Source organism: Trichomycterus rosablanca, chromosome 16, assembly GCF_030014385.1.
Source record: "Trichomycterus rosablanca isolate fTriRos1 chromosome 16, fTriRos1.hap1, whole genome shotgun sequence".
Lineage (NCBI taxonomy): Eukaryota > Metazoa > Chordata > Actinopteri > Siluriformes > Trichomycteridae > Trichomycterus > Trichomycterus rosablanca.
Genome location: NC_086003.1, coordinates 16,296,953 through 16,352,512, shown reverse-complemented (window position 1 = coordinate 16,352,512; position 55,560 = coordinate 16,296,953). Strand labels below are relative to the sequence as shown.

Here is a 55,560-nt window from a genome sequence, read left to right as displayed (position 1 = left end):
CATGTTCACTGTGGGGTGTACTCACTTATGTTGCCAGCCATTTAGACATTAATGGCTGTGTGTTGAGTTATTTTCAGAAGACAGTAAATCTACACTGCTATACAAGTTGTACACTGACTACTCTAAGTTATATCCAAGTTTCATGTCTATAGTGTCGTCCCATGAAAAGATATAATAAAATATTTGCAGAAATGTGAGGGGTGTACTCACTTTTGTGATACACTGTATATATATATATACACATACATACATACATATATAGGGGGCAAGTCATGGCCTTGTGGTTAGGGTACTGGACTAGAAATCAAAAGGTTGCTGGTTCAAGCCTCACAACTGCCAGGTTGTGGCTGTTGGGCCCTTGAGCAAGGCCCTTAACCCTCAATTGCTCAGATTGTATACTGTAACTGTACTGTAAGTCGCTTTGGATAAAGTCGTTTGCTAAATGTAAAATGTAAATATAACATTTTTCACACGCTGTTGTGACACAAATTCATTTAAGAGTTACATACAGCGAGTGCTGCCCACACAAACTCTCAGTTTAACACAACATATCCAAAACTTTCAAGGTTGTGACAAAGGGCATGTGTGACATCATTCTCTCATATGATCAAAACTATCTTTGATCTTTGAAGGTGCTAAGTTTAATGCCTTTTAAAACAATTAATTGTCCTTTAAAAACAAAAAAATGTCTCTACTTAATTGTTTTTTAATATTTTGGTCACCAACATTAAAATGTTTTACAATTTGTCATCTTATCATTTTTGCTAACTTATAAAAACTTGTTTACACATACTTCAGTTAGCTGCAATCATTCAGTCACAAAAAAGAAAATAATGTTTCGAACAGACTTTTTGTGCTGCCTGTAGTTCCTTAGTTGGGTGGTTTAAAATAAAAAAGCTGTTTGGCTCAATAATTGGGTCAATAATTCATATATGTCATTATATTTATTTTGATATGTCATTAGTACTGCCCAGCTTTGTTTTATCCTCGCCCTGCCACTCCTCCAAAAACCCAACCCAGTCATGATTCCAAAAACTTACGTTAGTTGACAACCAAAACTACATTTTACATTTACATTTTCAGCATTTAGCAGACGCTTTTATCCAAAGCGACTTACACAATGAGCGGAACACAATGAGCAATTGAGGGTTAAGGGCCTTGCTCAGGGACCCAACAGTGGCAACTTGGTGGTGGCGGGGCTTGAACCGGCAACCTTCTGTTTACTAGTCCAGTACCTTAACCACTGAGCTATCACTGGCCCAAAACTACAACATTTGACCTCACATGCCACATTTTTAGAACATTCCAAAAAGTATTAAACCTACTTTCAAGACAAAAGGCATCGCCTTACTAAGTTTAATGCCTTTTAAAACAATAAATTGTCCTTTGAAAAAAAAATGTCTCTACTTAATTGTTTTTGGATATTTTGGTCACCAACATTAAAATGTTTTACAATTTGTCATCTTGCCATTTTTGCTAACTTATAAAAAACGTGTTTACACATACAATCATTCAGTCACAAAAAAGAAAATAATGGTAAAACCCAATTATTTTCATTTTTGTTACAAAGACTTTTTAAAATAATATCTTCTTAAGTAAAACACACATCTAACATATTACTTTGATAAAAAACGTGTTTTTTAATAAGAATTACTTATGAAATAGTTTAAATATAGTCTCTTGCCTTCATTTTTTAAAAATATAAATAATTCCAACAGCCCAAAAACTTTCCTTTAATCAGAAACAAAGACATTGATTACGTTTCTGTTGACAAGATTAACGCTCTTTACAAACTAATGTCTATGCAAATGTACTTGTCCTTTTAAATGACTTTGTGTGACACTTACATTAGGCACCAAATAGGAACTGCTGATGCAGTTAGAAGTATGTTATATACATAAGAATATACATGAAACACACCTAATATTTAGTCATATGTCTCATATTTTTCACCTCAATCATTCACTTTAAATAGTAGACATCAGTAAGCTTCTGGCAGGCAACTCTATTCCAACCACCACTCTGGCTCTCCTGACCAGTTTGTCCAATCGTGTTGCATCCCTCCTCTTAATGCTGCCTCCCCAGCACACCACAGCATAGAAGAGAGTGCCAGCGACCATAGATTGATAAAACATTATGTTAAAGGGCCCCAGCCTTTAACCCAGTCTTTGTGTCATCCTGTGTATATTGTCTGTGCATTCTGACCAATCCAATTTATCATCCAGCTGCAGACCAAGGTACTTGTAGGTCCTTACCAACTCCACATTAGACCCTCAATAGAGACTGGCTGCAAGGGAAGCCCAGGTCTACGAAAGACCACCACCATCTCTTTAGTTATGGATGTATTTAACTGCAGATGGTTCAGCAGGCACCAAGCAATAAAGTCATTCCCCAGGTTCATGTTTTAAAAAATTGTCACAAAACAAAATTTTCATGCTTTGGTGGGCCACCATTTTTAAAAATTATTTTAGGGACATTGATAAATATAATTCTAAAGCTCTTAAAGCTTCAGCTATATTTATCAATTGTTTTTTGGTTCTTTCACCTTTGGCCCTCTTACCTAAATTCAGTTTTGCCTGGAATGCTGGCTAGAGAAAGTCATGAGAAAATTTTCTTGTGGGTTGCAAAGGTTTTTAGGCAAGTATGTTCTCACAAAGTTTGGTAAACTGAAAGTCAAACCACAGTACAGCCGGTGCAGCAAGCAAAGCTGACACATATGTTGCTGCTTTGATGTTTCGTAATTGCTTTTCACTTCCTGAGTCTTTGCAGTCTTTTAATGCATGTGTGGTGCGCTCACGCTGCTGATCCGATGCCTGTTTTTATATCATGGTAATCAGCTTTAATTCTGGTGTTTACGCAGGAGGTTGAGGTTTTCGATCAGCGCAGTATTGCTGACTGTATTGCATATGCAGAAACATGCAAGCAATGCATCATTTGATGTAACTAACTGATTCTGGTGCATGAAATTAAGAAAATAATTTTTTGTCCATAAACAAAAATGTGTTATACTGGGCCATATAATGGCAATGGCAATGGCCTTACTGAGTTCCAAACAACACTGCTGAGTCACATTATTATGACCACCAGCTAATATCCAGAGTAACCGCTGTGTGCAAGACAGACAGCAGCCAGACAGGCTGAGAGTGACTCAATAAGGTCCTGATAGGTTGTCACAGGTATTGCTGTGCATCCCACAGCTGCTGGAGGGTGCATGGGGGAGGATCCCTAGAGCAAACACAACGATCAAGGTGGTCCCAAAGATGCTCAATTGGGTTCAGGTCTGGGGAATTAGGCCAGTGTAGAATGTGGAAGTCTTGGTCATGCTCTTCCAACCAATGTCGGACATTTCTAGCCTTGTGACATGTCGCATTGTCTTGCTGGAGGATTCTATCCGCCCCAGGGAAGACAATCAGCATGTATGGGTGTACGTGATCAGCAAGGATAGATTCATACCCAAATCGGTTGGGAGTGCCTGCCACACCTTAAATACCCACCAAACCAGCTCACGAAACGTGACTTCCTTCATAAGCTTTTCCCTGCAGCCATCGATAGTGCAGCTCAGATGAACGTTGTTTGGAGCCTTGTGTATTGGGTTAGTAATAAATAATAATATACTTTGAATGAGTAGATTAATGCTTAGTAAAAACACTAGCAAATCATTGTTTTATACACAGTACCTCAGTTAACATTGTGACCTTTAATGACATTAACAGACTCATACTGATGAACTGGTATTCGTTTCTTGAAGTTTAATTGTATAATCACTTCTACTTTCAGAAGGTGTACTTGAGCTTGAGCAGATTCTGAAACAGGAATGATAGGAAACAGTAACGAGTCTACAGGAAATACAGATAATGCAATGAATTCCATTTGTGCAATCACTTTAAGAACATATGTTCTTGCAAAAATTAATAAAGAACATCCAAACATCCAGGTCAGCTTGGAAGATCTTGGAGGACAGGCCAATGAAGTTAAAGACGAGGTAAGAGCTTTGGTGGATGGACTTATTAAAATTGACCTTCCATGGACAGAATAAATGTCTCGATTGGTCAGTTGCATGGATGAACACAGCATGCAGATTATAATTAATCAATTTGTTGGGGACATGTTCAACGATGATGGTAGCTGCCGTGTTGAACCTGTCATCTACCTTTATTACTTTGCATATCAACTCACTGTAGAGGCTTTGACTCATCATCGGCAGGATTTAGCCAAGAAGTTCATTCTGCGGACATCTCTGACTATAAGGAAAAACACTTGTTTTAAGCAAATGATTAAACACCTCCTACTGAGATTAACAAAGAGATTCCTGGTTCCTTTGGTTGTTGGAGTTGCTGCAGTGGTAGCCTTCCTGTACTGGTTCAAAAAACCTTACTTGACAAAAGGCATCAGGATGCATCAATAACCTTAGCAATTATTTTGCCTTGAACCTGCAATGTTGTCTTATTGTTTATTCTCTTAATTAGAATTACGCTGTAGAATATCTGAAATCTATACTGTATTGTATTTTTACATGGCAAAATAAAAAAATGTCAGCTGACCATGTGCATACAATTATTAAAATGCTAAAATTATATGCCATAGTTCTATGTCTAAAATTTTGACATGCTAGCACACCAGAGCTGACATTTCAAACTCGTTGTTTTGAATCTCGGCTCTGCCATCCGGCAGGCTGGGCGCCTACATGAATAACGATTGGCTGTTGTTCATACAGGGTGGGAGCCGGACCGAGGTTCCTCATGACTGATGCTGTTGTGACCTCTGCTGGCTGATTTGATGGCGGATAATGCGTTGATCAGGGTGTGACTCTCCATACGCAAAGCTGATCCGCATATGAACTCGCCTCGTGCGGGTGAAGAGATGCTGTGTTGTACACGTGTCTGAGGGGCTGTGTGTCAGTTGTAGCTCCTCAGTCAAGCAGTGGAGGTCAACATCAGTAGAGGGGAAGCATAATGCAATCAGTGTCATCAAAATACTCTACCACTGCTTTAAAAAGATTTATATAATTGTTTTTATTGTGTTATAAAGGTCCTTTGTGGTTACTATGTAGGTACTTTCTTTCAGTCTGGATAAGAACTATATAAAGGTTTGGCTAAAACTTTCCTTGGGTCAAATACTGCCAATGGACTTACATTTGAGCAGATTCTGAGAAAGGATCAATGGACAACATGGATACCTTTACAAGAGCAGCTGCTGAAAATGGAAAATAAAATTCATAACAGTAAAGCAATCATTTTAAGAACATAAACTCTTTAAAAATGACACAAGAACACCCAAACATCCAATTCAGAGAAGAGGACCACTGAAGATGATGAACAGCTTTTGTGAACGTGGAGATTCATGTGGAATGCCCCAAAAGGCATCAGGAGGCATCATCAGCCTTGGTTTTTATTTTACTTTTACCCTGCAAAAGGTTGTGGTGTATCAGAATTACGCTTAAAAATAATTACACTATATTTGTAAATCATTAATACACTTTAAATAATTTTTTTTCTGTATCTTTGAACTATAGTTTTAAGCATTGAGCTGTTATTTAAAAAAATGGCACTTTTACTATTATATTAATGTGTATATTGGGGGAAATATGAAAAAGAAAATAATTAGCAATAATTCTAACTTTACTTTTAGTTTTGCTATTGCACTATTGATGCCATGTTTATTTTTAATCTATCAAGAAATGTTATGCCTATTATTTGTTATTCATCATGAACAGTTAATAATTACATGTCATTCATCGCATTATGTAATGTAAATGCATTCCACTGCATCAGAATAAAATGATTAAATAACATAGTTAATTCATAGCCATGGTTTTGTATAAGGACTTATTAAAATTATGTCATGTTGAGCAATATGGCCATTTGTGAATTAAACAAAATTCTGAATTTCATAAAATCAGGTAGTACCTTAAACAACAAGCAATCTTAATTTTGGAGTGCCTTTAAAAACAGGGCAGGTCAGGGTGTCGCATAATAAAACAACATTCCATGTAATTTACATTTTTGGCATTTAGCAGACACTTTTATCTAAAGCGATTTACAGTACTGTGACAGCAGATTGTCTGTGTAATTGTGATTTTTTTGTTGGTTTTTTATCAATACTTGTAAAATGTGAATATTGACAATGTTTTTCGTCTCTTTGTCCTCTTAGTATGAGCCTTAAGAAACATATAACCTGGAGAAATTGTAGCAGTGCAACCAGATTCCTTTATGTAACAACATTTAACAACAATGAACCATGATGCTCTTTTAGCAGAAACAGGTCTGAACTTCCCTTTATAATTTCCCCTATGGGAAATCCCCACTGCTATCTGTTTCAGCACTTAATCTCAAGTGACGTTTACAAGCTTCTAATGACACTTACTGCTGACATTTACACAAATGACAAACTTGAAACTAGATATGCCTTTGGAGTCTTAAAAGATTGAGACAACATCGTGATAGACAAATGGTTCAGAACTGGTGGGTTTAGACCAAAAAGTGGGTCACAAGCAGGAACAGTTTTGGTACCAGTACAAGTTTGCAGTGTTGTTTTCTGTATTGATTTTATGTCTTACCTTTACCAGTTATGCTATGTAAAATATTACCACACAGTACAGATTAGAAAATCAGTGTTTTGATTTGCAGGGTCTATATATGTTTAGCTGATTAAACAATGCTAGGCAGCCACCTTGTAAACCAACTTTTTCCCCCGCAATGTTATTGTTAGCTGTCAAGCTACCACATTTAACCACCAAACCACACTAAAAGCCATCAACATTTGTAAATCTACCAATGCGTGAATGTCCTGACCTAAAATTCTCTAGGGGCTCAGTAACAGCTCATCTAAGAAGTCACAAAGCAGCCTGGAAGAGCATTTAAAAACTCATATAACTAGCCAAAACTAAATCCAAGACAGTATTGAACCTGGGTGATCCTTAAACTTTTTGTAATAATAATTTATGAACAGACAAATCAAATCGAGAAAAATTTGGACACAACAGAGGGCTCATCATGTGCAGTAAAAAGTAAATAAATTACAGCATTTACCCTTGACGAACCGTTTACCATACGAACATTTTGGGTTCAACATCTGTTCAGTAAATTTGGTAAAGTCTTCTAAAGAATCAAACCTTGCATGCCATTTTTTTGACATCTGTACAAACTGCACTTCCACAAAACAAGAACATTTTTTTCTGACCACATAACACCAACTGTAGGAACAACAGGAGGAATGCATTTAAATAATAAAAATTAAGTATTATGTTCTAGTCTGGTAAATGAACATTTTACATTCATTGTTTGATGTGATGCATCTTACTCAGTCATTTCCCCACATCTGTTGGTTAGTGTTTCCAATAAATTATGAGGGCTGACTTGCTTTGCTACAATCTACCACAGTGTAACATCAGCACAGATGAATTTCCTGCCCTAAGGTATACACATCATCATTTCAATCAGGCAGGAAAGGAAGACAGTCAAGGAGGTAAATGCACACACTATAACATGGTCTTAATATCTTAAATACATGTTTACATTTACTGTTTGGTATTTCTATATTTAATAAATAGCTGTAATTGTAGGCTTTGTACTCATGATTTGCTATTTAGGTTTGAGTTCAAGCATTTCTATCTCTTCAGCTGATAACATCACGAAGTAGATGAGATGCTGATGCAAAATGATAAGACTTAGAGTTTAGTTTAGATATGGTTATACTCTGCCAGCTTTCATTAAAGGTCTTACTTTAATTTTACTTACATACATTGCCATGCTTATTTTTATACAGTAGATAAATTAGTAAGCAATGTTAATTTTTTGACCCTTTAAAAAATATAATGCAAAATTACATGTAAATTTAGGTTTTTAAAATCATTATTTTGTAATGTTTGGTACATTTTTAAAACAGAGTAACAATCAGGTAAGTGTAACAATTAATAGTATTTACTATCACATTACATGATTATTTACATTAGCTACTGTTATATTGATGCAAATTATTTCACTTATATCTGCTTTTTAACTGTATGTTTAATTGCAAAGTGCCGATTGCATAATAAAATATAATAGTAATGCTATGCTTAGTGATAATTATATATACACACCGATCAGCCATAACATTAAAACCACCTCCTTGTTTCTACACTCACTGTCCATGTTATCAGCTCCACTTAACATATAGAAGCTATTTGTAGTTCTACAATTACTGACTGTAGTCCATCTGTTTCTCTACATATTTTGTTAGCCCCCTTCCATGCTGTTCTTCAATGGTCAGGACCCCCACAGGACCACCACAGAGTAGGTATTATTTGGGTGGTGGATCATTCGCAGCACAGCAGTGACACTGACATAGTGTGTGTTGTACTGGTATGAGTGAATAAGACAGTAATGCTGATGGAGTTTTTAAACACCTCACTGCCACTGCTGGACTGAGAATAGTCCACCAACCAAAAAAATCCTGCCAACAACGCCCCGTGGGCAGCATCCTGTGACCACTGATGAAGGTCTAGAAGATGACCAACTCAAACAGCAGCAATAGATGAGCGATCGTCTCCGACTTTACATCTACAAGGTGGACCAACTAGGTAGGAGTGTCTAATAGAGTGGACAGTGAGTGGACACTGTATTTAAAAACTCCAGCAGCGCTGCTGTGTCTGATCCACTGTCACTGTCTTGTGGGGGTCCTGACCATTAAAGAACAGGGTGAAGCAGGGTGAAGGCTAAAAAAAGCATGCAGAGAAACAGATGGACTACAGTCTGTAATTGTATAACTACAAAGTGCTTCTACTGTATATGGTAAGTGGAGCTGATAAAATGGACAGTAAGTGTAGAAATAAGGAGGTGGTTTTAATGTCATGGCTGATCTGTGTATACTTAATTTGTTTATATAATAATGATATACTGATTATTGCATTGACATCATAAAGCAATTTTTATAGTAAACATTTTAAGAGCATTTAGACTTTCCTGAAAAGCTATCTGTAAAGAAACAAAAGCTAATAAAAACAATAATTATCATTTAATTGTGATAATTAGTATCTAAGCTAGACAACATTATTGTTAGCTACCTAGATTTTTCTTTTTACAAACTTCTGAAAGTCTGCTGCAAATTCTACAATACAAACCCAATTTCCTAAAAGGAGGATAGCCAATAAGTTAAAAAGCATTTCTCAATTCAAGACTGCAAATAGTTTAGTCTTTTACCAACTACTGTTACTACATTGTGTAAAGATTTAGAATTTGGAGAGATCTCAGTCCGAGTACGGCAAAGCCGGAAACCACTGTTGAATGTGCATGATATTTGAGATCTCAGATGGCATTGCATGATAAACTGTCATGCTACTGTGATAAATATAGCCACATGGACTCAGGAGTACTTCAGAAACCATTGTCACTTAACACAGATGTTAAGTGAAACTCTATTACATAAAGTGAAAGCTGTATATCAATTCTATGCTGAAACACCTCTGGGCATAAGCTCATCTCAGATGATCTGAAAGACAGAGGTTACATGTGCTGTAGTCAGATGTCTCCACGGTTCAGCTTTCTAAAGTTCTCTTTGCCACAGAGAGAACCATCCAGATTGCTATCAGCAAATGATGCAAAGCCAACATTTGTCATGGCATCAGTGCCTAAGGAATGGGAGACTTGTATATGTTTAAAGGTACTATTGACGCAGTGGTGTAAACTGAGATTTTAGAGAGAGACACATGCTGCCATCAAGGCAACGTCTTTTCCCATGGAATCCATGATTATTTCAAGAATATGATGCCAGGCCTCATTCTGTATGTGCTACAATCATAGACACAGAATGCGTGTGCTTGATGGCCTGCCTGCAGTCCAGATCTGGAGAATGGAGAAAGATTCCACTTGCAAAACTGCAATAATTAGTGTCCTCTGTTCCCAAATCATTAAAACAACTCATTAATTGGAAAGGTGATGGAACACAGGAGTACAAACCCCATCAAATATTTCAAAGAATGCATTCCAAATAGACAGTAATCCACTGAAGCAGAGTTTACAGTAAAAGTGTTGAGAATGCATGAATAAATCAATAGATCAATTAATATAACTATATCTTAGATACTTACATTGCTTAACATCGGACAACCTATGTCTTTTAATGTTAAAAATATTATTTATTCGTGGCAGGTGAGGGTAATAGTGTGGGTGCTGCACAGCTTTAGGAAACTGGTTTAAAACCTCACCTCCAGTGATTGACCTAGGAAGTCAGCATTCTCCCCATGTCCATTTACATTTGTGGCATTTAGCGGATGTTCTTTATCCACAGTGACTTACAATTATGACTGAATACACTTCAAGCAATTGAGAGTTGAGGGCCTTGCTCAGATACCCAACAGTGGCAACTTGGCGGTGGTGGGGCTTGAACCAGCAACCTTCTGATTACTAGTCCAGCACCTTAACCACAAGGTGTACATACACACAGCCATAACATTAAAGCCACTTCCTGGTTTCTACACACACTGTCCATTTTATTAGCTCCACTCACCATATAGGAGCACTTTGTAGTTCTACAACTACTCCATCTGTTTCTCTACATATCTTTTTAGCCTGCTTTCACCATGTTCTTCAATGGTCAGGACCCTCACAGGACCACTACAGAGCATGTATTATTTGGGTGGTGGATCATTCTCAGCACTGCAGTGACACTGACATGGTGGTTGTGTGTTAGTGTGTGTTGTGCTGGTATGAGCGGATCAGACACAACAGCACTGCTGGAGTTTTTTTTAATACTGTGTCCACTCACGGTCCACTCTATTAGAAACTCCTACCTAGTTGGTCCACCTTGTAGATGTAAAGTCAGAGATGATCGCTCATCTATTGCTGCTGTTTGAGTTGGTCATCTTCCAGACCTTCATCAGTGGTCATAGGATGCTGCCCACAGGGCGCTGTTGGCTGGTGGACTATTCTCAGTCCAGCAGTGACAGTGAGGTGTTTAAAAGCAGCAAAGTGCTCCTACAGTGTATCACAAAAGTGAGTACACCACTCACATTTCTGCAAATATTTCATTATATCTTTTCATGGGACAACACTATAGACATGAAACTTGGATATAACTTAGAGTAGTCAGTGTACAACTTGTATAGCAGTGTAGATTTACTGTCTTCTGAAAATAACTCAACACACAGCCATTAATGTCTAAATAGCTGGCAACATAAGTGAGTACACCCCACAGTGAACATGTCCAAATTGTGCCCAAAGTGTCAATATTTTGTGTGACCACCATTATTATCCAGCACTGCCTTAACCCTCCTGGGCATGGAATTCACCAGAGCTGCACAGGTTGCTACTGGAATCCTCTTCCACTCCTCCATGATGACATCACGGAGCTGGTGGATGTTAGACACCTTGAACTCCTCCACCTTCCACTTGAGGATGCGCCACAGGTGCTCAATTGGGTTTAGTCCATCACCTTTACCTTCAGCTTCCTCAGCAAGGCAGTTGTCATCTTGGAGGTTGTGTTTGGGGTCGTTATCCTGTTGGAAAACTGCCATGAGGCCCAGTTTTCTAAGGGAGGGGATCATGCTCTGTTTCAGAATGTCACAGTACATGTTGGAATTCATGTTTCCCTCAATGAACCGCAGCTCCCCAGTGCCAGCAACACTCATGCAGCCCAAGACCATGATGCTACCACCACCATGCTTGACTGTAGGCAAGATACAGTTGTCTTGGTACTTCTCACCAGGGCGCCGCCACACATGCTGGACACCATCTGAGCCAAACAAGTTTATCTTGGTCTCATCAGACCACAGGGCATTCCAGTAATCCATGTTCTTGGACTGCTTGTCTTCAGCAAACTGTTTGCGGGCTTTCTTGTGCGTCAGCTTCCTTCTGGGATGACGACCATGCAGACCGAGTTGATGCAGTGTGCGGCGTATGGTCTGAGCACTGACAGGCTGACCTCCCACGTCTTCAACCTCTGCAGCAATGCTGGCAGCACTCATGTGTCTATTTTTTAAAGCCAACCTCTGGATATGACGCCGAACACGTGGACTCAACTTCTTTGGTCGACCCTGGCGAAGCCTGTTCCGAGTGGAACCTGTCCTGGAAAACCGCTGTATGACCTTGGCCACCATGCTGTAGCTCAGTTTCAGGGTGTTAGCAATCTTCTTATAGCCCAGGCCATCTTTGTGGAGAGCAACAATTCTATTTCTCACATCCTCAGAGAGTTCTTTGCCATGAGGTGCCATGTTGAATATCCAGTGGCCAGTATGAGAGAATTGTACCCAAAACACCAAATTGAACAGCCCTGTTCCCCATTCACACCTGGGACCTTGACACATGACACCAGGGAGGGACAACGACACATTTGGGCACAATTTGGACATGTTCACTGTGGGGTGTACTCACTTATGTTGCCAGCTATTTAGACATTAATGGCTGTGTGTTGAGTTTTTTTTAGAAGACAGTAAATCTACACTGCTATACAAGCTGTATCCAAGTTTCATGTTTATAGTGTTTTCCCATGAAAAGATATAATAAAATATTTGCAGAAATGTGAGGGGTGTACTCACCTTTGTGATACACTGTACAGTGTATCACGAAAGTGAGTACACCCCTCACATTTCTGCAAATATTTCATTATATCTTTTCATGGGACAACACTATAGACATGAAACTTGGATATAACTAAGAGTAGTCAGTGTACAACTTGTATAGCAGTGTAGATTTACTGTCTTCTGAAAATAACTCAACACACAGCCATTAATGTCTAAATAGCTGGCAACATAAGTGAGTACACCCCACAGTGAACATGTCCAAATTGTGCCTAAAGTGTCAATATTTTGTGTGACCACCATTATTATCACTGCCTTAACCCTCCTGGGCATGGAATTCACCAGAGCTGCACAGGTTGCTACTGGAATCCTCTTCCACTCCTCCGTGATGACATCACGGAGCTGGTGGATGTTAGACACCTTAAACTCCTCCACCTTCCACTTGAGGATGCGCCACAGGTGCTCAATTGGGTTTAGTCCATCACCTTTACCTTCAGCTTCCTCAGCAAGGCAGTTGTCATCTTGGAGGTTGTGTTTGGGGTCGTTATCCTGTTGGAAAACTGCCATGAGGCCCAGTTTTCGAAGGGAGGGGATCATGCTCTGTTTCAGAATGTCACAGTACATGTTGGAATTCATGTTTCCCTCAATGAACTGCAGCTCCCCAGTGCCAGCAACACTCATGCAGCCCAAGACCATGATGCTACCACCACCATGCTTGACTGTAGGCAAGATACAGTTGTCTTGGTACTTCTCACCAGGGCGCCGCCACACATGCTGGACACCATCTGAGCCAAACAAGTTTATCTTGGTCTCGTCAGACCACAGGGCATTCCAGTAATCCATGTTCTTGGACTGCTTGTCTTCAGCAAACTGTTTGCTGGCTTTCTTGTGCGTCAGCTTCCTTCTGGGATGACGACCATGCAGACCGAGTTGATGCAGTGTGCGGCGTATGGTCTGAGCACTGACAGGCTGACCTCCCACGTCTTCAACCTCTGCAGCAATGCTGGCAGCACTCATGTGTCTATTTTTTAAAGCCAACCTCTGGATATGACGCCGAACACGTGGACTCAACTTCTTTGGTCGACCCTGGCGAAGCCTGTTCCGAGTGGAACCTGTCCTGGAAAACCGCTGTATGACCTTGGCCACCATGCTGTAGCTCAGTTTCAGGGTGTTAGCAATCTTCTTATAGCCCAGGCCATCTTTGTGGAGAGCAACAATTATATTTCTCACATCCTCAGAGAGTTCTTTGCCATGAGGTGCCATGTTCAATATCCAGTGGCCAGTATGAGAGAATTGTACCCAAAACACCAAATTTAACAGCCCTGCTCCCCATTTACACCTGGGACCTTGACACATGACACCAGGGAGGGACAACGACACATTTGGGCACAATTTGGACATGTTCACTGTGGGGTGTACTCACTTATGTTGCCAGCTATTTAGACATTAATGGCTGTGTGTTGAGTTATTTTCAGAAGACAGTAAATCTACACTGCTATACAAGCTGTACACTGACTACTCTAAGTTATATCCAAGTTTCATGTCTATAGTGTTGTCCCATGAAAAGATATAATGAAATATTTGCAGAAATGTGAGGGGTGTACTCACTTTCGTGATACACTGTATATGGTAAGTGGAGCTGATAAAATGGATAGTGAGTGTAGAAACAAGGAGATTTTAATTTTAATGTTATGGCTGATCGGTGTATAAGTGATATATTTATGGGTATGGTATTTATTTGTCCAAAAATATAACTCCCTCCCCTTAAAGCATCTTCCTGTGTACCTGTTCTGTGGTGAATTGGCACAATAACCAGAGCCAGACCCACCATCATGATAAAGCAATTATTGAAGGTTAATGATTGGATGTATATGTGTGACTGCAGTAAAGTACAAATATTAATAAGTTTTCTGGTGTTTTCTTACAGAAAGCTGAAAGTGTCTTTTTGGACTGTCCTTTACAGACACAATGTCTCAGGGACACAACCTCAGCAATCATACCTGTGGAATAGAGGATCAAAACCTGTCTCTCTTTCTTCCCATCACTTACTTGGTCATTTGCATTTCTGGGCTCCTTAGCAACACCATCAGCATCTTTGTGTTCTTTCTTCGGCGTCATGCTGACAGCTCCATGGTGGTGTACATGCGGCACCTTGCTCTAGCCGACTCGCTGTTGTTCTTGTGTCTGCCCTTGCGAATTTACTACCACAACAAAGAGGGACCCTTCTTCTTGTGCAAAATAGTGGGTGTCTTCTTTTACATCAACATGTATGCCAGCATCTCCTTTCTCAGCCTGATTAGTCTGGATCGCTACCTGAAGGTGGTCAAGGCAGTCTGGGTCTTCCGCTTACAAAAGACCCTGTGGAGCCGCATAGCCAGCTACACTGTCTGGGCCATCCTTGTTTTAGGAACCAGCCTGTTTTTTGTAAGTAACAAGCAGGAGCACCCATGCGACAAGATCTGCTTCCATTTCCATGATAAAGGGCAGTTAGCGGGTGGCATCAACTTGTTTGTGGTTGCCCTTTTCGTTGTGTTTTTCCTGGGCATAATGTTCTTCTATGTAAATATAGCTCTGAAGCTCAAAACTATGGAAATGAACAAGGGTGACACAAACGCACAAAATCGCAAGAAGCATCTCGTCATGAAGACTTTCGTGGTACCAGTAATATTCACACTGTGCTTTCTCCCGTACCATTTGGTGCGAGTGCCATATGTTCTGGCTCAGATGAACGTAATCCAGGATCTAAACAGGAAGCAACAGTTGCACCACTGGAATGAGATCACGCTACTTATATCGACTCTTAACAGCTGCCTGGACCCGATTATATATTACTTCTTGTCTAGTATGTACAGGAAGACGATTCTATGTGCCATCCAGGGCAAGTTTAAAAACATGTATGATGTAAACAGAAGGCGGATCAGCATCAATCGATCGATTACAGAAATCTAGCATAAAGGGAATGTTGTTAATTTTTGAGAAGGCAAATTTTATTAGCTGTTTCTGGAAGTTTTCAAAAATAACAATCAAACTAATTTCAACCTTCTTTCTATAGCAGCCTTGCATTAAACACACAAAATGCTGATGTGAATATGATTGAGGTTGTTTTTTCAATAGTCAATTTGTTTTCCGCTGCTGGGGGATCCCTGATTACAGTCGAGGTGGGTATATTGCTGCTCATGCCTCCTCCGACCCGCGTGCAGCCCTTGGCGGAACCCTTTTTCACCCATGCACCTTTTTCACCAGGTGCCTTTCTATCTGCCAATCAGGGTCCAGCGTTTGAAGACCCCATCCACATAGTCGGGTCATCCCGCCCTAGCAGAAATGTGTCTGCTGCAGGCACTGCCAATTATGCCCGCTAGATCGCACCCAGCCGACCGCTGGCAACGGCGAGTTTTTTAAATTTAAAGACAGCCAAAAATCACGGACATGTAATGTACAATGTGATAACAATTACACTTTAAGGTAAAACCTTGCACAGATTGTAAATATAAATTGTGCTTGTGGATTTTATTTCTTAATGTAAATTATGATATTTAAGAATGTGTAGAATACATTACCTATGTTCCTGTGAAAGTAATGACATTTGTAAATGGCTGAAAATTCTAATTTCCCCCTAAATTTGTAAACACTTGCGTCTTTATGACAGGTTTAACATTTCTTTTTTTGTGGTTAGTCACCTAGTATGTGTTAGCCAAGTTTTACTAATCTTGTTATGAATCTTGTTCAGTGATGAACATGCATTATAAAAGCTGTAGCACTGTGGTTCAAATGTAACTTTGATATACCACTTCATCAGGAAGTTTCCACTGATTACAATCTGCAATTACATTTATGAGACTGGATTTCCTCTGTAAAAAACAACTGATGAAGACTTAATCATGTGAACTCTCAGAAGGGAAGTACTAAAAATGCAATTTTTTGTCCTTGATAGGGTATCTTTAAGGGGTTGTCAATTTTTATTGTGTATATTTTTATACAAAAAGATGCTGGATGTTTTAACATTAGATATATTTTCTGCTATTTAAATTAATACATATATAAATATTAATTGTTATATATGTATGTACAGTATATATGGTTAGTTATCTAGGTATATTTTTACTATTTAGATGCATAATAGTATAACATGTAGCATTATGTGGTGTTCATCCATTTTGTGAATAATTGTGAAAATAGTTTTATTAAAATGGACCTGCTGTATATTTTGTTAATAAATAATAAAAAAATAAAAATAAAAACCACCTATAACCTGTAAAAAGACTCCTAACCTTTCCTTATGGCTGAAATTTGAAACATTAAAGAGCACTGGGTTATCTGTATGATGGAATTGCACAGACTGGGTTGCGCAGTACATGTGTAAGCTTTGTGGTTACTACATGAATCATGTTTAACGTTGATGTGCAATGTATCTTTAAATGTGACCTATTCAAAATACCATATCGTTAGGAATTTCCCACATTTTTGAGACCAAGTTTTGTCATTTTATCGTCTGTGAATACATGTATTTGTAGATGTCCAAGTACTGATGTTAAAGGTAACATTTAGGACATCAATAACTGTGCCTTTTAAAAAACCCTTTAACAGAATTTGTGGTATATAAAATACGAAAAGATTAAAGTTTGCTCAATGTGGATTTACAGTTCTCATTCTTAATAACTGGATAGGTTGGGTAAAACATTAAAATATTATACACGCATGTCTTAAAAAACATTAATTACAACAATAATTCAATGTAGTATACTAAATATTAGTATACTACGACACTATTATTTAGAATAGTGTTTGATTGATTAGTTCTGTTTTTTTAGTTCCTGTGTATATGTTTAATCATATATTTCATTTATGTCTTCACAAATATCTTTAAATAGCTAATTTTATTTTTCTTGTTAATTGTTTCTTTATTTTTTAATCTTTTAAAGATGTTTAGTTATTTGAGTTTTACTGTTTTACATCCATTAACGGCTGTATATATATACTGTATATATATATATATATATACAGTATATATATACATATATATACAGTATATATATATACAGTACTTACTGCCTGTTTATACTTACTGCCTGTTTGCTCAGCCACATGTTGATCATCTTTCATCAGATTAAACAAAATTTCAGGGTGGCATGGTGGCTAAGTGGGTAGCACTGTTGCCTCACAGCAAGAAGGTCCTGGGTTCAATTCCCAGGTGGGGCAGTCCGGGTCCTTTCTGTGTGGAATTGCATGTTTTCCCTGTGTCAGTGTGGGTTTACTCCGGGTGCTTTACATGCAAGTGAGGGGAATTGAAGACACTAAATTTTCCAAGACTGTGTTGGATATAACCTTGTAAAGTGATGAACTTTGTGTAATGAGTAACTACCGTTCCTGTCATGAATGTAACCAAAAGTGTAAAACATGACTTTAAAATTCTAACAAACAAACTTAATAAACAATGTTACTTGTTGGCAACAATCAGTGTGGTTTGGTGTAATCAAAAAGATGATTACATTGAATAATACACATAATGTTAAATATGGTGATGATTCTGTGATGTGGGGCTGTTTTTTAGGCCCTGGAAACCTAGTCAGGATTTTGTAAGCAATAAATTAAACTATTTATTATTAAAATATGTATTTATAGTCTGTCTGTTCTTTCAGCTTGTGGCCTCATTTTGTTCCCTATTTGGCCTCTAGAGTAAAAGGTTTTGACACTTCCGACCTAACCGATACCCGATCAAACTGACCTAGTTTCAATCTACAGCTTTACCACTATGTTATGTTCAGTCGGTGCAAATGTGGCTGCTTTGTGGCCACTGTTTCCGAGGTAATTCTTTGGGTGGGGGAGGTTCTAACAAAAACTAGCTGATGGTTGTTTGCATTCAGGATTGTAAAGTAGGATAAGTTTATACACAATATAAATACTCTGAGATTTCCTTAAAAATAAGTAAAAATACTTTACAGGGAATTACAATGAGAGCCAGATTGTAACAGGTATAAATAAGGAATAAAGCACAAAGGTGTGGTTATAGGAAATTATCCACAATGATTTGTTGTACGGTGGCCTGATATGATAATTTTTTAACCTTTTACAGTTACACTATATGATGCAGACCTTTCATGCATCTTCAGTAAACCCTTTATCCTGGTCAAGGTTGCAGTAGGTCCTTACACAATGGGGGCAAGATGGACAATCTAACAAGAACACCAGTCCATTAAAGGGCATCACATGTTTACTAAAACGTTTACACTCATTCACTTGAGGGGGCAATAATGAGTAGCTAAGCCAACAGTTGACACATGTTTTGAAATGGGGTAGGAAAGCATGAGACGGACATGACACACATAGACAGTAACTGGAAGTAAGAACTAATCTGGGTCCCTGGAGCTGTGCGACACCAACAATAATTGCTGTCTCGCAATGACACTGTTTTCCACATAAAAGTTGCCATTTACTTATATTAAGGTGTCCATAAACTTTCGGTAACTTGTCTTTCTCTTCTGACCTCTGTGTTCATTTTAGAGCCTCAGATGTGCTAATTTCAGCAATAGCTACAGCACCTTTTTCAACAGGTTTTGTTGCCCTCCCAAATGTTAACAACTCCAACACCCCTAAACATTAACTTGGTTTTGGGCTATGCTCGATATTAATTCTCTTTGTGCTCTACCATTTCAGTTCCACTAAGCTTAGACATAGGCTCATATTCTCACGTACACATCAGCTATATAAGCTTAATACTTAGTACACTAAAACGGAAGCATATTCTGACTGTCCATGTGTGATGAGTCTCTTCCTGTGTTCACTGAAGGTTTTGCAGGGCTTTTTCTCTCAGATTCAGCACTGGAGTAGAAGATCTGAGCAACAAGATTTCTTTAAGATCTCTTGTTAATGTTTTGATATAGATTGTGATAGATTTTAATGCAATACAGATGTGTTGGATAAGGATCTGTCTTTAATTGTAGTCTACAAGAATCAAACTGGTAGACAATTAAAAAAAGTTAAGACAATTAAAGAATGGATTTTTATTATTATAATACCTGCTGCAGTCTTACTGTATCCATATGTCTTATTCAGTACCTGTATGGCTAAACATAATTTGATAGTCTTTCTTCTAATATGCACTTACATGCAAGCAGGGCAACATTATTGTCTAAGCTCTGTAAGTATACTACATTATAAAACTGGTGCGTATAAAAAAGGATAAAAACACAAACAAGATCTAAGGGTCATTCTTTGATTAGTGTTGCAAATGAGCTATTTTTTAGATGACTTTTGATTACTATAATTGCTATTTTTAGATTTTTTTTTATTACTATAGTTTTCATTTATTCATTGTCTGTTTTACCACCGCTTGGTCAAAGTTGCGGTGGGTCACAACCAAATAAGTATTCAAGGTATGTAGTGAAGTATGTATGAATTATGTTCATAAAATCACACTCAATACTCTTGTATTACCCCTGAACAAAGAAAGTTTGGATGTTGTTTGGATATGTTTGACTATAATGTAGTTTGCATCATTATTCAAAGAATGACCCATTCATTTGCGATATAGCAAGAGCGGTTGGTTCTGGCTTGTGTACACATCTCAATCGTGCTGGTCCCTCAGTCTTGGGTAATTTCTTGTGGTGGGACAGCCTTGTAGTTGACTGCAGCCTGAGCCCTGTACAAAAACATGATCATTTTACATTACCAGAGACTGACCCAGACAGAATGGTATGCTTTGTTTTTTGCATTTATCAAGACCAAGTTTATGAAACATCAAGAAAACATCAAGTAAGAATACATTTTAGGCTTGAGAAGTTGACTTGATTTGATTGGTATTTGTTGTCAATTGCTAGAAGGAGACTTACTCGTTAGCCCTGGCCTCTTTGTACTTTCGCTTCTTCAGCTGATGAGAGATGAACCATGCCAGCAACGCAATGAAAACAATAGCCAGCAATGCTCCTATAACTGCGCCTGCAATCACCGCATCATTCGCGTCTGGAAAGCATGTCATGAGCTCAACATTAGAAACAATGCATTTTGCTATTTAGAAAAGTAGCACAAACAATGATGGAACAACTGTTTAAAGTAGTTAAAATTGTTTTTTTGAAATGTATGTGGACAACTCATCTAATGACTGAGTTCAGCCATTTAGAGTCCCAAATGGAGCATAAAACAAAACAGAACACCCAGACATGCAGTCTTTATAGAAGAAAATGAAATGTATTGAATGAGTCATACTGATCAGGTCACAGCATCACACTTTTATGGGTTATTATACTCGTAGATATGGCAATTTATCTTTATAATTTTCTGATGGACCTGTTTTATGAAGCAAGAGATCTAGGAGCAATAATAGATCAGCCCCAATACCATAGGCCACAAAAATACAGAACGTTTTGAGCATGTAGCTCATAAAAACTGCCTACTCTTGCCTGCAACAGTTATTATAAAGTTCTAAACATCCTCTAGAAGCAAGATCAGCACATGGACTGTTTGTCAGCTGCTTTAGGATTGGGGTTTTATGGGTAAGCAGCCACACGTTTCAGATCATCATGTAGAGATAAAGCACATCACAATAAAAGTCATACTTCTGTCATCCGTCTTATAGACCAACCTGAACTTGCTGAACACCAGATGTATTTAGCCTGAAAACTGTAAAGCTTGGTGGAGGAAGAACAACGATATTGGACTGTTTCTAATAGGCACTTTTAGTTCCAGTGTAAAAAAAATGCTACAGCATGTAATTGCATTATAGAGGATTACATGCCACCAACTTCTTGGCAGATTATTACTAAAAGCCATTTCTTGGTTAAGCATGACAATATTCTCATACACAAAACAAGATACATGAAATGGTTTGCTAAGTCTGATGCTACAAAACTTGACATAGTCTGTTATAACAATTCTCTGTACTCATACTTTATGTCCACATACTTAGATGTTTTAGTGTATAAACAAGGTTCATTTAAAGTGATTGTATAAGTACATACACTAGATTCAAAGAGTATTCAGACTTACTGACCTTTGCACACTTCGTCTAGAAATTAAAAAGTCCGCCTGTTGCAATTTCAATTGATTGGACATAAAATAGAATGACTTTATTGGTCATATATACATATACACATGTACAGTACAATGAAATTCTTTCTTCACATATCCCAGCTTGTTTGGAAGCTGAGCTTAAGGGCCCAACAGTGGCTGCATGGCAGAGCTTGGATTCAAACTCTCAACCTTTCAGTTGATAGCCCAAAAGCCCTACCCACTAGGCTACCACTGTTTGGAAAGTCACATGTGTGGGTCTATAAGAGCCCACAAATTACACTGCATTGAAAGAACAAAAATATCCCTTAAAGTCAAAGAGATTGTATGTTGAACTCCAATAACAATACTGTGGCAAGGCATAGATCAGGTCCAGAATACAAAACAATATTTTTGAGTGTACCCAGGACTACAGTAGCCTCAATCATTTTGAAATGTAAAAAGCTTGGTACAAGCTTGAACTTTCCTAGAGTTGGTTGTCTAGTCAAATTGTGCATCCTGGCAAAAGGGGCCTTGGTTAGGTGAGAAAGAACCCATTGAAATTGAATAGACACTGCTTATCAGCTTACTAAAACCATCATGCTGTGGGGTGCTTCTCAGCAGCAGTGACAGGAAGACGGGTAAGAATTGAGGGACATATTAAAGCAGCAAAATATGAAAACATCTCTTGAAGAAAACCTTCTTCAGAGTACACAGTTCAATAGCCACAACACTGGAGTGGCTTTGGGGTTCTGTCTATGGCAGTTCACAAATGCTTCCCATTCAGTCAGAAGTTGAAAGGCTGAAGAGTGTCTAAAGAATGGGATAAACTGCCTAAATCCTGGTGTACAAAGATTGTAAAGACATATCGATGAAGACTTCTAGCTATAATTGCTCTTAAAAGGGTTTAAATTATTGAAAAAAAAAAGTATAAATACATTGTGAGTAAATAAAAAAACTTAAAAATGCTTTCATTTCATCACTGTGAGTGTTTAAATACAGTTATATCTATTTAAACTCAAATCCACAACACAATAAAGTGTGCAAAGTTTGTATAACTGTGCAAAGATTTATGATCACACATAACTGGTCTGTACCTGAGTTCAGATTAACAGTGCAGGTGGAGAAACCCACAACGTTGGAAGCATTGCACTGATATTTTCCAAACTCAAACTGAGAGATGTTTCTGAAGTACAAGATACCAGTCTTCACATCTGATAGAAAAGAAAAGAACAAGGTTAAAACACTTCACTTAACTGTATATATGGGCATTTTAGGCATGGTTATAGAAAGTAAGTATAAATTATATAAATAAGTATAAATTAGCCGTTGTCCAGGCCGACACAAATCTCTCTGCATAGTGACATAATTATTCCAAAAGAATTTAAACAACATTTGATATGACTTGCATAGAATTAATCACAAATTAGAAATCACCTAAACACAGTTTAAAACCTAAGGTTTAACTTAGAATTTTAGACTTTTTGACCTACAGACACTCTGAAATCTAATATCCTGTTACACACTTGTTAAGCCCAACACAGGCTGACTGATTCCATTCTCAAGTCTTGTCCAGTTGTAGGTAGGAGCAGGGCTTCCTTTCTCTGAATGGCAGGTCAGAGTAACCAAGTGACCTGTTTCCACATCTCCATGTACAGCACAGAATGGGTGCGATGGTTTTTCTACAAGATAACGAAAAAAAGCAAGTACAGTTAGTGTGCACAACTTATCTTAGGCATACATGACCAAATATACACTTCTGGATAAATCACAAAAAATTGTTTGGATGGCCATGGTTACACCAGCTTTTTTTTGTCAATGAAACCGAAAAGAATGTGACATCACATTAATTTTTCATTTCAGTGAACATCTATTTAACTTTGCCTGTAAATATATATTGTACATTAATTGCATAACTGAATGACCACAGTTTTGACTGCGTTGACCTTTGCAACACATGTAGATCTAAAGGGTGTAAGACCTTTTAAACAAAGTTTCATCCAACAGAATTTTAAGTTATCTATTATTATCTAAATTATAAAAAAGCAACATTGTTTACAATCAGTTGGAAGGCTCAGTTAGATTCAGCATTTTTACTTAAATACCTTGAAATATTTATTAAAATATTTAATGCATAACATATTTCAGTTTTTTTTATCAGTATATTTAACAAAAATTGAATAAATGACTAAGGGTACTAAATGGTGGGATACTTGCTTACTAAATGGTAAACACTTCCTCTGTACTGATGCTGATCTCCACTGCTGATTGAGGATTGCTTTGTGCATGCTGTGCCCAGAGAGCCACACTCTGATTAACACATTATTTCTCGACTCTGTGGAGATGCCATCAATCAGACAGCAGAGGTCGTAATTGCATCAGTTATGAGGTCCCTATCCGGCTTCCCACCCTGTATGAACAACAGCCAATCCTTGTTCATGTGGCCGCCCATCCCAGCTGGATGGCAGAGCTGAGTTTTGAACCGTCGAGTTCAAAATGTCAGCTTTGGTGTGCTAGCATGTTTTACCACTGTCTTTGAGGGGTTTTGTATATTCATACTATTTCTGTGTGGGTTCTATCAGGTACTCTGGTCTCTTCTACCCTTCAAAAACATGCCCAGTGTGGATATCCCCTATGTGTAAATGATTAAGTAAGTGAATATATCACTGTGTGTACCTGTCAGCTTGGCAATCTGTCTGGCGTGTAATTCTACTTATGTGTCCAGTATGTCCAGTATAAAAATTACCCAGGCTCCATTATGCCAGAAATCACTTATGCACTGCCTATTCGCTTCCTTAGATCAATAAAAACTGTTGTTGGAAATATTTGCCATGGAAACCAGCATGGATACAAAAGCCAGTAGTTGTCATGGTGACATTGCAAAAGAGAAGGAGCCTTAGATATCACTTCATTCAACAATAGTCAATGCAGCAATCATACACAGACCTCAGCATTAACTAAATTAGGAGAGCTGTTTACTACCTGGTACATTCCTCAAAAAGCAAAATATTTTTATATTTATAATGTAAAACCTGGCACAGAGTAGTGTAATAGTAAAAGAGGCTGGGCTAGCAAACACAATTGGCCTACCAATTCCAAAAAAGCTGGGACAGTAGGTAAATTGTAAATAAAAATGGACAGCAATGAGCCGCAAGTACATTTTGATTCAATTACAAATAGTACAAGACTAAGTTATTTTTGACCGGCTGTACCCAACCCTTTCCAAAAAATATCCATCAAATTTGGGACCCTGATAAAATAGACTCACTAAAGAGAGAGAAAGTCGGAGGCTCCCATTGTCAGGAGATGATGTCCAGCATAATGTTTTTAAGCCAGGCTGGAATGATAAAGTCAAAGAAGAACAATGGCTTGGCCAACTTGGCTTGGTGGGAGTTTAGGTGTTCAGCACAATGAACATGCCCCAAGTTCTTATGGTCTGTCTAGACCAGCAATTGGTGATTGTCCCCCTCTAGCCAGCATGTTTCCAATAAACCATCACAATAAACCAGCCAGAAAGTGGGGTAAGGCCACTCTGTGATAACCTTGTTCCTGGCTGAATACATTTGCACTCTACCTTTGGGAAACCTAAAGTCCAGATAGGTTTTGGTGCTGGCATGAAACTGTGACCTCTCCATATCTAAAGTGGGCTATGTGCTCATCCTGGATTTTTACAGACCATCGTGGAGCCTCAGCCAGCCTCCCTCCGACATAGCCAGTCATGTCTGTGTGTAGATGCCTGACTGGCCAGTAGCATCAATAAAGATTTAAATCCTGGATCCCAGCGGTAATGGATTAGCAAAATTTATAACTCAGTCATCCAAATGCCAGTATTGTAGTAAAGAACATGGGGTACATTTTATGAAGTTTTAGACTTTCTGTATAAGTTGTTTAAACTTCAGTGAAATTATTCTTAATAATATAAACCATGTTATTGTTCAGATATTAAAATACTGTTCATTTAACAAAAGGCCTATCCAAACAGCAAAACCTGTTCAAATGTCCATCCTTAGACCAAATTTAGCACTAAAGAATTAAAAAAAGGTGAGGGAACTTTAGCAAAAAGCTAAATATCTGCAGTTTTGTACTCCTACAGGACTGGCATTTGTTACTTCTGGTGTAATATAAATCTTAAGAAAGATGTTACCTAAAACGTTGACCCTGGTGTTAGCATCAGTGGTGCCCTGAAAGTCAGGTGGGTTGTGGACTTCACACGTGTAAGTTCCAGCATCAGCAAGCTGCATGTTAGTGATGGAGATTGAGGCGTTCATGGTGGTGTTTAGTGTAGAAAGCAGACTTAACCTATTCTGGAAGCGGGTGCCAATTTGCTGAAATCCTGACTGGTAGTAGTACACCTAGAAATAATAATAAAAACAAACATAATAAATGATATAAACAAAAATACACCTAAAAAATCAATAAAAGAAAAAAAAACATAAATATAATTAAAAATATTGGCTGGTTAGTTGTAGTCAACTGGCACTAGCTGGCAAAGAGTATAAAACAATGGACCACTGGTGGACAGAGTAGCTGGTGTGGTGGTAACTCAGTTTTCACCTTTTCTGTCACGTGGGAGAAAGGAGGACTCAAACGCAGAGATAAAAAATTAAAGATTTTTATTTTTATTTAATAAACAGAAATATAACAGGAAAATAAAAAACCCAAACTAAAAAACCGATCGGAACCTCCGACGGAAGCTGCCGGTGAAACCGACAAAAAAGACAATAAGGAGAACTGAAAGAGAGGCGGACACGAACCCCGGTCTTTTGGGTGAGAACCGGGGACTTAAACACCGCGCCAACCAGGCACGGAAATGAAGTTACGCGTGGGCGCTGAAAGCGCTACTGAAATCAGCAGCGGAAGCTACAAGCTCCGCTGAGCGTTGACCCCAGCACAGCGGTAGGCTGGCGGGGAAGTGATGCGGAGCGCAACGGCTTACGGTCGCGGTGACAGGGGCACTCCGATCTGAAAAAGGGGAAAAAGAGACAAGCACAGTTAGGAAGCTCCACTTGCGGATTCGAACCGGGGTTGGTGGCAGACCGGCCAAGCGCTTAACAAAGTCGCCACCCAGCGGTTACCGAATCCAAATACAATATTCAAATAAGAGATTCTGCAGCGAGGTAGCACCAGCGCCACACAGTGGTCCGGTGCGCACCCGCTAAGCTAATGGCTAAGGGAACAACAAGAGGCAGTTCGAGGACTGCGCGGCGTCGCACCACCCTATTTCAATGAAGACGAAAGAAAACCTCAATACCTCAAACCTTGCGGTTTCTACATGCCCGAATGGCCTTATGCCACCAGGGCTACCACCTAAGGCTATGAAAACGGCGTGGGCGAGCTACCACAGGCAACAGGAAACAAACAAAAGGTGCGACACCCGCCACTGTGTGATGCTGGCTTAAATAATCATCCCCACAGCTGCGGGTGATCAGCCCTAATTGGTGACCCACTACTTATGGCCTTGTTGTCTGAGCTCTGTAAGACCTGTTTCGCTGGGAACCCGGGGCACGTTCACCAGCTACTACAGGCTTCGTTATAGAACCCCCTCCTCTAGGGACAGCTCCTGAGGTCCCAAGACCCGCAGCTCGGTTCCGTCGGAACTCGCGGATCAGTTCCGGGTACCCATGAACGTTCCTCAGGGCCGTAACCCTCCCAATCCACCAGGTATTGGGTGCTACCCTGAACTTTCCTGCTATCCAGCAGTCGGCGAACCGTGAAGGCAGGGGCACCCTGGATGATACGAGGGGCGGGGGGTTTGGGAGGGGGTAAGACTCCCCCGCACATAAATGGTCGGAGATGGGAGACATGGAAGGTTGGATGCACTTTCATGTGGGGAGGAAGCTCCAACCTATACGTCACCGGGTTTATCCGCTTTACCACCTTGAATGGACCAATGTACTTGGGTGCCAACTTGTGTGGGGCACCTCGAACGGGGAGATCCCTCGTCGAGACAAGTACTCTTTGGCCAGGCCGGAAGGTAAGAGCCGGCTGTCGCCTGCGGTCAGCTTTGCGCTTCATAGAGCGCTGGGTGGCTACAAGGGCCTGCCTAGCTTTCCGCCAGGCGGCGCGGCAGCGGCGGACATGAAGCTGTACAGACGGGACCGCTACCTGCTGCTCCTGCTCAGGAAAGAGCGGCGGAGGGTACCCGAACTGAGCTTCAAACGGTGACATGCCAATCGCCGAATGATGCAGGGTATTGTGAGCAAACTCTGCCCACATCAGCTTATCCGACCACGTGGTCGGATTCCCTGCCGTCAGGCACCTGAGCATCTTGCTCAGATCCTGGATCAGCCTCTCCGACTGCCCGTTGGACTCCGGGTGATACCCGGAGGATAAGCTGACCGTAGCGCCAATAAGTTGGCAAAAGGCCCGCCAGCACTGGCTTACAAACTGCGGGCCCCGATCTGACACAATGTCTGATGGGACCCCATGCGCTCTCACCACATGTTGCAGAATGATTTGCGCGGTACCCATGGCGGATGGCAGCTTGGGCAGCGGAACAAAGAGGCAAGACTTGGTGAATCGGTCGACAATTACCAATACAGCCGTGAACCCTCTGGACTTTGGCAAGCCTGTCACAAAGTCCAGGGAGATGTGGGACCACGGTCTAGCAGGTATTGGTAACGGATGAAGAAGGCCCCTTGGGCGTTCTCTGGGGCTCTTGTTCAGAGCACACACAGAGCAGGTACGGACAAGATCACGTACCTCATTCTCCATCCCCGGCCACCAAAATCTTTGGCGCAACAAAACCAGGGACTTAGTCACGCCTGGGTGCGCCGCAAACGGGGAAGCATGAGCCCATTCAAAAACCTGACGCCGTACGGATGAAGGTACGTACAGTCTGTCAGGAGGTCCCCCATCGGGGTCGGGTTCGGCCCTTTGGGCGTCCCGAATGACCTTAGAAATGCCCCAGGTGACTGGGGCCGCTATCTGGGTCGAGGGGATCACGGGATCAGGTCCGGTCTCCGACCTAGTCGGCTCCCACTGTCTAGACAGGGCATCCGGTTTAATGTTTTTGGATCCCGGTCTGTATGACAGTGTAAAGTGGAACCTTCCGAAAAATAAGGACCACCGGGCCTGACGAGAGTTCATCCTCTTTACTTGTTGGATGAACGACAGATTCTTGTGATCCGTCCAAACAAGAAAGGGATGTTTGGCCCCCTCGAGCCAGTGTCGCCACTCCTCTAATGCCAATTTAATGGCCAAGAGTTCCTTGTCTCCAACCGGGTAATTCCGCTCGGCTGGAGTCAGGCGGTGCGAGAAGAAGGCACACGGATGCAACTTCTTCCCTGGCCCCACTCTCTGGGACAGCACTGCCCCTACTCCGACCTCAGAGGCATCCACTTCGACCACGAAGGATTCCTCTGGGTCAGGTAACTGCAAGACAGGTGCAGTTGTTAAGAGAGCTTTGAGCTTATCAAAAGCTTGTTGGGCCTGCACCGACCATTTGAAAGCGCCCTTGCCTGTAAGGGCCGTCAATGGAGCAGCGATAGAGCTGAAGTTCTTAATAAAACGCCGAAAAAAATTTGCAAAGCCCAAAAATCTTTGCAGTTGGCGTAAAGAACCCGGAGTTGGCCACTTCTCCACAGCAGATACTTTAGCCGTGTCCATGCGCAGGGTGCCCTGGGAAACCACGAACCCCAGGAACGAAACCATGGGGGAGTGAAAGACGGACTTCTCCAACTTGACAAACAAATGATTGTTGAGCAGGAGCTGGAGAACTCGTCGGACATGCCCTATGTGTTCGTCGATGGACCGACTAAAGATAAGAATGTCGTCTAAGTAAACATAGACGAATTTACCAAGAGTCTCCCGCAAGACCTCATTGATAAATCTCTGGAAGACTGCGGGGGCATTCATTAACCCAAATGGCATCACCAGATACTCATAGTGGCCAGTGGGCGTAATGAACGCAGTCTTCCATTCATCCCCCTGCCTGATCCGGATCAAATTATACGCGCTGCGAAGATCGAGCTTTGAAAAAACGGATGCTCGCTGAAGGGCTTCGAAAGCCGTGGCCATCAGCGGCAGCGGGTATCGATCCTTGATCGTTAAGGCATTTAGACCGCGGTAGTCGACACAGGGGCGCAGGGTGCCGTCCTTCTTACTTACAAAAAAGAACCCTGCCCTAGCTGGGGAGGACGAAGGACGGATGAACCCCTGTTTGAGGGCCTCACGCACATACTCCTCCATAGCGACCTTCTCTGGACCGGAGAGCGAGAAAAGGCGCCCTCTAGGGGGAGTAGAGCCAGGCAACAAGTTGATGGCGCAGTCGAACGGTCTGTGGGGGGGCAAGTCCTGCGCCCGGGACTTGCTAAAAACCTCCCGTAAATCATGGTACACAGGAGGAACTGTGGTCAGATCCGGGGTCTCCATTCTGAGTACTGGCGGAGTATGCCTCGTGCCAGCCTGAAGCAGGCACGAATCCTGGCACCGTGTTCCCCAGATGAAGATTGACCCGGTGACCCAGTCGATCTGGGGGTTGTGTCTTTGCAACCACGAGTGACCCAAGACCACCTGGAGGTGAGGAACGTGAGTCACTAAAAAGGTGATCCGTTCCTCGTGGTCATCTAGACGCAACGTTAACCATTGCGTCCGATGGGTAACCGGGCTGCCCGCTACGGCTCGACCATCCACAGCATGGACCGAGACCGGCTTGGTTAGCGGTTGGACCTCTATCCCCAGCCTGTGTACCAGATCGATATCTATAAAACTCTCCACCGCCCCCGAATCAACACAAGCCCTAAGGCTTGTGCCCGCCGAACCCCAAGACAACCGGGCCGCAAGAAACAGGCCCTGAGTAGGGATGTTAATTGGGCCCTCTCTCGTGTCCCTGGCACGAGAGCGGCCTAGTTGTTTAACGGAGGCCTAGATCGAAAGGTCGAGCCCGATGCCGGGCGGGCATCGGGTCTTGACGATCCAAGCTGCATGGGTTCGGGCTCTGGTTCGGGTGGAGGGGCAGTGGGAGTGGCTTGCGCGCGAACAAACTGAGGACAGGTGTTCCGCTCGCGCGCACGCTGGCGAAGGCGAGTGTCAATGGAAATTGCCAGCGTGTAAAAAGCCTTAAGTGTAGTGGGTGGATCCCTAGTGGCTAGCTCATCCTTAACTTTACCTGCGAGGCCACGGTGAAAAATGGCTGTAAGGGCCCCCTCGTCCCAGCCGCACTCTGCGGCTAGCGTTCGGAACTCTACCACAAAATCGGCTACCGATCGATTACCCTGGGTTATCTCGAGCAGGCGTGGCCCTGCCTCACGGCCCCCCAAAGGGTGAAAGAAGGTCTCCTTGAGAGCCTCCTTAAATGCACTTTCGGAAGAGCACTCGGGGGCGTTCTGCTCCCAGAGGGCGGTAGCCCATTCTAATGCTCTTCCGGAAAGCAAGGAGACGATGTAGGCGACTTTAGAGCGTTCAGTAGGGTAGCGAGAGGGTTGTAGCTCGAACGCCAGCGCACACTGCAGGAGAAAGCCGCGACACCTCTTAGCGTCCCCCGAAAACCTTTCGGGGGGAGGAATAGGGGTGTCGCGGACTACAGGCTCCGCAGATTGGGCTACGGGATTAGGAGTGGGCTCCAAGGTAGGCGGGTGCCGGGTAAGTGCTGCTACCCGTTGAGCCAGCTCATTGAGGGCCACCTCATGTCTGCCCAACGCCTGCCCTTGGTGGCGTAAAGCGTCCGCGAGGGGTCGGGGCTCTGCTGGGTCCATTACTGGTCGCACCTTTCTGTCACGTGGGAGAAAGGAGGACTCAAACGCAGAGATAAAAAATTAAAGATTTTTATTTTTATTTAATAAACAGAAATATAACAGGAAAATAAAAAACCCAAACTAAAAAACCGATCGGAACCTCCGACGGAAGCTGCCGGTGAAACCGACAAAAAAGACAATAAGGAGAACTGAAAGAGAGGCGGACACGAACCCCGGTCTTTTGGGTGAGAACCGGGGACTTAAACACCGCGCCAACCAGGCACGGAAATGAAGTTACGCGTGGGCGCTGAAAGCGCTACTGAAATCAGCAGCGGAAGCTACAAGCTCCGCTGAGCGTTGACCCCAGCACAGCGGTAGGCTGGCGGGGAAGTGATGCGGAGCGCAACGGCTTACGGTCGCGGTGACAGGGGCACTCCGATCTGAAAAAGGGGAAAAAGAGACAAGCACAGTTAGGAAGCTCCACTTGCGGATTCGAACCGGGGTTGGTGGCAGACCGGCCAAGCGCTTAACAAAGTCGCCACCCAGCGGTTACCGAATCCAAATACAATATTCAAATAAGAGATTCTGCAGCGAGGTAGCACCAGCGCCACACAGTGGTCCGGTGCGCACCCGCTAAGCTAATGGCTAAGGGAACAACAAGAGGCAGTTCGAGGACTGCGCGGCGTCGCACCACCCTATTTCAATGAAGACGAAAGAAAACCTCAATACCTCAAACCTTGCGATTTCTACATGCCCGAATGGCCTTATGCCACCAGGGCTACCACCTAAGGCTATGAAAACGGCGTGGGCGAGCTACCACAGGCAACAGGAAACAAACAAAAGGTGCGACACCCGCCACTGTGTGATGCTGGCTTAAATAATCATCCCCACAGCTGCGGGTGATCAGCCCTAATTGGTGACCCACTACTTATGGCCTTGTTGTCTGAGCTCTGTAAGACCTGTTTCGCTGGGAACCCGGGGCACGTTCACCAGCTACTACAGGCTTCGTTATATTTTCTGTTTGAACTACCTGTTCATACTTTTCTGTGTTGTCATACATTTTGCTGGGGGCTTATCAGTAATGCCCCTATGGGGCAAGAGCATGGCCATCTGAGTTTTCTGATGTTTGCTAGGGGCAACGTAGGCTTATGTTCCTGTGGGGGGATTGTCACCTTTTTCTTTTCTAGGGGTGCATGTAGAGTGTGATACCGACTAACTCACTTGTCTGTCTGTTCTTTCACTTCTTTCTTTTTCGAATTCTTTCACTATTTGTTTTGGTTTTCTTTTGTTTCTCTTTTTTTATTATTTTGGTTACTTCTTGTCTTAGTTATATTTGTCTTCTTTGTTTGTGAGTTGAATATAACTTGTGGAAATGTGGACTTGTGGAACCCAGTTTCCCAAGAAACAATCTTATATATGCTATACTATATATATACCGTATATCAGTGGCGATTTCTCCAAGACTGCAAGGGAAGCTCAGTTTCCCCTAAAATGTCAAAAATTAAATGGTCAAATATGTACAGTTGTGTTAACATTTCATTGACTACAATTGCGTTAGAACACGTTCATCTTAAATACGAGTTTGTTCAGAATCAGCTACTTATCACAAATCGACTAACTCGAACTTCTCATACATTCCCTTAGCGTCAATGCATTTGCCCGCAGAAGCTGAGCGTCTATTCACTTCAATGGGACTGCATGAAAAGGTTTTTTTCATTGCTTCGAAACTCGCCGGTCATTGGATAAATGCCACGATTTTGTCCTGCCCCCGGACGCTGAGCGTCTCTGGGGGTGAATGGAACTGTAGGCGGGTGTGGATGCTGAGCTTCTGCAAGATGATTGGAGGATCAGTCGAAAGGCTGAATCCCATTTTGATTGACAGCTATTTTGATCTCTACACCATCACTTAATCACTGGGAGCTTCAGTCCCATCGCGGATTTTGCGAGTGAAGTCGAAAGACAAACTGCAACCCATTTCAGGACATTTTCTTGAAAAGGAATGGAGGGCAGAATTTATATATAAATAAATTAACAAATTTTATGATGTAAGCCGACAATGAGCTTCCCCTCTTTGAAAGACCAGCAGCCGCCACTGCTGTATATATGTACTATTTAATTACCAGAAGAATACCTTTGTCATACATACATATACACAAGTACAGTACAATGACATTTTTTTCAGCATATCCCAGCTTACGTAGTACGGCGCCTCTGGAGCAGAAAGGGTTAAGGGCCTTGCTCAAGGACCCAAATGTGGCTGCATAGCAGAGCCTGGATTTGAACCAACAATCTTCTGATTGACAGCCCAAAGTTCTACCCACTAGGCTACCACTGTCCCAAAAAGTATTTAAATACAAGTAAATATAATATTTAAATGCAAACACAAACAGATAAATACTAAATTAATTGGGAATAACATATTCAAACAAAATAAATTACATTACTTCCAACATTAGTTGCAAAACAATTAGTGACAGTTACAGCTTTATTTTGTATTGATGTTTGGAGCTGTTGTGTTGTTGAACTGTCCAGATTTAGTTTCTTGACTGATAAGATTGAATTCTTAAATACGTTCTGGTCTGGTTTTCAGAGAAACATCCCCCTGTAATAACCCTCAGACATTTATACTGTAGGGTAGGTTTGTATTCTTAGACACACCACCAGAAAAGCTAAATTACTGCCAAATTGTTATATATTTGTTTAATCTAAACTTGTTCTGTTTTGTTGTTTAATTCAGTCTGTGTACAGTTTTGTCTTGCACATATTTACACATTTGTAATGCATCAGTTTGATTCCGTACTTTTGTACATGCAGCACATAACAAATGTTGTACGCATTGGTAAGGTTTAATTTTGGATGTGGATTTTACTCTACAGTCATAGATAAAACTGGCACTGTTAAACAAACCTTTTCTTTCGTTATCAGGGTGTGCCTTGTGCTAAAGCAGGTACAAAGTTTAATGAACAAAACACAGAAGCACTGATTAAACTGTTTGAATGGCTTGAAACACATCTAATATGATGGTTGGTATACAGTCTAAGGCAAAAGTTCATCCTCTCCATAAAATGTTTTGCTTTGTTGATTTTCCTAGTGCAAATATAGAATATTAAAATGAAATAAAGAGTAAATATAGAATATTAAATATAAATGTAGAATATAAAAATAAAGTATTAATACATTGTGTGAGGGACAGTGGTAGCCTAGCGAGTAGAGCTTTGGGCTATGAACTGAAAGGTTAAGTGTTTGAATCTTGGCTCTGCCATGCAGCCACTGTTGGGCCCTTGATCAAGTCCCTTAACCCTCTCAGCTCCAGGGGCGCTGTACAATGGCTGACCCTGCGCTCTGACCCCAGCTTCCAAACAAGCTGGGATATGTGAAGAAAGAATTTCATTGTACTGTACATCTGTATAGGTATATATGACAAATAAAGACATTCTATATAATTAATACACAAATAGGGGTGTCATAAAATTACAACATGCTGACTATTAATAATAAGTAATAAGTAATTTAAAGTAATAATTATTCAATAAAAAAATAAGCCTTAAAATATGTCTTTAACATCCATTCATTCATTCATTCATTCATTTTCTTATTCGCGTATCCAATTAGGGTCACGGTGGGTGGGTGGGGGGGGGGGGGGTGGGGGGGGGGGGGGGGGGGGTGTTGTTGCAAGGCACACAGTAACACCCTGGACGGGATGCCAGTCCATCGCAGGGGAGACACACATACACACACACACACACACACACACACACACACACACACACACACACACACACACCCATTCACCTATAGGTCAATTCAGTGTCTTCAATTGTAGAATTTATATTTACAAGTTGTTGGACCAGCAATAACATAACACATTCTCATTTTAACATATGTTGTTTGTTTATTAGGATTTTAACGTCATGTTTTACACACTTAAATTTATGACAGAAACGGTAGTTACTGGTTACACAAAATTCATCAGTTTAAGTTTAATGTCAAACAGTCATGGACAATTTTGTATCTCCAGTTAACCTCACTTGCATCTTTTTGGACCCTGGGAGGAAACCAGAGCTCCCGGAGGAAACCCACACAGACAACATGCAAACTCCTCACAGAAAGGACCTGGACCGCCACACCTGAGGATCGAACCCAGGACCTTCTTGCTGTGAGGTGACAATGCTACCCACTGAGCCACCATGCCACCCTTAACATCTGATGTAAGTATATATTACTTATATTTATGTTAATCTCAGCAAAAAGAAATCGATCTAAAAACTGTTTATGCATAAAAATATAAATGTATTTATGTATATAATGACTATAATGTTTACAATTTTAAACTGACTGACAATCACTTACTCACCTGTTCTGGACTCACTGCACCCACAGGATAGAGAGTCCACTGAACCATGACATTATTCAGGGGTGCGTTGGTGGAAAAAGTACAAAATAGATTTGCAGTCTCACCACTGGTAACATTGATAGCCTTCTCGGAAACCTGCACCATGATGGATAGTGTGCTGCCTAAAAAACACACAGATGTAACCATTAAACAGTGGCAGTAATTTCCTTCCTACTTTTAACATTACAACATTACAACATTACATTTAAGGGAACCTGTCAGTTTTACTAAACGGAGAATATATGTTGTTATGTCTTGTACAGATCAATAAAGTTACCAAAGTAGATCTTTCCCTGTATTTTCTTGATATAACACTGACAAAAGGGACTAAAACAAATAGCTCAAACAAGCAAAAACTAATCAATAGGCAGTAATGTTACCAACAAAACTAGGATCCTAATCCTAGCTACTATTACAGTTGTTGAATTATCGAACACTTACTGCATGGCAACAGTGTTCAATCAGTAATCTCATGTTCATGTCCTAACTGAATTTTGACTACTGTTATTAAGCTTTTTTAAGGGAAGTCATATTACATTTGTGCAGAAAGCTTCTATCTTTTCACAGTCTGAAACTCTGGGCTGTGGATGCACCATCCTGTCAAAATCTGCCAACCTTTGGGTTCGTTTACGAACAAATGCCCTTGATTTACCTTTCTCAACAAATATTTAATAAATATGTGATAGAAATACCTGCCAGGGGAAAAAAAGAAAAAAATATCAATACAAATTTAAAAAAATCAAGGATGTTTAGAATTTGTAGAGAGAGGCATATGTGCATTATCAGGGCTGCACTCAATCAAACTATTAAAGAATGAGAACTTTTACAAAATACATACTATAACTCAATATGAAGTGTTTTGATATAAAACACAGAACTCTTAGGCTGCTAACAGACCAAAAAGACTGACCACTGCTTAGGGGCAAGCTGAAGGGCTGAGCCTCAATCCACACACAAAATTCCATATAGTGTGCTCAAAATGGCCACAATGTTGTAACACCTGCAGAATGTGACCAGCAGGGACATGATGGCTTCTTGATGGCAGCACATGATTAAATTAAATTGATCATTGTGTTTACTGACAAAGGTTGTTTTCCCCAATATATCTCCAATATATCTTTGTTTTACCTACTGTCCCAACTAATTTAGGTTTGTATAAAAGTATTAAATCTGTTTTGCCTGTTTACATTTGTCCAAGTGATACAAATACTACATGTGGTATGTCAGTTTTTAATGCAGTGCAATCTAAAGTATCAAAAATCCCACACATTTAATACTTCATGTATAGAGATTTTTCAGATTTTCTAAATCCTTTAATATTGTCAAAGTTTAAACAGTAAAATTCACAAATTTCTTGCAATCATGCATTAAGGAATTTTGTTGTTTAAATACTGGACTATTCCTTCATGCGCTTTTTCACAAAGATGGCGACCCATCCTTGCTCGTAGATGACTAAGCCTTTTGTTAATGCTCCCTTTATACCCAATAATGATTGAAACCTGTAGCCTGTTCACCTGTTTACATGGGTAATATTTCGATTCCGATCCAACAGGTATTTTTGATCATTACACAAATTTTCCAAGCGCTTCTAAAAATTAGCACATATTTACAAAAATCAATAAAGTTGATAATGTAAGACATCCTTTTTTGCTGTTTTTAATTACATACATGTAAGATTTAAACAATACTGTTTGTTTTAACTTTTGTTTTACCTACTGTCCCAACTAATTTAGGTTTGTATAAAAGTATTAAATCTGTTTTGCCTGTTTACATTTGTGAGTCACAAAAGCAGAGCTGAACCTTATTCACTGTTCCATGTGATACATAAAACCTACTAAGCATTGATGACAAAATCTTGATGGTTACCAAGAATGAAAATAAGTAATTGATGTTTTACAGATATTTTAAATACGTCATTATAAAATGTGTGACAATAATAATATTTTATGTTTATATAGTCTGAATCTCATTTAAACATCAGCGATACTATAAAGAATTAAAAATTACTCACCTACAACACTCAACAACACAATGATCCCAAATGCAGTCATGTCTAGAGGTTAAAAATATCAAAATCAAAAGAAAATATTTAGCAAAAATAACTCAAGCTCTCAATTTCCTATAGTCTACTGACACAGTAACAGTAGTTTTCTTTCTTGGACCAAACTTATCTTCCCAAACCCTAATGGTCAACACCCTTTAAAAATCCAACGGACAAATCAACACACGATTAAGCTGTGGTTCCTGTTTGAGTTTGCTTTCTCAGGGCCTATGTACACTTAATGACGTTTTTCTCAGTAGCTTTTTGTCTGGCTTGGTACGTTTCTATTTTTTATGTATCACCAATGGCTTTTTCTCTCCTTGTGTATGGTTTATTAATAGGTTTATGTTTTATAAATCTTAATTAAATGCAGATTGTTATAAAACGTTGATTGTAAATATCACAGATTGCATTGATTCATAAATGAGTAATTCATGGATTTAACACACAGATTCAATAAGTAACAGTCTTCCTCATGTGTGTGTATGTGTGTGTACATTAAATATTTTTTTATTGAACAAACCTACAAACGGTATGAACAGGTTTATGTGAACACCCGACCATAAACTTGTTGGACAATAAAATTACAGGCATTAACATTAAGTTGGCCTGGCCATTGTGGCTATAACAGCCTCCACTCTTTAAGGAAAGTTTTTTTTACAAGAGTGAGTCTGTTTGGATTTATGCCCATTTAGTACCAAATAATTACTGTACATTTATATATAAACAATTTCCCTCTAATTTAATGTGTATCAATTAAAGGTTGGATTTCTCTTATTTCCACTGTGAGATTAAGCTAATTTACCAAAGGTGACTTTCATATCACCCTTGTTTGCTCACGTTTTCCTGAGGGTGCCAATAATTGTGCAGAAGACTGTATATATACCCATTTGGCTTTATTGTGCACACTTTATTGTGTCGGGCAACTCATTGGACTGTATATAATTGACATTTTTAGCAATTATCTTTGTCTTAAGCAGAGTTCAACTTTAATTATTTAAATCATGATTCCGTTTAGAAATATGATCAATAAATCACATAAACATACAGCACAACACTTATACAAATAAAGGAGCCTATAGTGTTGGAAAAATACTGAAGAGATATTTCAAATATTAATAGTGAAATAAATGCAAATATTTTTCTTACTCTGCCACATGAGAGTTTTATTTATAAATTTATCTAATTGTGTGACTAACGACTTCCACCCAAACAGTCAGATACTATGCATAGGGAGAGCTGATTAAATACACACACTACAGGTTAATGGTTAACTCAGATAAGTGCAGCAAATCCACACTGTTTTTAACCACTAGAACAATGGTTGACTTGCTTTTGAGAATGAAAATGTTAAATAAAAATAACTAGATATTAAAATTATTAGATGATTTATTGATGTTTATTTAGATGTGGTGTTTATATGTAACTTTGTGGTTACATACTATGTAGTAGCAAATAGGGCAAGACTTAAAGCCTGCCATGCAAGAAAAAGGCCTCCTTGTGGCGATAATGCTCATTGCAACTGCTTAGTTTGTCTATGAAGATGCTGCTGAGATGCTTTGTAACCTCAACCTCATCACTCAGTTCTCTAAAGGTTTTTTGTGTTAGGATCTCCAAACTCTTTTTGTGTTTGACTTTATTTGGCATGTTTTGCAGATTCTGCTTCTTTGGGACGTTCGAAATGCAGACAGACTATATAAACACGTGGCCATCAGCTTGTTGGACCGCCCGCTTTAAAACCACAGGCATTAACATGGAGTTGCACCTATAACAGTGTCTACTTGCTACCTTGCTCCAAATAACTGGCAACATGTGTAAGAATTATTTGACACTACTGCAAGGCAACTAAACACAGTTGTGAAATATTATATTAATCCCTTTGTACAACAGGTCAGATTTTCATGAGTCTAATTTATGCTATTTATTAAAGCACATGCTTAAACAACTTAAGGTAAATTTGATTTACATATCAGAAGCTCTTTTAACTAGCGACCAATGTTTTTACACAGATATAGATTTTTACTTACACTAGTAAATATTAAAAATGAACATTTTTACTGGTACACTACTACATTTAACTCTCAAATTGTTATGCAGGTTGTTTAATTTGTAAGGAAACATTGTTTTCAACTGAAAAAAGGCAAAATAAAAGCATTTTCACCATAGTCTCAGACTGTTGTCCACCTACAGTATATGTAAAATAGATTTCATTTTGATAATTGTTATTAATTTGACTTATCATGTTAGCAGTTATTAAACGCAGATGTTTCACCCACACTAATAAGTTACTTTTTTTTTTGTTTAAAGCAATGTAATCACACACATGCTCTTTAACATACCATCTGTTTTTTTGTTTTTTTGGTAGTTTTAGTTATTAATGCAGGTAACCTTTTTAGGGGTATCCAAAGAGAATTGATTAAAGTTGAATTTGAGTTTTTAATAAATCATAGTTTTCTGTATTGCGATCTATGACCCACTCTTTGAGATGTACACAGATCTTCATAGGCTTTACTATTTTAATGCTTGTGGGTCAGTCTAATGTGTGCAGTCAAAGTAAATCTTATGATATTGGCACAGAGAAGTCACTGATTGTTGTCATAATCACTTTCCTAGAAATAGGAGACCTCATTAAAATCTACTCCTTTCAAATACTAATCTGACATAAATTTAAATATGTTGTTTTTATGACCGATGGGTACATATTACAATTATTTACTCACAGAAAATATACAGAAGTTAAATATATAGATTTTATCAAAAACCCATCCTGTCATGACATACAGTGCCCCCTACATGTGAATTTAAACATAAGACTTGATTTGCTTTTGATTGAGTTTTTAATAGCTAAAGCAAACATGGACATTTTACAATAATAATAAGCAGCTGTTTAAAAGCTTTTTATTTATTGTGGAGCTCCTGATATGCTTATAAAACATTCAGATATGTGAAATGCAGTGTGAAATCTTTTTGTCCTTGAATTAAATCTGATTTGTTAATTTACACAGTATACAATATGTTTATCAAACAACAGAAATAGATTTACTCTAAAATGAACACAATTTAAATAGAATACACACTTATGCACAGTAATGCACTAAAATCTGGTAAAAAGTTTGTAGTGGCATAAAAAAATGACACCTTTAATATAGGGTCACTGGTTAAAAATGTTGCAAACCTAATTGAATAATAATAATAATGATAATAATGATGATGCACTACTGCATTTAACTCTCAAACTGTTATGCTGGTTGTGTGATTTGTAAGGAAAAATGATTTTTAATTGACAATTAGGGCAAAATAAAAGCATTTTCACTATAGTCTCAGACTTTTGTCCCCCAAAAGCATATGTAAAAATATATTTCATATTAATTGAACAATAATAATAACAATAATAATAATAATAATAATAATTATAATAATTATAATAATAATAATTTATGTGCTTTATTTTGGTTTATTCTAACCATAACGGATAATTACGGTTTCAACACAACCTCTCGTCCCAAAAGATGGCAGTATTGTATAAAGAATGTCAGTTAGTAGCACCAAGCTTCAGGGAGCTGGAGGCCAGTGCTGACAACAAAAATGAGCCATGTCTCAGTCAACAACATGTCTCAGATCTTCCATCCTCCTGAGGATATACTGTAGGCCAGATTACATCTTAGTGTGATTACATGTTAAACCTTGTTCACTGCATCTCCTGCTTTAACAGCAGGGAACCACAGTACCAGGAACTGGTTAGTTTCAAGAAAAGAGCACCAGCTTTGAAGACATCAAACAGTGTCGATGGCTTTTAAATGGGAACCAACCATACGTGTGCTGGCATCATGTTTGGCAGACGTTTTTGGAAGGTCATTCCATTAATATAATACATTTAAAATGACATGTCTGATCAGAATAAGTGATAAATTTGGTTTTACTTTGGCAGAAATGGTCTTATTATATGAATACAATAAATTCTCTACATTCTCTACATTCTGCTTTACTCTGTGATGTATGAAAATGCTAAGCAGGTCCAGTTTACCTTGATTTTAGATAAATATAGCAAAAGATCTAAGTCTTTAAAAAGGCTTCATCTAATTATTTTTTGTGTAGATGTGGGGGTGGATGACAGACTGCTTTGGCTATGTTTAATGTTTTTATTTTGATTCATACACCAAAAGAACAGTACTGACCTGAATGCCTGACCTCTAAGCAGACAACACTAAGGGGATCTGGTGTCTCAAAATGCTGTTAGTGCAGAAAAGTTTTTTTTGGGTGAATTGTATTGACTCTGCAAGTTTGCAGTGTCAAACCCTCATTTGTTACATTTCACTGACAGTGATGTATTACCTCAAACACCTAACAAACTCATTAAACAGAAATTGGCACTCCCACTGCAACATCTAAGTCTTTTAATAATAAATGAAGTGTAAGCTTATCTGCCAGTCTTATAGTCTTTTTATATCCTATAGGGACTTTCTTCTGGTCCAAATTCTTGAGAAAGACACAAACTTTACAAGTACTGTATAGTACTGTAAACTCATGCTGACGAATGTACCACACCAGTATCTGTATGGAGATACTCGGGTAAACCCACAGTGACGGTTCCTATGTCATTAATTGGTGGTGAACAAAAAAAAGAATGGTACAAACCCAAATGCTTGACCTGTGAAATGACAGTGCCACCCCTTATGTCACCAAGCCACCACTTTTAAAACCAACCAGCTAATAACAAGTTGAACTACTTTTTGGTTCAGGTACTACAGCAGCGCTAATAAACATTAGATCATCTTATTATACTTTGTTACTGTTGAATTTGCTTCCGCCTAATGATTTAAACTTAGCTCTATAGGAGTTCAGTTAACCCTGGTGCAAAACCATCACTAATTGTATAAATGCTTCTGCTGGATGCAAATACCACACTGTGACTTAAGAGTGTTACGCCTCAGTGTAATTTCTTGGTGCATCTGTGAATCACTAATTTGATTTCTGCATTATGTAAGAGATTCCCCCTGTCATCATTAAGCTCTATTTTTGCCAGCGCTGGCTCGGCGGGTAGCAAGCTCTCGTTGGGATAATATGAAGGCATTGTCATTGTTACACCCACCTCTTTATTTCCAAAGAACTCAGCTGAAAACTAAATCTATCAAGGCATTTTACATCTATGTGTTGCCTTAAAACACATACAGTACTTGCATTAATGATTAAAAAAAATACATTAACCATTTTATTTATTTATGCATTTTTTTGCAATTTCCCCCTCAGTTTTCTCCCCTAATCTATAAGTATCCAATCACCCTGATTGCGTTATGCGTCCCCTCTACCGATACCACCCTCCACTGCTGACTGAAAAGCACCGCAACTGACACATGCCCCCTCTGACACATGTACAGTACCGACTGCATCATTTTTCACCTGCACGAGGCGAGTTCATATGCGGATCAGCTTTGTGTACAGAGAGCCACACCCTGATCAATGCATTATCCCTTGTCTCTGTGCAGGTGCCATCAATCAGCCAGCAGAGGTTGTAATTGCATCAGTTATGAGATGCCTGGTCCAGCTTCCCACCCTGTATGAACAACAGCCAATCATTGTTCATGTAGGCACCCAGCCCAGCCGGATGGCAGAGCTGACATTCGAAATGACATGTTTGAAATCTCAGCTCTGGTGTGCTAGCGTGTTTTACCGCTGTGCCACCTAAGTGCCCAACATGAACCATTTAAAAAATAAATTTAGACTATTATGCAATATTTTAACTTGGGGGCGGGGGGTGCCATTATTTTCTACTTAGTGTGGTGGTCCCGTTTATCATACTGCTATACTCTATGCTATGAGCGTCATGCACAGCTCAGATTTGTTGCTTTGATGCTCGGTTTTGACGACTTGCCACTGAGCTTCAGTGTTCGATCTTTGAACCAGTTTGCCACTGACCTTTTCAAAGCGCTGCCAATGAGATAAATAATTTATATGACTTGGTGGCTTAGTGGGTAGTGCTGTCGCCTCACCCAGGTGGGTAGCGGTCCGGATGCTTTTCTGTGTGGAGTTTGCATGTTCTCCCCTTGTGTGCGTGGGTTTCTTCCGGGAGCTCCAGTTTCCTCCCACAGTCCAAAGACATGCAAGTGAAGTGAATTGGAGATACAAAATTGTCCATGACTGTGTTTGACATTAAACTTGTGAACTGATGAATATTGTGTAACCAGTAACTACCTGTCATGAATGTAAACAAAGTGTGTAAAACATGACCACTTTGCGCTGGCCTTTGGTGTGCCATTGTTTCCTACTTAGTGTGGTGGTCCCACTTATCATACTGCTGTACTACCATGGGCGTTAAGCATAGCTCAGATGTGCTGCTTTGATGCTCGGTTTTTACGACTTGCCACTGAGGTTCAGTGTACAATCTTTGAACAAGTTTGCAAGTGACCTTTGCAAGTTTATCAAAGTGCCGCCAACGAGATACATTGTTTATATGACTTAGTCAAAAGCAATGCACAGACATGATGGAAAGAACCTGATTCTTACTGTTTCACAAAACCCTGAATTGTTTAATTCCACTTTAAAGTAGAATCATGACATGGGGAGAAAAATAAGGCATGCCGACTAGTGAGCTGTAAAATGTGGAGACTGAAGTTTTTTCACCCTGGAATCACTTGTAGGTTTGTAGCACTTTAATAACATTTAACACATTGAAGTCTGGCGGGGCTTTCTTGTTATAAACTAAAATACAGTGTATAAAAAATGCATGTCAATAAACTGTCAATACTGTCAGTCAGCATTGTGTATTGTTTTCAAGCTTGTTGCTCAGTGGTAGAGCTAGCAGAAAGCAGTTTTGATGCGTATTATATGAAAAAAGTAAATCCTTTAATAAGCAGCTATATGCACCCATCCTCACTGCAAACAAAGCACAAACCACTAATCATGTAAAAGCTGCCTTATAATCTTATTTAGTGTTGGTATCTTATAGCAATATAAGTGCAAACGACAAACAATTTGAATAACTATGTGTTTTAAATAGTAAACAGACTTTCTTTGCACAGTTGTGTATATTTATTGCCAAGATTTCCTTGGTTTCTTCCAAAAAACAAGTCCAAGTTTGTAAAAAAAAAAAGGTGAACCAAACTGACAAGGCAGATCACAAGTGAAATAAATTAACAATCCAGTTAACATGCCGTACTACAACAGTATAACAGCACCTGTGCCAGACCCACCTGCCGTATAGAAAGGTAGGGGGTACAGACTACAGTATCATTCCCACCTGTCATGCCATTATTGGCTAGCAGGGGGAAAGGAGGCATCAATGACAGACAGTGCCGGTTCCTTGGATCGGCACTTCAAGGACGAACTCTGCGCCTCATTAGGCAGCTGAAGGGGTTCCTTTTTGTACCTGCCTCATTTGTCAGCTAATTGATAGCTTCTTTGTTTACCTGCACTTTCTGTCTCTATGAGGCCATAATATTTATTTTTTTTTATTTTTTTTTAACGAACTTGGCTCTGCCAATTTTACCCATTTTGTATTTGTTATTAGTGTTCTTCTTTAGTGTTCTAAAAAGCCACTATATTGTGCCTGGGTTAAGTATCCTGCACGTGGAATAATGTCATTTCTGTATGATACATTCGTTTACAATAGTAACACTTTTTTCCATTAATGGGACTGGATGCTTAAGTTTTTTATATGTAACATACTTTACATATACTTTACTTTACATATATATATATATATATATACTGTATATATATACTGTATATATACTGTATACAGGTGCTGGTCATAAAATTAGAATATCATGAAAAAGTTGATTTATTTCAGTAATTCCATTCAAAAAGTGAAGCTTGTATATTATATTCATCCATTACACACAGACTGATATATTTCAAATGTTTATTTCTTTTATTGTTGATGATTATAACTGACAACTAATGAAAACCCCAAATTAAGTATCTCAGAAAATTAGAATATTGTGACAAGGTACAATATTGAAGACACCTGGTGCCACACTCTAATCAGCTAATTAACTCAAAACACCTGCAAAGGCCTTTAAATGGTCTCTCAGTCTAGTTCTGTAGGCTACACAATCATGGGGAAGACTGCTGACTTGCCACAAGGAGGGCAAGACACAAAAGGTCATTGCTAAAGAGGCTGGCTGTTCACAGAGCTCTGTGTCCAAGCACATTAACAGAGAGGCGAAGGGAAGGAAAATATGCGGTAGAAAAAAGTGTACAAGCAATAGGGATAACCGCACCCTGGAGAGGATTGTGAAACAAAACCCATTCAAAAATGTGGGGGAGATTCACAAAGAGTGGACTGCAGCTGGAGTCAGTGCTTCAAGAACCACCACGCACAGACGTATGCAATACATGGGTTTCAGCTGTCGCATTCCTTGTGTCAAGCCACTCTTGAACAAGAGACAGCGTCAGAAGCGTCTCGCCTGGGCTAAAGACAAAAAGGCTGCTGAGTGGTCCAAAGTTATGTTCTCTGATGAAAGTAAATTTTGCATTACCTTTGGAAATCAAGGTCCCAGAGTCTGGAGGAAGAGAGGAGAGGCACAGAATCCACATTGCTTGAGGTCCAGTGTAAAGTTTCCACAGTCAGTGATGGTTTGGAGTGCCATGTCATCTGCTGGTGTTGGTCCACTGTGTTTTCTGAGGTCCAAGATCAACGCAGCCGTCTACCAGGAAGTTTTAGAGCACTTCATGCTTCCTGCTGCTGACCAACTTTATGGAGATGCAGATTTCATTTTCCAACAGGACTTGGCACCTGCACACAGTGCCAAAGCTACCAGTACCTGGTTTAAGGACCATGGTATCCCTGTTCTTAATTGGCCAGCAAACTCGCCTGACCTTAACCCCATAGAAAATCTATGGGGTATTGTGAAGAGGAAGATGCGATACGCCAGACCCAACAATTCAGAAGTAACTATCAGAGCAACCTGGGCTCTCATAACACCTGAGCAGTGCCACAGACTGATCGACTCCATGCCACGCCGCATTGCTGCAGTAATCCAGGCAAAAGGAGCCCCAACTAAGTATTGAGTGCTGTACATGCTCATACTTTTCATGTTGATACTTTTCAGTTGGCCAACATTTCTAAAAATCCTTTTTTTGTATTGGTCTTAAGTGATATTCTAATTTTCTGAGATACTGAATTTGGGGTTTTCATTAGTTGTCAGTTATAATCATCAACATTAAAAGAAATAAACATTTGAAATATATCAGTCTGTGTGTAATGAATGAATATAATATACAAGTTTCACTTTTTGAATGGAATTACTGAAATAAATAAACTTTTTCATGATATTCTACTTTTATGACCAGCACCTGTATATGTCACATACAATTTTCCTCCCAATATAGTTGTATTTAATTACCCAATTGCATTATGCTTTCTCTTTACTGATGCTGATCTCCACTGCTGATTGAGAAGAGCGAGAGTGACATCGCTTCACCTGCACAAGGCGAGTTCATATGTGGATCACCTTTGTGTACGGAGAGCCACACCCTAATCAACGCATTATTCCTCGACTCTGTGCAGGTGCCATCAATCAGCCAGCAGAGGCTGTAATTGCATAGGTTATGAGATCCCTATCTGGCTCCCCAGCCTATATAAACAACAAGCCAATCGTTGTTCATACAGCCGCCCAGCCCAGTCGGATGGCAGAGGTAAGTTTTGAACCATCGAGTTCGAAATGTCAGCTCTGATGTGCTAGTGTGTTTAACCGCTGCACCACCTGAGCGGCATACGTAACATACTTTAAGTGCCTATTTATAAGCACAAGCTAATATGGGAAAATATATTGAGTGACTATATCAAACATTTGTGACTAATGGCTGTCCACCTACTTTTGGCGTATATTGCCATTCCACATTTACCCTCTTACAAAAACTTCCAAAAGGTTGACTGGCTATTCCAAATGGCATGACTGAGTGAGTGAATGGGTGAGTAAGTGAGTGAGTGAATAAATGTAAGTACATCATGCTATCTAATAGATTGGCACCCTTCCCAGGTTTGGCACTGCCTCATGCCCAGTGTTTCTGGGTGATGCCCGACCCACCATGACCTCACCAGAATAAAACAGTGCAGGTGAATTATTGGTAAAGGAATTATTAATGTAAACTCAAAACACGACAAGGAGCATAACATCAATTCATAGTCAATGTTACCAACCACACCCTAGTCAGGTTGTAACTACAACTTATGCATTTTATTCATAAAAAGTAAATAATGTAAACTTTTAATTGCATGTTTTAACACTCTTTATCCTGGTCAGGGTAGCGATGGGTCAGGTTGCCCCAGAATCACTGGGCACGATGGGACAGGACACCAATCCCCCCCAGACAAAGCCAATCATGTCTGACTGGTCAATAGCACTGCTGGGGATTTAAACCCTGGATGCCAGCAATAGTAAGCAAGCATAGTTTACCACTGCAGCACCGAGCACCCTCAGTTAAGTCATCACAAAGAGTGACTGGCATAGATGGTAGTGTGGGGGGCCGACAGCAATGTGGGTTGTGGGACCTGGGTTTAGCCCTTGCTGTTGGTCAATATACTCGTTCATGACCTTGACCAAAATAAAATGGTGGGTAAAAATGAATGAATGTGGTAAAAGGGATACACACACACACACACACACACACACACACACACACACACACACACACACACTCACAAACACACAAAGTAAAAAAAAGCCATCAATTTCTGGCCCATGTTAATGCACCCTTTCAATATTTGATGTTTTTTATGGAGTGCTGACAATAGAACAAGAAAATTGCAGCCACATTTTGCTGATCTAGTTCAATGGCTTCTGCATTCATCTTCCTAACAGAGCCCTATAAGTGCCTCTTCTCCACTGGGAGCATTTGCAAAGTTTACCAAGGCAAAAAGAGAAGAAAAACACAAGAACGATGCTGTAATCCAACAGTTTTCTTGTTATCGCCCTGTTTTAAGATCTGCACTCATCTCACGCCGGCGGACCACACGGGCATCAAGCTGAGAATTCTTGGTAGGTAGGATCAAAAGATGATGACTTTGTAGTTCTAAAAAGCCTCTGTTCTATTGTTTTGAAAATATGAGTACATTTATCAAAATGCTTCTGAGAAGTGAAGTAAGTATTTGGACACAACTTCTATTAGTTGGATGTGGCAATTTTAGCCACATCACTGCTTTATATGCAAATATTGTCAGTAGAACACTTGAATGTGATATAAACCATATAGTCTGCGTATAACTGTCAACTGTCTTAATGTACATACACTGATCAGCCAGAAGCACTTTGTAGTTCTACAATTACTGACTGTAGTTCACCTATTTCTCTGCATACTTTTTTAGCCTGCTTTCACCCTTTTCTTCAATGGTCAGGACCCCCACAGGACCACCACAGAGCAAGTATTACTTGGGTGGTGGATCATTCTCAGCACTGCAGTGACACTGACATGGTGGTGGTGTGTTAGTGTGTTGTGCTGGTATGTGTGGATCAGACACAGCAGTGCTGCTGGAGTTTTTAAATATCGTCTCCACTCACCGTCCACTCTATTAGACACTCCTACCTAGTTGGTCCACCTTGTAGATGTAAAGTCAGAGATGATCGCTCATCTATTGCTGCTGTTTGAGTTGGTCATCTTCTAGACCTTCATCAGTGGTCACAGGACGCTGCCCACAGGGCGCTGTTTGCTGGATATTTTTGTTTGGTTGGTGGACTATTCTCAGTCCAGCAGTGACAGTGAGGTGTTTAAAAACTCCATCAGCACTGCTGTGTCTGATCTACTCATACCAGCACAACACACACTAACACACCACCACTATGTCAGTGTCACTGCAGTGCTTAGAATGATCCACCACTCAAATAATACCTGCTCTGTAGTGGTCCTGGGAGAGTCCTGACCATTGAAGAACAGCATGAAAGAGGGGGTAACAAAGCATGCAGAGAAACAGATGGACTACAGTCAGTAATTGTAGAACTACAAAGTGCTTCTATATGGTAAGTGGAACTGATAAAATGGACAGTGAGTGTAGAAAAAAGGAGGTGGCTTTAATGTTATGGCTTATTGGTGTATAGTGAATTCAGAAAGTATTTAGACTCCTGGGCTTTTTGCACAGTAAAGGAATCGGCTGTGAAACTCCAACCTCAAATTGGGGTTCGACCTAGAGTAGATGATCTAAGGTTTTGAGTTTTCCCAGTACCACACTGGCCACAATTACTTTGAAATAGTAGAAAGTCAGCACAACCTTAATCCTTCTTTAAGTTGGTCGTCCAGCTAAATTGGACATCGGGGTAATAGAGAGCTTGGTCAGAGAGGTAAGAAAAAACTCAATGGCCACTCTGAAAGTTCTTTGCAGAGATGGAAGTACTGTTGGGCGGTCTGCCATCTCTGAAGCGCTCTATAAATCAGGCCTGGGTTTGATCCATGTCTTCATAGACCTTGCATTGTGAACTGTGCACTTACATTCACATGAGCTGCATCTCATTCCACATACTTACATAATGCAGTGTAAGTAGAAGCTAATGAACAGCCCTAGCTGTTCATGCACTAACCCACTCACACACGATCAATTCACCTTCAAGCACTGTTTTTATTTTATGTCCTGATCTATATGTCTTAATTAATTTTTAATTCTATATTGCTCTCATGACCTGTCGACAGCCACAAAGTCTAACCCAACGTTCAGACTGGCAGCGATGCTGATCACTCATAATTTACATTCTCAGCATTTAGCAGACGCTGTTATAAAACGTAACTTAAAGTACTGTGACAGTATATTGTCTAAGCAATTGAGGGTTAGGGGTCCCACAGTGGCAACCTGGCAGTGGTGGGACTTGAACCAGTGACCTTTTGATTACTAGTCCAGTACTTTAATCACTCGGCTACAACTGCCATGTGTTTACACCAGAAGCGTCATCATTGCCTGTGGGCATTTGGTTGCCATTGTTTTTGTAGATTGTCGTATCCAAATACCCAATTGCATTATGCTTCCTTTCTACCAATGCTGATCTCCACTCCTGATTGAGAAGAGCAAGACTGACACATGCCCCTGCCGACACGTGTGCAGTAGCCGACGGCATCTTTTCACCTGCATGAGGCAAGTTCATATGCGGCATCCACCCAATGAACAAGCCAATCATTTGTTCAAGTAGACGTCCAGCCTGTCTGTAGCAAAGCTTAGATTCGAACTCACAATTTTCAGATGTCAGCTCTGGTGTGCTAGCATATTTTTACTGCTGCGCCACCTAAGCGCCCCTCAATGCTCAATTCCTATTGATAATCGGCACATCACTTTACTCCTAATTTGCGTTAGGTTAAACTTTGCTCAACTTTTTTGCGTCGTCCACTCTGTCTTTGCCTCCTGTCGCCAGCTCTAATTGAACTGCCAGCTCTTACAGAAACCGAATGACAGCTGGTTGCTTTGTCAGGTCATAGCTCTGCTGGCTTGAATGTAGGGTAAGGGCAACAGGCTAGCACAAGCCTCCTTTTGCACATAAAAATCCACTGACCACATCTTTTCACTTACCAGTTTGGTTGTGATTAGATTTGGGGCTCCATCTTTAAAAAGCTTTAATCTTCTGATTAATGACTAAACAAATTTGTTCTGTCACATTTTCTTTACACCCCAGTAAAGCAGGACATCATGAATGACTGCTCTAAATGATTAAACATTCAGGTGAACTAAAATAATAAAAGTTAAAGTTGGGTACAGGGTTCTGTTACACTTTATAGTAGGAGTGCCAATGATTTCTAGGGGTACCAACAATTGTAAAGCTTTTTGAAAATGTAAAATATTAAAACATACTAAATTTTCCCTTTTTAAAGATCTTTGTCAATAGTCTTAATATCGCTGGAGCTGACTGCAGGTTAATTATAACAAAGCGTGTAAACCGTTATATCATGCTCCCAAAATGTTAGACAACAATTAATGCCAAGTTCACACTACACGGCTTTCCAAGTCGTCAGATCACTGTTCAGTTCACACTAACGATCAAAGTTGTTTGTGCGCTGATGTGCAGCATAAAAGCAAGTACGAAAAATAAATTAATCTGAGTGGATTGGGCTATGCGACCAGCAGGGATTGTCTGTACTGTAGTGAGTTGGAGGTTAATAAATATTTTTTGCAATGCATTGTTGGTATTATGGTTTGGCGTGGACGATAAGATCACAAATACTTTAAAGCTTGTGTGTGTGTCGATGTATTCTGATAGAAACTATTCTGCCCTTCCCACGTTTTTATACTTCTCACCCCGTATCTTATTGGCTGTAGTTTGAAATAGCACTCACTGTCATTTGCAACCTGTTAGGAACGCCTTTCACACTACAGGATTTAGAGTCGGCGACTGATCCAGATATTTAACATGCTAGATATTTTTCTTGAGTCGCTCGGTCGAGTCGTTGAACAGTTCACACATAGAGATCGAGAGTCGAGCTGCCTCTAGCGGCGGCCAGTCGGCAAGTGAAAATCAGGGCAAACATCATGTAGTGTGAACTAGCCATTAGCAAGCATTCATTTTGAATTTCTTTACTAAATATTCCCATTGCTCAGTGCCTTGCTGTGAGGTGAATGGATACAGGCTCGGGATCAGTAAGCAGCAAAGATAACACTCTTTCACTCTTTCAGCAGCAATTCGGTTGGTTCTTTATTAAGGGTTGGAAAGGCGGTAAATCCTTAGTAATTTGGCATGACTGATAAAATCCAGATTGATACAAGAAATTGCTATGCCCTTGTCTTACTCTTGCTCTTTTCCTTTGTTCCAACATGTTAACCTTTTTTTTTTCTCTTTCTACCCAGCAGCCCTTTCATGAAAAAGAACAAGAAAGGAAATGAAAGAAAATGCAGGAAATTGTATAACTCAGAAAATAAATCACTCCTTAGATTTACCATTTGGGGACTAATCAGTTCACAGACGCTTAAGAAACGAAATGAAAAACTTTAGTCCACAAATGGCAAATGAAAAGACTTGTTCGTTAATGTTCTTTACTGTATAAGCCTTTATTTGTAAAAAGTCAGTTGGTTAAGTATAACCCTTTTTTTGTACCACATACTGTTACATTTTGTAATAGTAAAAAACACAGTTTGCTCAAACACCTAGAAAAGCTGACGGACACCATTACATTAATCGGCACTGACAAAAAAAAAAAATTGGAAATACAACTTTTATATATTACAAATGTTGATTTCATGAAGACAAATAATACCTCAAAATGAATCATAACATCAATATATCAACAGAATCCAAACCAGGAGGTTAATGTGAACAGAACCGGTACAACACGAAACGAATCGCATTTTACTCTCAGGGCAGAATGGAAAGTAGAAATATATTTCCTTTCTATGAGAAACCAACAACGATAAGAGTAAAAACACAACAAATACAGGCTATCAGAAAAGAAACCAAACGAATGAAGTTCATCTGAAATCAGAGCAGGATGTTTTCTAGATTTTAAGAAATGTGTAAACCGTTTCAATTTCTGTTGGTAGCTTTTCTTGCGTGGGTTACACATAAGGGATCGGAATATCCTGTCGAACCGCAGCACCACTTAGCAAAGTGATTTTAGCCAGCTTTACAGTTTCCTAAAAAACACCAATCGCTTCTAATCTAGAAGCATGTCATATGGAAAAGGCAAAAGGTCATTGTGCCCGTCTTGCACTTTCATGGCTCGATTTTTGGTGCCAACGATCAATTCCAGGAGATGTTAGCAAAACACTTTTACTAGGTGTAAGTAATCGTATGTAATCCACAAAAAAAGCAAGAATATATAAATATATAAATATGATTTTAATGGATTTTACCTTTCCGGGAATGATTTCACTTTGCAAACATCTCTCAATTTATTTCTACTATAACTATAACAAGTGTTATGTTAGGCCAATCAGGAGTGCTTCTCTTCTCTATGTGGGTAAACATATGAGTTTAGAATATAAAAGAATTATGAAAATAAACCTTTCAGGAAAATCATGCAAAACAAACCGGTTTCTTTTTTTCCCTTGTTTTCCTTGTTCTTTTTTTGAGAGGTTTCGTTTGCAGAGGTTATGCAGGTGCTGCAAAAGCTGTCCATGCCAGTCGCAGTGAGGCTAGCTGTTACTACCAACTGCCCTGTTTAGATTCATGCATTAAGAAATATAGATGAAAGGTATCATATTTACAGTACAATTCACATGTAATTACACATATACACAAGAGGCAAGAAAAATTCACATTGAAATCAGTTCAACAGTTTTTTGTACTCTCTTTTCTCATGTTTTGCGGCGAAAAGACGTAAACAATATAATAAATTAAAAACATGGTTTGTATGTTTTTATCATGATAATGGGATCAATATATTAGGGTGATTCTGAAATGCGATTGATGAGGTGCATGATTATGTCGTCCATTGTCACAGATTTGATGCCCCGCCCCATCCCTGATAATAATATAAATCTCACACACACTCACATGTTCTTCCTTTCTCATCTATTATATAAATATCTCTCTCACTATCTCTCAAACATATATGTCTATATATAGAAGCAAATATTAACAAAGATAATATAAGTCAAATAAATCTTAGCCACTTTTAAACAAGACACAGAACACTTCAGTGAACCAATGCAGACACTGCAACATTCTGAAAAAAGGCCACCACCACCACCTCGGTGATCAGAGTGCTACCTTGATATAAGTCTCAGTGATATTCTCCTCACTTGAATACTGGTTTCAATCCGGCATGTTTGTCATTGCAGAAATATGGAGTAGAATCTATGTGATATCGACAACGGCCACACGGAATGATTTATTAAACGAGAGCTAAGGCTTTGCCATCTGAAACAGGACACAAAGCTCCCATGGGTCATTCCACCATTGAAATGCTAAGTGCTGCCCAACTTGGAAAAAAAGCTGACAATGTGAGTCAATTCTTCTTTAATTATTCATCTACTCATATATATTAATTTCTTACTAATCACTTTTTTAGTTAGGCTTGCAGTGTGTTTGCTGCCACCTTGAAAAATTGCTTGCCTCTGTATATTTTAGGGGAGAGGAAGGTAAAGCAGAGTATGCAGATCAAACCGTGCCAACATGCTGAACTTGCCACAGGTAGACGGAGATTGGAATCCAATTGACGTGTCCATGGGTGGCACTCACTCTACCAAAAGTGCATCAATGTCATGTTTTATTATTAAATATATGTTACATTTAGCTAATATACATTAATTGTGCATACAATTATGCAGACATTGATTTCTTACTTTGTAGAGTATGTGTAAATGTACTTTTAATTAGAAATCCAATATAACATAGAATTTTGCATACAACTGCCGGGTTACCGACAAAATACTAACAACTTTAATGTGCCGCATTTCCGTCAGTGATATTTCTCACTACTTCAATTGCACCCCAATAGTATGCAATTTAGCACATGGCTTTTTTATGCATTTTTTCCCCATTTTCCTACCAACTGCATCCAAAGAAAGCATGTCCCTGTACACACCTCTTCCGACACATGCACAGCCCATGTCTTCTTGCCCATGCACTCTGCACAGGCGTCTCTTCCGCCAATCAGGGTCCTTACACAGCGTATGAAGACCCACCCTACCATACGGTGGCCAATCAGTATCTGCTTATGCACGCCCAGCTGACCGGTAGCAACACAGAGTTTGACATTTCATTAACTTCATGTAAGTAAGCCTGTCAGAGGTGTTACTTGTGTCAAATATGGTTACTCTGCAATTTAAATGAACCACCAACACAAATGCAGTGTTTTGTAGACACGTCAGGTCACATGACTTTTGAAACCTAAATCAAAAAGCATACTATTTAAGTCAATCAGCTATTTGAGCAGTCATGTTCATTAAGTTACTCATAAAATTTAAGTTTTAATGATATAATAACATGAATCCGGGCTGGCGCCCCGTCCGAGGGGTTACTGTGTGCCTTGCACCCATTGAAAAGCTGGGATAGGCTCCAGCACCCCACCGCGACCCTTATTGGATAAGCGGTTAAGAAAGTAAGTGAGTGAGTGAGCATGGGATTTTAACACA

At 39.9% G+C, this 55,560-nt stretch overlaps 2 protein-coding genes across 2 annotated transcripts; one reads left to right on the top strand and one right to left on the bottom strand.

Moving 5' to 3' along the window:
• The first annotated feature begins 14,461 nt into the window (after nucleotides 1-14,461).
• On the top strand, nucleotides 14,462-15,442 carry gpr34l (G protein-coupled receptor 34 like). The gene has a single exon (XM_063010994.1). It carries the CDS (start codon nucleotides 14,462-14,464, stop codon nucleotides 15,440-15,442), a length of 981 nt encoding a protein of 326 aa, XP_062867064.1.
• Nucleotides 15,443-19,910: 4,468 nt separating this feature from the next.
• Nucleotides 19,911-37,590, bottom strand: LOC134330596 (V-set and immunoglobulin domain-containing protein 1-like). Its single transcript, XM_063011788.1, has 7 exons — nucleotides 37,551-37,590; nucleotides 35,501-35,661; nucleotides 25,617-25,824; nucleotides 22,999-23,154; nucleotides 22,570-22,686; nucleotides 20,320-20,449; nucleotides 19,911-20,129 (listed from the first exon to the last, which is right to left on the bottom strand). Exons 1-7 carry the CDS (start codon nucleotides 37,588-37,590, stop codon nucleotides 20,072-20,074), a joined length of 870 nt encoding a protein of 289 aa, XP_062867858.1. The 3' UTR covers nucleotides 19,911-20,071.
• Between the last annotated feature and the right edge of the window lie 17,970 nt (nucleotides 37,591-55,560).

What these genes read in the sequence shown, in the direction of transcription:
- gpr34l (XM_063010994.1), top strand. Translation starts at nt 14,462, where the DNA reads ATGTCTCAGGGACACAACCTCAGCAATCATACCTGTGGAATAGAGGAT.
- LOC134330596 (XM_063011788.1), bottom strand. Translation starts at nt 37,590, where the DNA reads ATGACTGCATTTGGGATCATTGTGTTGTTGAGTGTTGTAG. An exon ending in TGTGTTGTTGAGTGTTGTAG is followed by an intron (nt 35,662 to 37,550) that starts GTGAGTAATTTT and finishes TGTGTTTTTTAG; the next exon opens with GCAGCACACTATCCATCATG. An exon ending in AAAGAGGCCAGGGCTAACGA is followed by an intron (nt 20,130 to 20,319) that starts GTAAGTCTCCTT and finishes GTTTTTGTACAG; the next exon opens with GGCTCAGGCTGCAGTCAACT.